General features: G+C 36.4%; 2 long non-coding RNA genes across 3 annotated transcripts; both read right to left on the bottom strand.

Annotated features, from left to right (window-relative positions):
* Nucleotides 1-55,188: 55,188 nt before the first annotated feature.
* Nucleotides 55,189-57,042, bottom strand: LOC120324329. The gene is made up of 3 exons (XR_005565562.1): nt 56,914-57,042; nt 55,707-55,806; nt 55,189-55,214 (listed from the first exon to the last, which is right to left on the bottom strand). It is a non-coding gene; the product is annotated as an uncharacterized LOC120324329 (long non-coding RNA).
* Nucleotides 57,043-57,532: 490 nt separating this feature from the next.
* LOC113992874 lies at nt 57,533-68,507 on the bottom strand. 2 transcript variants are annotated; one of them, XR_005565561.1, is made up of 5 exons: nt 68,480-68,507; nt 67,363-67,461; nt 65,982-66,051; nt 63,612-63,698; nt 57,533-57,593 (listed from the first exon to the last, which is right to left on the bottom strand). It is a non-coding gene; the product is annotated as an uncharacterized LOC113992874 (long non-coding RNA). The 2 variants fall into 2 exon arrangements; XR_003542388.2 differs by lacking the exon at nt 57,533-57,593 and adding an exon at nt 61,415-61,603.
* Between the last annotated feature and the right edge of the window lie 3,582 nt (nt 68,508-72,089).

Here is a 72,089-nt window from a genome sequence, read left to right as displayed (position 1 = left end):
GAAATCCATAGTTCTACCTGGATGTTAAAATTGATATTTACTGCTTTTTATTAATCTCAGAAATACCAAACTTTAGAGGAAATTGTAAAAATTATTTTCACACACACAAAGAGTTAAACACTTCTAAGAATCTATACTTTTATTGCATTTCTTCATAAGATTTAAAATCTATTGAGATAAATAGTGACACTCATTTATTTCAAGAAGTATTGAATTATCTTTGTTGCAGGTTATTTCCTTTGTAGCAACCCAGTGTACAATGTGCAGATTGGATACCAAAACCCTGTAGATAATAACTATAGATCATATTTATACATTTATATGCCAAATTTTTTTTGTTGTAAGGGAAGAATGAAAATCTTTAGGGAAGGCAAAATATACCTTTTGATGAAACCAAACCTGTATTTGCACTTCAGTGGTGGCTATGAGGCTGCACTGCTTTGCACAGTGTGAGCTCAAAATGCTGCACATTCTGGTTCTCATTCTGTGGTCTCTTAGTCCTAGTTATACAATATAACTACATTTGGACCACCTAAATGCTGTAACTTCTATTACTAACTGCCTTAGTTGTATCAGTGATCTTTCTTCCCTTGCAGGGCATGTAGTAGAGGTCACTATGGGGTGAGAGTGCATAAGCAAAGGGGCAAACCTGCAGGGTTTGATCAGCAGAATGACCTTCAGGCTGGAGAAAGGGAAATGGAGAACATCAAAAATCTGAGGAGATTATGTCATGATGAAGCCAAGACAGTGAAGAAAACATAATGGAAGCGCTGCTCTACTTGAGTAACTGAAGTCAAAATTACTTACTTACTTTCTGTTTTCAGTACTATAGAGTTTGTTGCTTTCTGGTTTTTTTCCCCTGTAAGTTTTGAAGAGTTTATTTTAAATGAAATTGACAGGAACTAAATGATACTACTTTGATTCTAATGCTCTGGCTTACGAAATTTTGCTCTGCACTGTTTACAACTGAATGTGCATTCATAAAAAAAGAATAGCCAGGGGCAAGGAAAGGTGGGCATGTATCATATTTGCATTTGATATCTAAACCAGGGGGAATTACATACTAGCAGTTAACCACCATTTCAAATATACAGATCTGTTAGAACATCTGCTGCATTAAACCAATAATGGTTTTATCTTTCCATTTAAAATTATTCTGTACCATTTTACATTTTTACTGGGTTTTATTTTGCAGTGTGTCAAATCACGATATAATTACATATTTCAGAATAGTTAAAAGCTAACTTCTTACTGAAATTTTGAAAGATGCTTATCTGTTTCCCAATAGAAAAAACCAACCAAACAAACAAACCCCTTATTTCACTAAGTATCTTTCCATTAAAACTCAGGATAAAATAACATAAATTACTTTCCAAACTGCAGTCTGGAAAGTTTACTTTCATAGAAAGTAACATCATCAATTGGCTGGATTCTGTAGAGTTTACATGCAACTTTCAAACTCTACCATGAAGGATTCTGGTGCAGTTATGAGATGAAATATTTCAGTTTACTCTCTGTATTTTAAAAGATGTTAAAATGTTCCTGAAAGTTACCTCAGGAATTTCGTATAAGACACCCACTTAGAAATACATCTTAAAGATATATTTTGGTGATCTTATGGAATTTCCCATGTGACTACAGCAGCCTCACCTCCATTGGGCTACTGGATTCGGTAACCATCAATAATTGCAAATGATATCCAGAAAAAAATATTGTAAAAATATCATAAAATGTACTGAATATAACAAGGGAAGTGTACAAAAGATGTTTTTAAACTTTCACACAGAAGCATCTTTTCAAAAATGCTAACATTATATATATTCAATCATTTCTAATTTAACCAATTTCATTGCTCTGTACAGCTTAGTTCATTTCTTGTTATTAACAGTAAAGTCTTTTTTTTTTTTACCTAGAGTTGATTTGTAGTTGCCAGTACCATTCATTTGCAACAAATAAATATTTGTTTTTAATAATAATATTCCTACTCTGTGAATTCAGGTTAATAGTCTTTTATCAAAACATCAAGTAAAGGTCTTATCCATCCTGGAAAATGGATGTGTAGTCAAAATATTACATAGCATCTCTACCTCATGTTAACAGCAATTTATTTCCTATGTGACAAAATTTAGTCTTTGGTTCTTCTGGTTCCACTTGGTGTGATAAAAGGTAAAGCTTAACTTCTCTAGTTGCTTGGCTATTGCTCTGTACTGGAGGCTCCCCAATTTTTGACTCTGCCTTATGAAAAGAACATACAAGAATTTAACCTACTTCAAACAAAGTAGACATTTTGTCTTAAAATATCCTTTTAGACTTCCAGACTTTGAAGGAGTAGAAGGAGGCTATCATTACAGCACCAGTTAAATGAGAAAGTTTCTTCTTTCTCTTTATAGTTCACTATCAAACCTTGCCTACGTATTCACATAGGGTAACATACAGCAAGTAGGAGAATTTTGGAAATTTAAACACAGTAAACTGTAATAATGGAAACAGATAATATATCATTTTATTTTCTTTTCTGTAAAAACTTTGAACTTTATTTTATTGAGAAAAAAGTATAAGCAGACAAAACATCAGTAAAAGTGTACTTAAAGGTCAGGATCAACCTTTCTTCTTTAAAGTACCATGCAATGTGTATGTAAAGAAGACTTGCATATGAAGGAGAAAAAGGAAAGAGGAAAAAACAAAAATGTAATCACTGATTTTGAAAGACAGCATCTTTGATGCTAACTTGGAAACAAGTTGATTATAATGTCAGATGTTGACCAGGCTGAAATAATACCTACACTTGATGTCAAGGAGTGAATATGCTGCCCATACTTGAACTAGATGCCAATCCTCCCCAGGCAGAAATACTACAAAGCCAGCTAAAAAAGAGTGCCTTGCTGGCTTTAGGCACAGTAGGAAATTTACTTTGCCTCTTTCATCTAGAATTCACTGTTTCATACATCACACGCCTTGCACTTGGCAGTCTATAATCAAATGCGAACTGTAAAACCAATAATTTTAACTGGCTGTTTTTGAATGCACATAATACAATTTTGAAATATGTTCTATATAGCTTTATAATTTCCTCCTATCAACTGATGTACCATTAACATTTTTTAGGCCTTTTCAATAGCCATACCCCTAATAGAAGACCTGAAGGAGAGTCTATTGTGACTTTATATGACTTTTAAGAAAAATATTTTTCTCTAGCCACAATCCTTTCTGCTCTGCTTCCAAAAGGGTCCACAACCTATCCCTGCCTCTCTACTGAAACTTTGAGGATATTCTTATTTCAGACTTTTCTTGGTAGTAACATCACTGGTTGAGAGAAAAAAACATTTCTTCTGTTCTGAATTAGTTCTGAAGACTAATTTCATTGACTTTTTTTTTTTCATTATGCATAGAGAGTCTCTGGACCAATGTAATAGTGAGGACACTGTTGCTCAGATTTAAAAAGATTTCAAATTATTTAACATTATGGATATTGGAATATAAGCATAAAAATTGCTGGGTTTTTTCTCCTTTGCTTTAGACATTCTTTTCTTGAACTGAGCAAAATTACAGTGAAGACAGATTAAGATAATAAATGCAAATGTCATTCTTTGTTTCTCTTCAGATATATGCCAGGCTGACTATCAGAGCATTCAATGACTCCTTTCTTACACTAGTAAATTAAAGACCCATTTTTCTGAAAATATGTGCTCCTCTTCAGTGCCATTACTAATCTCATGAACAGCTAAAGAACAAAACTTTATTTTTTTAAAAATTATGTATGTAAATGGATGAGTGAATTCTAAATTTACTATCCTCATCTATACTATTGGACCCCCTTTAAAATCTTCACATGTATTTTACCGAAAGTTTAATTTTTTCAAAGCCAGTCTCAAGTTACTATCTTTGACACATCCAAGTGTGGCAGATGTAGAGCAGAACCATGCAGTCACAGGCACAGAACAAATAAGCCTATGCACACACTGTTTTTTTCTCACATTCCACTTACTGTTTGGACCCCCATGTGAATACTGTATGCTGGTTTCTTTACTGCCTCAGAATTTTGAGTTATTTTTCAGTTATTATCCTTCGGTTGTCTTCTAACTGAAATATAAGTAGTTCTATATTCAAAGCATAATATGCTTCAAATTCATTGAGCATTTTTCTATCAAAGCATTAGGAGTTGATTATGATAAATAAAGAAAGACAGTAGAGTTTACACATTGAATTTTTTATTAGGTCATTAGGCAAGTATAATTCACATTTGATGGAAGATTTTTAAATATGCAAAAGAGCAATCTCATTAATTCTGCCATTTTCTTTGTATACCTGATTGCCAGTGTAACAGAGGTAATTATGAGAAGAAAAGTGAAGGTACCTATTCATATAACATAAGCCATTTGAATTAAGCTAAACCTTATCTCTGTTCTGCACCACTTATGAAGCTGCTCTGAATTTGAATTGAGAGTTCTTCATATCCACTGAAGAAGGTAGCAATCACTTGTAAAGAATTTGAAATTATATTTGGCTACTGCTGTTCTGTAGCCCATGGAAATCATGTTAAAAGGCAATATATAAGGAAACTGTACATTTCACCTACAAAATAGCATAGGCTGAGACTGAAGGTCGTGGTCTGGGCTTACACAGGGAGCCCTTACACAGGGCTGTTCAGGGCAGTTAAGGCCTATTGGTGCACTCCCAGCTTTGAGAATACTTTTATATAGTACTAGAATTGAAGGACAGTTTTCATTCCTGACAGTAAACTGAGTATTACAGCATTTTTCTGTAATTTTTTCTATGGAAATTTAGAAAGTCATACAATAATTTGGGATGAGATAGACCATGAATGCCTGTTAGTTCCACTTCAAGCTCAAAGCAGAGTCAACCATAAAGTGAGACAAGGATGCTCAGGGCTGGAGACTGCGCAGACTGTCTAGACGAGCTGTACTAGTGCATGACTATACTCGTTACTTCCCTGTGCTCACTACTTAAAAGTTTTTATATACAGTCTGAACCTTTCTTCTTTTAACTTATGCCTATTGTCTCTGTCCCATCAGGAACCCATGAAAACACATTTTCCTATCTTGGTGACCTCCCTATAGATCTTTAATGGCTTAATCAGGTTTCCCCGTAGTCATCCTTTCTCCAGACTGAATCAGCCTCACCTCATGAGGAAAGTGCCCTGACCAGAATAGTGCCTTTCCACTATACTCTCCCTGCATTACTGATTTCTTTCTGTTTGCAACCAAAAACTAGACACAGTATTCTAGATGCAGTCTAATGAGAGCTGACTAAAGAAAAACAATAATTTCCCTTGATGTACTGGCTGCATTTCTGTTAATAAAGCACAGAAGGCTCCTGGCTCTCTGTGCTGCCAGGGCACACTGCTGGGTCATGATCAGCTTGCTGTCTGGCAAGACTCCCAGGGCCTTTTGAGAAGAGCTGCTTCCCAGGCCATCACACCCTACCCTATAACACTGCATGGGATTCTTTCTTGCCAGGTACAGGACCTCCTGTTGAGGTCAACCTGTGGCTCCTGTTGATCCACTAATCCAGCCTGTCTAGATCCTCCTCTCCCCAAGCATAGCAGCTAGTGCACCTACCAGTTTGGTGTTATCTGCAAACTTGATAAGGGCACACTGACATTCCTCTCAGTCTTTTGTAAAGAAGTCAAATGGGATCAGTCCAATGACAAATCTCTGTAATACTCTGATTGTTACCAGCATTTAGGTAGAGTATCACCCATTAAACATTTCCCTGAGTATAAAAGTTCAAATGTTTTTTTTTTCCTTTTTACTTTTCCTATCTGGTTGTCCATGCATCCAAGAATGGTGTTGAGACTGTGTCAGTAGGCTTCCTAAAGACTAAGAAAATGGCATCCAGTACTCTCCTCTTATCTAGAAATTCAGGCCTACCATAGAAAGAAATTGATTTTTTCAGGAATTATTTGTTCTTGACAAGTTCATGATGAATATTCTTAGTCAACTTTTTCTTTTCTAAGTGCTCAGAAATTTCAGAAGGACTCATTCCTTGATTTTCTCTGGGACAGTGGTAAGGTTGACCAGCCTGTAGTTTTCTAAATTATGTCTTCAAGCTTTTTAGAAGATAGTTGCCCCATTTTATGTTCCTTCACTCATTGGAGATTCTCCTGATAAATTTTCAAAATGCGAGAGTTGCCTTGCAATGACACTGGCCAGCTCTTATCACCCATGGACTTACATGGACTTACATGGCCCAAGTTCTCTGGAGTGATCCTTGACTCACCCCTCATTCACTGCTGGCAGAGCTCTTCCTTGAATCCTGCCCTTTAGCACAAGGGCCAGTGACGCCTTGTAGGAGTAGGGCTTTCCTTTACATGTCTTTGTTGAGGCAAAGAACACATTCACTACCTCATCCTTATCTGTCTCCATTATTTTAATCTAGTCTTACAATACAGTCCAGAAAATTCTTCCTTTAAAACTGGGGTTTCAATAAATATAAGTATTAAATGCTTAAACAAATTTTTAAAAATAAATATTACTTTTAATAATTTTGAAGTGGAAGCAGTTTGAGTTTGCTGTAACAGCCTACTAGAATACTAATTTTAAAAAGTGGGGGCATTATGCAGATGTTTTGAAAACGTACAAACTATGAAACTTATGAAGCTTTCCAAAAGTGTTGGCACTCATAAATCATACTTGAAGTAAAATGTCATTGTGGTTTTGGAAAGCCTACACTTAATAAATCATTGCTCAGCAGAAAGATTTTCTCCCCGTGTGAAAAAGAGGACAACAGGTACACATCATATAATTGTTGTTCCTAATTCATAGGGAAGAGGGAAACAGAAGGTTCGTAAACCATACCCATTGTTGAAGAGTGTGCATTTGAAAGAATGCTGAAAGTAATGGACCTATTTCATAATGATTAGACCAAGTTACTCCACTGTTGAAACTTGTCAATTTTTATTGCTGTTGGTAAAAAAATATAATGCACATTTTGATTTAATGGGACCATCTCTGCAGTGATCACATTTCACTTTTTCAATTCTATTAAATTTTGAAGTATGTTTACTCTCATGGAGAGTGTATGACTGGACGCAAGGAAAAGTTTTCTCTCAGCAACTTTCTGTCCTGTTATTTGGTACATGTAATCAACTACAAAACTTTTTCTACAGATTTGCTAAGTGTTTAGGAGCATAGATTTCTCATATCTGCCTTATGAAAATTAATATTTGAGAATGATTTCTTGTGCCATTTACAATATATTAACTATTTGGTCATGTGGCAAAAGGTCATTTCTTTAACACATTCTAGTACTATTGCTCACTGACTCAACATAGTGATGCTTTAAGATGAAGAAAATTAGTTCAGAACTGAACTAATTGAGGCAGGCAGCTATTAGGTCTTAGCTGATGTGTGAAAATTCATTAAACCATGGTAACTCAATAACTTTGGTTCATTTTTTAATAAAGTATATGTAACCCTTCATTGTGTTTGTGCAAATTAAAAAACAATGGGTAATTCTTTACAATTCTACCAAAATATTCTTCAGTATTGTTGTTGTGATGGTAAGAAACAGGGGGGTTTTTTTGGTTTTTTGGTTTGGTTTGGGTTTTTTTGTGGTTTGTTTTTTTTTGTTTTGTTTTTGTTTTTGGGTTTTTTGTTGTTTTTTTTTTTGTTTTGTTTTGGTTTTTTTGTTTGTTTGGTTTTTTTTTTGTTTTTTGTTTTTGTTTTATTTTGTTTTAATAGAGAAGCAGACTAGATCTTAGTGTTACGAATGAATTACTAGGAATTGATACAAATTTTGGTGAAAGTCACCCTCAGTCACAGCTCTATAACAATTCTGTGAATGTAAATGGAAATTTTTCAGTAACTGCTGTAGGTAAAATCTTCTATTAGGATTATGGTGCCATACACCTTAGGATAGCAAAGTTCTACAGTTTTTTTTACTAGTAGGAAAATGAAATTAATATATTTGCAATATTGTCTCTCTTCATTATTCTTTTCTTGGGAAAAAAATTACATAGTTAGCTAAACTTCCATAGCTAGTATAAAATATTGAATTCAATGCTATTTGAGGTACATTTAATGTTCCAGTATTATAATGTCTCAGGAGGTACAAAATTATGTTTTCTAACATTTGCTTAAAAAAAATCTTTATAAGAAAATCTTATGATTTCAGTGTTCCTTCAAAGCTGGATAAATGTGCAATCTAATATAAATTCTTGAATAAGAGGTCATAGAAGGATAGAACATTTTTGTATGTTAGATCTTTGTAACTTCAAGAACAATGCATCAAAACTATAAACATGGTGTCACCATGGCCTTAATTCATTTTTCCTCTGTATAATCATTCTACAAAGGCAAAGACAACCTACTTTAAGTAGTTTATTTACTCCATTATCAACACCTCCACAACTAATTATAGTAAAAGTGCATCTTGCTGCTGCAGAGTATACTTAAAACACTTCTGAAAAAACAGCTCATGCTGGTAATTTTATCTCATTCTTTAAATATTCTTCCCCTTCATGTTTTTGCTTAATGTCTCTGTTGTGCAATTTCCTATTAAAGCAGCCCTCCTGCAATTGCCAGTGAGAAGAGTTTAAATTATCTGACATATACCCAGGCCAAGGGCTTTACCTGACCTATACATGTCAGGGGAGAGAAGGACAACTCTAAACCCGGGCAGATGGAGCTCATCAGCCCTGTAAGGCCATCCATCTAAGAGAAGGTCACTCTAAACAAACCTACGTCCTGAGGACCTCGCTGCCACCGTCCAAGCTTGCTCGGCCCCGGTAGATGAACCTTAGGATTAAAGGGTGGGCTCAGTTCAGCGCACACTGTGTCTCACCTAAAAAATCCATTGCGCAGGCTCAAAGGCCTTACCCGCATTTGCAAAGCCCTGTATCGCCAGCGCGCTTGTAACGAATGTGGGTAAAGACCTTTCCCAAATCTTTGTTCGCAAAGACTGGCCATGATGACATGTCAGGGGAAGGGGATGTACTTCTGAGTGTCAGAGAAGAACCAGGAAACACCAACACTTTAAGAAGCAGCAGGGAAATACCTGTAAATTAGGCAGTGGCTTCTCCCAAAAGGTGATGATATCATCATGATTGCCATCAACAACAACAGCAATAAAAATAATCATAATCACAATAACATTGTTGACACTGGAACAGGTTGCCCAGAGAGGTTGCAGTTGCCCCATCCCTGGAACTGTTTAAGTCCAAGTTGGATGGGGCCCTGAGTAACCTGATCTAGTGGTGGTATCCCTGCCCAAGGTGGAGAGGTTAGAACTAGGTGATCTTCAAGGTCCCTTCTGACCCAAACCATTCTGTTATTCTATGACATGGACAGAGAGTAACAATGGTAGTGTTTGGAATAAAGAATTCAGTATATGGATAAAGTTTGAACAAGTGGGGAATTTTGTATTTTAGTCTTTGCAGACGGGATAAAGTAGGCCAGAAGACAGTGACACAAGCAAGTAAAGTGGGGATAAAACAAGTTCTAGGAAAACCCAGTAAAAGGTTACCTTCAAATAGAAATCTTCCGATTTATATTCTTTTAACATTAGGTAATATTAGTTTCATTTTTAAAATTGCAAGCAGTCTTCTTCCTAAAATTCAGATGCAGACTATTCATGTGCCTATTGCACCATTTTCTGAAAATGTTGCCATTGCTCATATTCCTATATTTGTTTCTAAAATGCACCAATTCAGCAGTGCAATGCTACTGCTACTACCATCCAAACATTACTGTCTGCGTAATGTGCTCCATATTAGCCACGAGACAGGGAAGAGAGAGCAAATAAAGGAAGAGTTTTATATAGTATCTCTAATAGGTAATCAGTGTCAGACAGTGTGTGAAAATAATGAGGAAAAGTGGTATAAATTGTATTAAACAGTTCTTACATGCACATTGTGGGCCTAATCTTGAAAATGTTAGTTGTTCATAACACTTATTATCTTTTATGGGCGTTTTGCATCGCTAGAGATTGCAAGTTCACGTGCTGCTTACTAATTTATGAAAAGGACAAAGAATATACTCAGAAATAGTAGAAAAATCCCCATATTTCAGGGAATTAGTAGTGAATAATGTTTACTGTTTATAACATGCAGAAGTAATAATTTACACTTAAACGATGTACAACTTCAGCTTAAGTCTGGGGTTGGAATAAATTTTTAAGAAACATTAAAAATTAAAGGTATAAGAAAGACAGAAAAAGTGACAAAGAATTAGCTGGTGGATAAGGGAAACTTGTGAAGAAAAAAACAATTGGACAATGACAACAGAGGAGAACAAAAGAAATTGTTATGATTTTACTGGGAATGAACATTGTAAAATTCACTTATTTAGATTGTCCAATTAGTTCAATTCATAGTAGTATAATCAGCATATTTAAGAAATAGGTTTATTCATCTATTTCTTTTTGCACATTTACACCAATCTCTACCATGGAAAATTAATTTATATAGTGTGTTCTATAGTACTACATATTACACAATATCAAGTCATAAATCCTTGATGTTTATCCCCAAACTATATGTATTTACAGGCAAAAGAGAGGTGTCTCTCAAAGCACAATTATCCATTTCAAAACAAATATACAGACCAGGCACAAAGTAATAATCAAAAGTATTTTTAAATGTTATTGGTATTATTTATTAAATGAAAAGTAAAGAGAAAAGAAACTTGTTTCTTTTCAAGAATTGATTATGTATCAGTGTTATATAAAACACTAAGGTGTTTTACAAAAAAAAAAAAAAGAAAAAATTGGAAGATAGGTAGCTTCCAGTTTAGGTTGCTTTCTATTATTTCTTAAAGTTAAATATTTCCATATTTCATATTTTCATATTTGCCTCTCTACTCTGTGCTGGTGCAACCTCACCTTGAGTATTGTGTGTAGTTTTGGGCACTGCAGTATAAGAAGGATATAAACCTGTTAGACAGCATCCGAAGTGGGGGGGCTGCAAGGCTGGTGAAGGGCCTTGAGCTGTATGAAGAATGACTGAGGTCACTTGGTTTGTTCAGCCTGGAGAAGAGGAAATTGAGGGGAGACCTCACTGGAGTCTGCAGGTTCCTTGTGAGGAGAAGCGGAGAAGCAGACATAGATCTCTTCTCTGTGATGACCTGCAACACAAGGGAACAGCAGGAATCTGCGTCAGGTGGATTTAACTAATGTATTAGGAAAAGATTCTTCACCCAAAGGGTGGCTGGGCACCGGAAGAGGCTCCCTGGGGAAGTGGTCACAGCACCAAGCCTGACAGAATTCAAGAAGTGTTTGGACAACAGTCTCAGACACATGGTGTGACTCTTTGGTTTACCTTGCACAGGGAGAGAAGCTGTACTTCAATGATTCTTGTGGTGCCTTTCAACTCAAAATATTCTATAATTCTACAATTCGGTGATTGATCATGTATTCCAAACTATGATTTTACTCATCTTTAACTAATTTTTATTTAAATAGGAATAAAGGGTTGGACTCGATGATCTCGGAGGTCTTTTCTAACCCAATCGATTCTGTGATTCTATGATTCTATGATTCTGTGAAATTACAAGTATTAAAATATTTGTAGTGACATGCTTTTTGACTTAGATTATGATGATCTTTGTAGTGGATTGCTCTATTAACAGATTGCTACTCTTAGACAGCATGGTTTTTTTATTTCATTTCTAACTTCCCAAATGCCCACACATTTGAGCAGCTATCACTGTATCCTTTTTTTTTCCACTTTGTGTACCTAAAGTATAGAATCACATCAGAAAATGTGTTACACAGTCTTTGCTATAAATGCTGTGAAATGGATCATGTTCGCAAATCACTGATGCTCAAGAACAAAGGAGAGTTCAAGTTACCTGGGAAAGAGAAATTTTTTGAAAATTGTTGACTATTTATCATTAAACTTCAGAAATTTCTGAGCAACTTAGGAAGTATCTGGGGGAATTGCTTGCGCCTCTGCTGTTCTTATACTCTTCCACAGGCATCTACTTTTTACTTCTTCTAGAGACAACACAAAAAGGTGAGTGGATATTTGATTTAACTCTATAAGGTTTCTCTGGTAGTCTTACTTATGTCTACTTCCTTCTAGTCGTTTTTGCTTTGTTTTGTTTTATTTGTTTTTACTGGCAGTACTACAGTAGTTCATTGCTTTAATCCCAATTACTTTTGATGATAACTGTATTTTGGTGTAATCTTATCCTTAAAATGTAATCCATTTAAGGAGATAGCTTTCCTATGACATGTACTTACATTTGAATTATCTTTTAAAAATGAAAAAAACATTGTTTTTTAATAGTAATGAACTTGCTAAAACTATTATTAAAAAAAAAAAGCACACAGACAAGAAAACGTGGTGTTTTATCTTCTCTTAAAATTCACTCTGGTTAGACAAGTTATTGAGACTTAGCTAGTTCTTATACTGATTTACACGAGAATCAAACTGTAAATCCTGCAGAAATGTGTAATCACTGATTTTTACCATGAGTGATTATAAAGATATTGTAAAGATGATATCCTGTGTACAACAATTAAGTAATTAACAAAATAATATATAGAACTAATTGTTTAGAACAAAACAGACAAAAAGAAGACCTTAACAGAAGGGCATGGTAACCTAGACAAATGATAAACATAATGATATGAGATGTACAGGCGGTGCAGAAGATGTCAATGCAACTGCCTGAAGAGTCTGCCAATGAACCAGATGTTGCTGGAGAGAAAATATCTTTCTCAGATGGCATCTGGGTACTGTTTGTCATCTGAAAGTGAAAACAACTCATGGTTATAATGTGATAGGGCAAATAGCATTGTTCAACCATCATACCCTGATCTTTATTAAGTGTCTTTGGAAATCCGTTCTGTAGGTGGATTTTACATTTCATATTTCACTTGTGACAGAAGTATCTCATCCAAGTAATAACAAGAAAAGTATTTTATTGTCTGATATATAAACGATAGCAGAGCCAAATACATTTTCTATTTTATTCATAGAAAGAACTGCATTCTTCCTTTACTCTCTGCATTTCAAGGCATGCTTTTTCAGACTGAGAGCAAAAAATAATATTCTCAAGACCACACAAAAGTGAAGTTAAATGTGTGTTAATGACATTGAGATTCAGTGAACTTTTTTTCCTTAGTTGAAAAATTCAGAAAGGATACTTCAGGGTTTTTTTCCTCTCTCTCTGTATATATCTATCTATCTATATACATGTATAGATAGGAAAATATAGACATATACTGATTTATATAAAAACACAGAGAATCCCAACTCCCATCTTACTCTATTTGTGAAATGATCAGACTTCACCTTTCAAACTTTTTCCTGCTAAAAGACCTTCAAAATAGAATTATCAAAGACCAAGTGGCACCTACTTCTGACAGTATGACAGGTCTGGAATTCTTTGGATTTCAACAGAATCTTCATGTCTTGGCAAGGGATTAAGAACACAAAAAGGGCAAAAGTGTAGCTTAGTGATATATAAAATTTCTATAAGAATTATTTGTTTTTAAATCAGCATAGGTAAATTGAAGGGGACATTCTGTGTTCTTTCACTGTAAGGAGATTCAGTAATTACAAGCAAAAAAGGCAATAGACAAAGTGAAATGGCTGTTTTTCCTGCTGGATTAATTGTAACAAGTGAATATACAGTATATAGTCAATTTTAAAAAATATTTGTGTTCTGATATGGCTGGGATTTTTTAAGAAATTCATTGTATAGTGCAAAATTGACCACGGGTTTGTTTGTTTGCAAGAATATCTCACATCCTTAGTTACGTTGCACCACTTCTGTGTCTGAATGTTTCAACATTTGTTCTAGTGAAAGTGATACCTTTTGTATTTCCCCAACACTGAGGGTTTTTTTGAGTATTAACAAAACTAGAGTATTCTGTTTAACAACAGAGAGTCTGGAATTGAAATAAACTATTTAATAAATAGACATTACCAATACCTTGTTCTAAGGGCACTGGTCACTGCAAGACCTTTCATATTAAATGTAGAAACAGAGACAAAAGCAGAAGACACGGCAGACTGAACTTCACTGGAACTACCCTCTATTTAGACAATCTTCCAGTGGTTTTAGGGATTTTTTGCTCTTGAAAAGTGACTACTGGATGAAACCATGCCCACTAATCTCGAAGGCCAAACCTAAATTTGTTAGGATAAATTTCTTATGATATTTTCTTTCCATTTTCAAAACATATAGACAATAATGTTACCATCTGAGAGATTCAGCAAATTAGATCAATGCTTTACCATGCTAATATTAAATGTAATAAAAATTCTGCCTTCCGGAATTACATGAAGTAGATGAGAAGCACAATTACTTTTGTACTAGATTGCAGAATCATAGAATAGCCCTTGAATGATCATCTGGTCCAACACCTCAAAGGAAGGGGAGCGTAGATGAGAGTATCCAACACCCTGTTCAATCACCTCTTTAACAGGGATTCACCACAGTGGGACTTCACCACATCTCTGGGGAAGTTCTTCCAATGATTAATTGTTCTCACTGTGAAAAATATATTTCTTTTCTCAAGATGAAACTTTGTGCAGTGCAACTTGCACTCAATGCTGCATGTCCTATCCAAATAACGATCAATTGTAGCAGAGCAGAACAAGTCCACTGAAGTAATTGCAATGGCAGCATATAGGTTTCCAGTAGCCCAGTTAACCTCACTCCAATCTCCATTCAATAGTTACATCAGGATCTGAGTCTGGTCTTTAAAGTCCTAGAAAATTCCTCTTGGATTAGTGAGAATTCAATGACTCCAGTGAAGATTTCTACTTAAAGGCTGGTGTTGTTATGTGTTCTAAAATTATTTGGTAGAGTTCACTCTGTTGATAAGGAAACACCCATGGAAGAATTAGTGCTTCTAAGGCTCTGGGGCTGTAAATAATGTATAGTACTTATGGGGATCTCAAAATTATTTGTAAACATGAGATTCTGTGTTGAAATTTAAGGAAAAGCAAAATATAGGAGTCATTGAATGTTTTAAGGAAAATAATATTGTCATTTACTCATTTATGAGTTTTGCTGTTTGGCTTGTATTTGCATGTCATCCCACAGCTAAATCACAATAGCTAGGGGAAATGAAAAAAATAAAGGAAGAAGATAAAATCAATAATTGTGATTTGGAGAATGAATTTTTATATTCATCAGGGATAAAACATTTTCAAGTCTATCTGTTCCATCCATTGTTCAAGTTTATAAATGAAAAAATAAATTCTTTTAGTTTTTTACTGTATTTATCCTTTATTATAAAGCATCAACTTTTCAAAAGCAAGAATTCTGTTCATCTGCATACAGTATTGGTCCTTCCACCTATACTGTAATATGAAAAGAATGAATTATATTTTTTATATTAGTCACAAATGTTGACAGTGCTTGTGTTACAACATTTTCTGGTAAATTAAATTACTATATAACATAACTGTTACCACAGGTATCAGGAGATTTCAAGGATAAAACAGGTCAATCTCAGTTTAACCATCTGGCATAATTAATAAAGTTAAAACAATTTCATTAAACTTGTGTTTTTCAAGTGTGATGAGGGCAGTGCTCCACCTAGAGTAATGTTTTGTGAAGTCAATCATGTTCAGAACCTGATAAAATACAGGTTCGTTGTTAATTTTTCAACTGACAAGGATTCTACTTTTTAAAAAAATAAAAAACAAAGTAATAAAAAAATTCCACAACTGTGTGTGGGTCAGTCCCATTAGAATGTTTGATTGCTCTAGTGTATTACCAAAAAACACACCAGAGATTTCCAGAGTAGACTGCTTGGAGTAACAGGAGGACAGAAACAATTTATCTTGTACATAATTTAAGAGTAATAACTAATTGTTCACACATTATTTCCAGAAGCATAATAAAGTGTCTTCTGGCCAGTTTGTATCAGTAATCCACTGACTTGCCACTAAGATCTGCTTTAAAAATTCTCCTTAGAGATTTTTTAAGAAAGTTAGATCAATGTTTACATTATTCTAAATGAAATCTAAATCATATTCATTAAAATTAATAATGATAAATGTCCTTGTTTGCATTAAATGGAAATGCATAATCAGAGAAAATTAAAGTCAGACAAATTAATTAGTTTACAAAATTGGGAGATGGTGGGGATGCCAAACAGATGCAGATAAATAAATGGTTGAATGAATAGTACATTATAATTCGTATGAAGGCTCTTCTGCAACAGGCACAATCATCTCTTTCAGTTCCATAGGGAATAATTAAAAATTTAAACTAAGTAAGAAGTTGATGTGTTGTTTTTAAGGAAAAACAAGTATACAAATGAACCTCACAGAGTATCTGATATGTCAAAACCCAATTTAGCCTTATCTTTTCGACATTATTTATTAAACACTTAAGAAAATATATTAAAATTGGAAGAATATTGACCAAATGTAACCAGTTTTTCTTTAATAGAAGATCGTAAAATTTCTAGAATGTGGGATGCTTATTTCTACAATACTTAACATACATGATTACTTCACAAAAAAAGCTGTAATTCAAACTTTGAAATTCCTGCTGTGTGTGTTTCTATGTACTTTTTCTGTTCTCTGATGAGCTGACTCTGTAACTAATGAACTCAGTGGGAAATTTGATTATCATAATCAAAATACAACATTCCAAATTTGCTTTCTGCAAATACAGGGCACAAGAGTTTAAAATCCCCACAAACACTCATTCTAATAATAGTTGCTATATCTAACAAGTCATAATTTGTCACCAATGGCAATATTTTCTCACTGTATAACCTCGTTACCATTTCAGTTTATGTATGTTTCTTCCACTTATTTTGAATCCTCAAAAAAGTTTATCAAGTCCAACACTGCATGTTATTTGGTGAGTGCTCATCATCTCATGTTGCATGGGGAATACTATTTGCTGCTGCCATAATGCAAACACTAAATAATAATTTTTAAATTATCTTCAATTTCTAGGAGTACTTGACACAGTTTACATATGAAAGAATATGACTGGGGGTATTTATTTATTTATTTATTTATTTATTTATTTATTTGTGTATGATTGAAGTCCAAATGAGAATGGAGCTCCACTGTTCTAGGCACTATACAAATAAGTGAAATATGAATGAAGCAGTGATGTGAATGGAGGTGTTTGGCCACTTTTCCGTCATAAGCAAGAAGAAATGATGCATCAGGCAATGACAGTAAGTAGAAGCAGGACTGCTGGCTGCTCTCTCTAGCCACGAATGTAATGCAACAGCAAAAGAAAATCTTTATCAGTCCAGTAACTAGAGTTGCAGGTAGAAATTGCAATATGTGAATTTCTGTGCTAGTGGCTACACTAGGTTGTAATTTTTCCACTTCCATAGCTGTACTTCACGTTCCCAAAGACAAGAGATTTCTCAAAGCATGTTTGCAAATACTGGCTATGTTGGTGGGATGGAGAACTGAAAGGTTACTTTGAAGTCTGTTTTCAGGAACTCTCTGGTCTTTGATTCATAATTTCCTGCAAGTCAAGAATCCAAATATACTATCAAACTCAGACAGTGGAAACAAAACCTACAGGACTAGGTTCTTACAGAAAAAAGTCCATTCATTCAGTGTAATAGCATTTCGCAACAGGTGTGCCAGGCCATTTTCCATGACTAATTTATACCCATGGATGGTTTTAAAGAAACTGTTCAGGTTTCTTTAAGTAGAACTTAGCTGATTTTCTGAAAAGAAAACAACAGAATGAAAACTACAGATCTCTTTTTAAAACTCATTGCCGACCAAACTATAATTATTCTGAATAAAAGCCTTAGAGTTATGAAAATTTAAAACCAAAACCGATCACACTTGTGGTTTAACCCAAAAAGGAAACTAAGCACCGTGCAGACACTTGGTCTCTCCCACCTGATGGGATGTGGGAGAGAATCAGAAAAGTGCAATCAGAAAGTCTTCTGTAGCTTACTTCTCAGAAGATAATATTTATTACACTGAAATTTATTAATGATTTTTTCTTACTCAAGCTTGGGGGGTTTGATTTGGCAGAAGTTCAAGGATTTTCAAAGCAAAGGTGATGAGTCACGTTGTTCAGATATATATTGAATTCCACACATTTAAAGCATGTGTTTATCACCCAGATATAAATCACAAGGAAAACATCTTCATTATAACTAAAAAATTCTTTATCTGAGTCTATGATTCCTAATTCATGGTGTCTGCTATTTGCAAAAACAGGGAAAATTACTTAAGTAAACATTTCTTTGTGGGAAAAAAACATTTAACTGGGATCAATAGTGGTCCAATAGAGTTAATACAGTCTGATTGAGTAGCTGTCTAAGCTGGGACTGTTTGCTAGAGCACAGGAAAAAAATAAAGGGAGATGTTTATGGCCCTGGCAAGCAAGGAGAATAGCCCCAGAGCAGGAATAAAAATTAGAATAATGTGATCATTTATATGAGAAAAATGTCATGGAAAATATATTGTATTTACTTAATCCTGTCACCCTGGGCTTGCAAATGTAAAGAAAGTGACTTAGCGCCAAGTGATTTGTGTTATTCGGTGCTGTACTGTAGTCAAATGGCTGATATTTAAGACAGATGTTGAAAGACAGCAGCATTAACCTTGTCCCTTCATCCCAGATCATGCAAGATAATTAGTCTTTCTGCTTCATTAGGTGCCTAAATCCACTCCTTTGGCACCTGTGACATCTTTCAAGATATATGTGAGTTATCACTAATTCAATAGGTACTTGCCTATTTTGTGCATATGAAGCAAATTACTTAAGGTTAATGAGATGATAGAAATTTTAGCTGAGGCCTCTCTGGAGAGAAAATTTCAAGACAAATGCTCCCCAGGTGCTAGCCTCAGAAAAGATTCTTCCATCTGCAACTACCTAGCACATGTTTGGCTATTTGAGGACATATTAAAAATATACATTTTTCTGTGAGCTGAAGCTTAACACAGATGTCCAGGGTAACTATCAGGCTATCTGTTCTGAAATATCTCAGTGTACGCCTCTGGCAGATATGTTCTGCTCTATAATTGAAAGACTAAAGGAATTTTGAGATGGAAGAAATTGTTCATACATTTTGTAAAAATGTTTTGAATCTTGGTATTTCATATCCCTTTGGGAAGATGCTATCTCAAGGTAGTGGGTATTCAGAGGTGGGCTGTTGGCTCTGTTCTTTCCAAGACAAGACATATAGGAATCCGAAAGCTGTGTAATGACATCTCTGAAATAGAGAACAATCATCATCTTTGGCCTTGTCAGCAGCAATTTCCCAGATGCAGTTTAGCCAGGATCCATTGTCAAAAAGCAATTTTCTTACAGTAAAGCTTTTGTTATGGAAAAAAAAATAAAATAAACACTTTATATATAAACACAAATTTATTCTTGCTACAGTTAAAATCTTAGGAGCTTGACCCAGAAATCCTTATCAGACTTGCACTTACCCTTGCATTACATTTCTGAGTATTCCTCCTTCTATGCATAGCCTGGAAATGCTTATTCATCACGGAATTACAAAGTGCTGATGAGATAGGCATTTCATTCATTACTTCAGTAATGTTGCTTTAAAGAACAGAGTTATGCGACCTTCCTGTTTGTTAGTTTCCTTTAAAGCTTGAGATGACATTTTTTGTCATCTCAGGCTTTGTTTCAATAATTTGGCCTCGTGCAAGCTTAGTCATCAGTTGTGTTATCCTATAATTACATGGGCAGAGTTGGAGCACTGTGGAGGCAAGGCTGGCAGCCAGAAGATACCAAGAGAACCTGAAGGTGTTGACAAACACTCAGTAGTCTGGCTCTAGTGATCTATAATGCTTACAGGTTGCACACAGTGGAAATGATGTTCCACTCACATATAATCTTCATGAACTCAATCCAAAAACTACATAGCATGAAAGGTAGAGAAGTGTTATATAATACAAGGCAATAACACCAGTTGCAACAGTGACAGATACAGTAGCCAAGCTCACAGTGAGCTGTGTGTGTTCTCAGACTTTATGGGAGGATTTCCAGGCTTTTTTTGTTTTGTTTCTACATTCCTGGGAAAGCTATTGATATTTGATAATCTCACTATGTGTGCATCATTTTACATTATGTTAGACCTCATTATTGGTCAGCCAGGCACTGAAATAAAACATTTTCAATATCTAAATTACTATCTGTGCTAACAGCTTTAAGTATGGTAACATACTAAATAGCATATTGCATGTATTTTGAGACCACAAGTGTGCAATTTTAAGCTTAAGGAAAGCTTAAAGAATTGTCAAAACTTCATAAGGAAACAACACTAAGCTTTAGAGTTTGATTTCTGGTACACTCTGAATTGCAACCCTTCATAGACTTGAACAACCTTCATCGCTATGCATGGGTCCTGCTCAGCACTCATTTCCCGTGTCCTGCTGATGCCTGCATTTGTAGGGCTTTTTATTCTGCTTCAGTAATTGGAGTGTGGGATTATGCACTACAAGTACTGAGCTACAGCTGAGATTGTGTTTATTCATGGAATTTTGCTTTCTGACAGGCCCTGTTATTACCTGGCATGCACATTTTGTGGTGATATGTTGGCCACAAGGTGTTCTTCTACGACAATCTTGTGACCAGACACAGGCTTCTTTCAAATGAGGGATATGCCCTTGTGAATCACTTGGGTACATTTACCTAAATGGCTAATTTGATTGGGTTTCCTTCATCAAAGACAGAGAAAGGAAGTAAAAATCATTCTTTGCACTTTCTACAAAACAGGGAAAGATGTGTGATGCTTCTTAAAACTCTGCCAAGGGAGAGCAAAACTGTAGGCTTTTTCCTTCTGCTCTTGGCTTTTCTACATATATTGACATAGAAAATTAGCCTTATGAGAATGATGGTTATCACAACTGAATTTGTCACATTAGTGTATGTTTAGGATGCAATCTTTCAAGATATTGCAGACCTTTTGCTAGCAGTAGTGAATTTCCAATAATATTTAACAATCTAAAGATCAAGTTCTTGTGGAAAATATGATAGCCATGAATACTAATACAGCTTTAACTGTATTCATATTTCAAAATAGTACTGAAGCATGGAGGAATGAGGAGTTAAGACACATAGAAGTCACCTCAGAATAAATCAATACCTAAAGAAGAAATCATTCAAGTCCAATTATATTGGAAGTTTTAAACAGAAGGCAGCTCGGAAAGTACTGTCACTTCCTACAGTTTGCAAGTTAACCTTCTGTCTTCTGCAATATTTCCAGATACTAGAATAAAATATGAAGATAAGATGAGAAAAGTAAGTACTTTGGGTTCTTTCCTATTAAAATCGGGTTATAAAATGTTCAAATACCACAATTTGTCAGTCGTTGAACCTGCAAGCACAAGTTGAATAGATACATGTAGAAATATGCTGACATTTACATACAAGCATAATTATGATTTTTTTTACACATACTCTATGTAATTCTTGTTTGACATGCCTCACAGTAGACCCTTCTAGAATCAGCTCCTCCTTAAGTGAGTAGGATAACATTTTTTCACTTATGCTTCTGTACCACTTCAGACATGAACTGAATGTTACAATCATCTTTTGAATTTTCTGATCAGTGAATAGTGATAAACTTACACAGAACATCTGAGACTCCAGGCATTTGGAGGAGTATAATATGTCAGTTAGGTCTTTATTATCATTAACTTATGATCCAATAAGCCTTCATCAGAGAGACTGTTTTGGGTTTTTTTCCCCCTACAGCTACAACACCTGGTCCCTATTGGCAATAAGTTCTATGTGTTATACAGCAATTACCTCTGATATATAAAAAGCTTCCCTGATATCTGGAGAGGAAAGCTAACTTCATCAAATTTTTTCACCATCATCAGAATTATATATAAATCTTTTTATTGAATATTTTACATAATTTAAAATTTTTTTTAATTAATTCAGCATCTTTAAACTGCAATTTTTAATCTATTTGGCATTTTTTACAGGCAATTGAGGAACTCAAAAATGTCTAGCTAGAAGAGGATGAAAAACTTAAGACTCTGGGACTTTATACATTGCACTGACTTTTTGGATTCAGTTCACTAAAGTAAGCTGACAAAATATTCCTGTAATATAATATTTTTAGGTATTTTTGTTTGTTGGGGGGTTTGGTATTCTAGAAGAAATTCCACCATTCTGCTGAGTGATATGATGGCAAATATGATGGGAAACTAACGTAAAAAATTACAATGTGGAATACCAAAACTTCTTCCCAGAGGACTGGAAGAAAAAATTCCTGAAAATTTAGAAATATATGCTTGTCACTGGATCAAAAAATAAATTACTCATTTCCAGAACTAGTATTCTTTTACCAGAAATACATACTAAAATATTACCAAGATTTTATATGCCTACAATTTATGTATTGTATTATTATCTATGTACAGTGACATGATGATATTGTGCTTAATGTGACAGTTCCTCTGCTATTTCACCAAGAATCCTTTTTAATTTTGAAGACCTGCAGTTTGGGTGAGCTGCCAGGGAATGAGAACAGGGCTAGAGGACAGGAATAATATCACAGGGAATCAAGATGATCTCAGAAAGAAGTGTTGCAAAGTTAGCAATGACATAGTGTTTTCAGTCTGAATATAGAATAGGCAGAAAGAATAAGGAATGACTGTTAAACAGTCAAGGAAATATCAAATCAAGGTCAAGACTAAAGACACCTCTTGGCCTCTAAGGAAAAAATCCAAGCTATTTTGTTGACATACTAGAATCTCATAATATATTTCCTTTATTTTAGTCATAATATTAATTAGCCACAGCAGTGTGGTCTGGACTTTAAAATTATGTTTAAAGGATCAGAATATAGCAAAAACTCTGTCAGAGCTGGAGTTCTGGGAATCTTAGGATGACATTTTCTTCCTTTTTGTTCACTGGTGTCTTAGCGTTAAGCAATTTGTCACTTCTCCCTTTCTGGTCCATGCATAAATTGTGGAATCAGGAAATCTTTGTGTGTGGTTAATTTTCTGATCTCCAGTAGTCAACTAAGCCTCAGTGTGGTGGTATAACAGAGCTATCTTCTTGGAATTTAGATGTTGCAAACAGCAGTTAAATGTTTTAAATTTGGCAAAGTTTATTCTTTAAATGGGCTGACAATTTTGTCTCTAGTTATAGACAAAAATGCCAATAGGACACCCTCTGACAACAGATCTACTGATTTATGATTTATCTAAACTAGACTGATTGCTTAGTACCTGATGGGAAAATTCAAATCTTAGCTTCTCAGCAGCAGTAATTTGTGATCACGAAGTGATCTGGCATGGAGGTCAAGAAGATCCACCTGCAGAAGGGCCTAGAAGCAGGATTGCCAGAGACAGAGAGATTCAGTTGATGAGACAAGGAACAGCCAGCATTTACATATCCTGTAGCCATCCTGGAATGTGAGCATTCAGGACCTACCTTTGGGCAGCAGAGCTGAGCTGGGATTTGGACTGAGAGCTGGGCTAAGGTGCCTCACATCAATGTTCACAGAGTTGGTGCTGATGCAAGCGTATATAAGGAATCAGGTAATGATGGATCTTTACTGCCTATGCTGGTAGGACTCTGTTCAATGCATTGTTATTTTTTGAAATCTATATTTATTTAAGCAGAAATGTATGTTTAACTCACCTCAAGGAGTACAGTAAAAGTTCTCCACCATGTTGGTATTACTGATGTCATGGAAAGGTAATATGACTTTTATATGTTCCTCTGTATGTCCCATATAGCAGTGGGAAAAAGTCCAATTCTTGTACTATTTTATGTTGTCTGATATCTTCTTATTACCTTGTAACAACATCTTAAGGACAGCAATATTCAAATTACTTAATATGAAAGAGTTGAAAAGAAGGGAAAGAGGTAACTATGAACAGCTTCTGAAGCGGTAGAATATACAGTACAAGGCTTTTGGGAACCAATAGCTGGAGTAGGACCCAACTGGGTAGAACTAGAAATAGTGTAATATTTTTGCATAGCAATAAATTGAGAGTATTTGGGTTTGCATGTTCCTTTCCTAAGAATGCATCAATAGTAAAATATTCATTAGGGTAACAAAATTACCTTGTGCCTGTAAGGTATAAAATACGTAATTATATCATACTTCCAAGCAGAAATATGAGGTCTCCAAAAGCAATGAACACTAAATATTTTTAGAAGTTACATACAAGTATTTGTGACAGGGACAGCTCGAGAGTAGGACAAGTCCAAAAATAATGTGCCATAAGATCTTGAATCCTGTCCTCATTTTTCACATATTGATGGCAAAGAAGTTTGTAATTTAAAATGAGTCTCAAGAGAAGTACAGTTTCGGGAGTGCAACTTAAACTGAGTCTATCTTACATCAAAGAAACTGAAATATCTCTAGCACACAGAAACCATCTCTCCTAGGTATAATAATGTATTCTACATGTCAGCCTGCTCCCCACAATGAATGCATATTGTCCCATTTATCACTTGTATTATTTAGGGACCTAGAATCAAATAAAAACAGATATACTACTCTTTCTTTGGTTTCTCAGTCAAAATATTGAAGAATTGTATTTTATTCAAAAACACAAAACAAAACAAAAAACTGACAAAACCACAAATAAACGAACAAACAAACAGCCAAAACAAACAAAAAAATTCCAGATAACCAGTTCCTGGAAGGGATTATACCAACATCTTGAAAAAAATACTATAAATTAAATGTGTATATGTTTTATTAATAGTAATAATTCATTTTTATCAAAATTGCAATTGGTCATTTTTACCGGTGGAGCCAAATTATTCTTGGTCTAGGACTACGAAAAGGCAAGGACGAAGCAAAGATGCATTTAGCACTGTGGCCCACATTTGCCAATAAACTTTTCTGATCTTCTAAAAGCTTGATCAATTTGCATCATGGACATATTGCATCAGTCAAGCAGTACGAGAGCCTGAAGGCAGAAGACACCTGACTATATCCCATTCACAAGGAAGAAATTTCACAATTCCATTCAACAGCATTCTATCTGCTTTGAGCTGTTAAGTATCCCAGAGACAGTCAGACCTAAACTAGCATTATATCTCAAACTGACGGTTTTTACTTTGTGAGACTATTGTAATGCGGTCATATCACAGAATCACAGAATCATAGAATGGGTAAGGTTGGAAGGGACCATAGTGGATCATCTGGTTCAACCTGTCTGCTCCTGCATGGTCATCCTGAAGCACTTGGCACAGAATAGCATCCTGATGATTCCTCAATAACTCCAGTGGGGGAGATTCCTCAACCTGTTTGGGCAATCTGTTCCAGTGCACAGTCACTCACATAGCAAAGTTATTCCTCTTGCTCAGATGGAACTTCCTGTGCATCCGTTTCTGCCTGATGCCTCTTGTCCTGTTACTTGGCTCCACTGAGAAGAGCCTGGAACCATACTCTTGACACCCTCCCTTCAGATACTGATAGACATTGATGAAGTCCCTTCCCAATCGTCTCTTCTCGAGACAGAACAGGCTCAGCTCACTCAGCCTGTCCTTGTAAGAGAGATTCTCCAGTACTTTCATCATCTTTGTCACCCTCCACTGGGCCTGCTCCAGGATCTCCACGTCTCTCTTTCACTGAGGAGCCCAGAAATGGACACAGCATTCCAGCCCTCACTAGGGCTGAGTACAGTGACAGGATCACCTCCCTCGACCTGCTGGCAATGTTCTTTTTATTCCACCTCAGAATACCAAGAGCACTGCTGGGTCCTAAACAGCTTGTTGTCTACCAGAACTCCCAGGTCCTTCTCCGTAGAGTTGCTTCCCAGCAGGTCAGCCTCCAGTTTGTACTGGTGCATGTTTATTTCAACTCTGAAAGACTTACATTATTTCCAACTCTTAGAATGACTATGGACTATTTTTAGATGGGGAGGAGGAAAAATTAAATTATAATGATAACAGAAATTAAAAAGTAATGCATATTTATAAAAGCTGGTTAGAATTGAGATAATAAATTTAGATTTGGATGAAAATTGGTAATTACATTTATTCATATGCAAAGTAGATTTTCATGTGCCAATCTACCAGCTGAATAACTAGCTTTAGTATGTCCACTAATCTGAAATTCAAATAACTCAGTATTTGAATAAGACAAAGTAAGCAAACAGATAATTTTAGAATATAGTAAAAAATTATAGGAAACATTTGTCTGAGGTCCTGGATCCCTTATTTTTTTTGATAAACTGAGGTTCAGACAATCTCAATATAAACACTTGATCCAGATTCTTAACACCGTTTTATCACAAATGATGGCATAATCCAATATATCGCAAAAATATGTTATACAAATGGATAATACAAATATTAATATGGTATGCAAACCATTCTACGATTCTATAGTAGGTAAAAAAAAACCTGAACATTCCGGAAATTATCAGGAGCGCCTGGACTGGATTTCTAGTTGTCCTGTTGCTTGAAAGTATGCTATGAACTTTTTAACATTAATCATATAATGTTAACTAGTGTCAGTTTTCTGTGGAGAATGAAGGAATGATTGTAACAGCCATTTGGGAAACTCTTCAATGCTAAATTGAAGAAGGATTTAGTCATCTTTGGAGATACATGTATGCATTTTTTAATCGAGTATGGTGGGTTTCTACTAAACTTGTGATTGAATTTTACAAAAGCTAGTGAAATAGTCAGCCCAAGTAAATTTCTGTATTCTTTATACAGACATTGGAGAGAAGGTAGTTAAGGTAGCTGAATCTCATCTGGAATTCTTTATAAGCATCAGTCTTATCCATTGAATTCAGACAGCCTGAACTATATAAGATTATTCCAGTACTTCTAGATATATATTAGAAATAGTTGTGCCTTTATAGTTAGATAGGAAGATGGATTATAATTTAAATTACACTTGAAATTCAAAAGATCTTTTTATAGTTGACTTTGCTACACATTCTTTTGTATGGTAATTTTTGTCACTTCAGTGAGAAACACAAACCACCTACTAACTGCAGTGTTGATTTAGATATTTTAGATGTAGTTGAAATGGTTTTGTAATTTGCAATTTTATACTCCTAAAATATTTTTCCTCTGCTTTTAATTAAATGGATATATTTTTCATACAGCTGATTTCTTGTTTTAAAGATTTTATTATCTGTACTTAAACATTTTTTATCCTAGATCTATGCCTGAAAAATTATTAAACTTTCATGTTAAGTAATTCGGTTGCTGCTTCTAATTTCAGAAAGTTTTTCCCTTTTTATGTTTGGATTGCTGCAGTGTAGCTGCATATTTGAGATACAAATTTAGAAGGCCTTTATCTGATATATGCCTTTTGAGGTCTTCCTGGAATCTGCCATCGTCTGGTGGGACTCACAAGCAGCTTAGAAACACAATTACTTTTCCTCAGCAGAATAGCTGAGGGTTTCACTGCAGTTTCTAAGCATTCTCAGAACTCTTCTGTTCCCCAAAGCTCTATAAATGTCATTCCCTACTCCAGCATCACACAGCTCCTTCAAAAGCGTCAGTCCGCTAAGAATGTGCAAAGACGCAGGGACAGTGAACAAACATGGAAGCTGAACACTCAGCTAAAGGCAACTGTGGGAGTTCCTGTAACCCCACCAGAGTCAAAAATGAGAAAGTGATAGCAGGGAACATGACCTGGTTATGGCTCTTTGTCTCACTTCTTTCACTAGATACTAAAAAACTTGCACATGTCTCTCCTATCTAAATGTTGTCCCAAAAAAAGAAGGTCCCTGTGACCTGACCTTGGGGGATATGAGTTTTTCTTCCTAGAAAGAAGTAGAGACTTCTCAGGAGATGCAGTTTGGGTGGCTGATGGAGGTGAGTAAGGTGAAGTTAAGGTATTTTAACTCTAAAAAAAAAATAAAAAAAAATTAGACTTTTCCCTGTTTGTTACCCTTGGCTGTATTAATTTATGGTGGGTACCTCAGAAGCATTTGTGCATAAAGGCATCCTCAGACACATGAACATGTATTCTGTATATGCACAGTAGTTTAGATAAAGCCAAGCAATGATTGCTATAATTCTTATAATTGAAATCTTAAGAGTTTAACCAGTTAACTAGTTCATACCAAATTGTTATAGAAAAAGAAAGAATAATAACATGGTTCAAATTATTACAAAGACGCTTAGTGTCTATCTCTGTCCTTTTATTATTCTCACCCTTGACCTTCTTTGAGTTCTAAGATTGGTGGTTTCATTTTGATCATGTTGGTGATGGGGTGTTACAGTAAGTTGTCAGCTCCTGGAGACCTTCAGCACCAAGTGGAATATAGTGTGCAAGCTGACTGTTTCTTTTTGCTCACTTTAGGATCCACTTAAAATAATTCTTCTGTTTGTTTCCTAACATAATTTTACACCTTCACTCTTTTTTTTGTTGATCTGCATTTCTATATCTCATTCAAATTTACTAAATATAGTGGCTTTTACCTGTACTGATTATTACTTCATTGCTCTCCTTGTTCCTCCTAAAATAATTTTTCTCATATTTTCAATCTGGTTTCATATGAATATGATTTGATATAAACAAAAAAGTGTGCAACCATTTTAGCATTATCCACCTGTGCAATGAGATCATACAACTCAGTTTCATTTCTGTTATTCAAATTCCAAATTATAGCCATTTTGGGAGGACCATCTATGTTTCTTATCATGGCTTACTGTGCATTTGCATCACATTATCTGCTTGCTTTTGGCTCACAAGCTGATGAAATTTGTTTCAACTTTATTGTCAATACTTGAGCACCTGTACTGATACTTGGATGATAACTACATATTTTAAGCCGAATAACACTAATGTTGAGTGTAATGCCCAGCTGAATAAGGATACAAGGATGATATAAAATGGCTATGTCAGGTATCTACTGGCTCTCTTGCATCCTTTCATGAAACAGAAATGGAGCACTCTTACATCGACAAGAAAAACACATACACTTTTCTCCTCCCTCCTATGTTTTCCCATGCTTGCAGGGTTTTGTTTTGTTGTTTTTTTTCAATTCCTATTTAAAGGCTTTATTATTTTACAAATTACTTTTCCCGTCTTCATTTAAAAGTATACGTCTCCCACACAAATAAATATTTTAAAAACTCATGTGGAAATTCTGAAAATTAATAAGCAAAATTTGTGTTAGAACATGACTATTAGTCATGATCCTTTTCTTCTACCTACACATTTTACATGCTTGTGGGAAAAACGGGCTTTTTTCAAAAGGTTTATCGACAAAAAAAAATAAAATTAAACCTTGTAAATATAAGCATGGAGGTTTTTTCTCTTTAGTAATAGCTTGCTTCCAGAGACTGGACTATTGTGAGAAAAAAACACTAGAAAATTCAAAATATCTGAAAAAAATTGACAGTTGTATACTGGGAGCTGGCAACATTCCAAGCAACACCCTCTGGGCAAGCAATTATGATGGGTCAGGATTAAAAAAATGTAACATGTTTGAAGTGCCCTCTTCCTCAGAGATCCATCTGTTTCCTGATGGTGGGAAAGTCAGGTCTGGAAGAGGCTCCACCTGTACAGCTGCTTACAGAAGAGCTTCCCCAGCCAGCATTTATTACAAAACTCAGTTAACAGAGGTTAGCATCTGAAAATCAGCAAGTAACCACTCTCATTTAATCAAAATAAAACTTCTATTTATTTCTGGTTTGGCAGGATTTTTTTTCTTGCTTGTTGCTTTAATTAATATTTGTTTCCTCATCTCTTTGCATTCCTATTACAAGAAAAGTAATAAATGCTGGTAAACGCTACATTAAATATTCATTTCAATATGCATACTAGTTTTTTTCCCCAAAATATTCGCAGGTGGAATACTCATATTCCAAGAAAATCACCATCTAGAGATAAATAAAAGTAAAGATGTGGTGTAAAAAACAGGAAACAGGAAATTCCCAGGAGGAAAAAAAATAGAAAAAGAAAATAATAGTTGAAGGTATGGAGTAATTTAAATTATTAAAGCAAATCAGTAATGTATTGGAAAACCTCATGCATTGTTATAGGGATAAATGAAATAACAACAGTGAACTCTATATATTTTCAGTGTGAAAATGCAATTTTTTTTTTTAATATTACATTTTATGTCTTCCATTTACATTAGCTATTAAAATCCTGAAAGCTATTAAACCCCATCAAAGCAACATGGCACATAGCCAGGTTTCACAGAGAAATAAAGATTGACACATAGCCCATAGACTGACAAAAGTGATTATCCTTCATTACTCAGCACTTATTAGACTAAATCTAGAATACTCATTCAGTTTTAGACTCCTGATATAAAAGACATATAAGAAACTAGAGTGTATTGGGACGAAGTTGTGATGATATTTTTGGTCTGTGTTTGGCCCTAGCCACCTACAGTAGTTTATAGTCCTCCCTGCCAAGTTCACTGATAAAACAGTGAATTTGTCCTTGGAGGGAGAACTTCTGTATAAACTGTTTTAATTGGTCTCCTGTAATTGGTTAATGGCTCGTCAAGGGCATTTGGAGGAGAAAGTGATGATGAAGTGAGGAAGGCTCACCCTCAGACTCAATTGGGAAAGACCCCCAGGACACACCGCGCATGCATGGGGGGATTTCCAAAGTCCTCACGCATGCGCAGAAGGGGTGCACTTACATAACCAAGAGGGTGGGATTGAGCACCCCTGACGGGGTGGTACTGGCCACACCTCCCCGGGCAGGTGTGCTCAATGAATTGTATAAAAGCAGACACATTTTCCATGTCTGGGGGCTGGCTCTACATGAAGGACCAAGTTACTTTTAGCAGGGATGCCTGCTGAAGTGGGAGCCTGCCAACCCTTCGGAAAACACAGCTGCTGCAGAGAGGCTTTATAAGTAGTTAGAGTTGGTAAGACTATCTTATAAGTGACACCTGGGTGAGTAGGGTGTCGTGCCTTCCTTGTTAGGTTCTTTTTTGTTCACTTTTCTCCTTCCTAATCCCTTTCTCTTGAGTGCCTGTTTTTCACTGTTAGTCACCTTTCATAATAAATAGTTACTTTCTTAAGTAGCAACGGTGTCTAGTTTTTCACGTTCCGGTATCTCTCGGACCTTTTCCTCCCTGATACACTAGAGTGAGCTCATTGTGGGGCCACCACAATGGTAGACCAAACTCCTCTCTCTCAGCAATTGTAAATCCGAAATTAAGAGGCTCCAATCAAGGAAGTACGGAAAAAGGAAGAAATAACAACCCTTTCTTAAGGGATATATGTATATTGGCAAAAACAGTAAAAGAACACAGAAACAACCAATCAATAATCCTGTACCCAGAAGTCCCCTTCAAAAAGGAAGCAGTTTGATTCTTCTCTGTCCTCTAGCACGGTTCTAATCGCGGTTGGCAGGGGGCGCTGTTGGATCCCTAGAGGTGCAGGGTCTGCAGTGCTCTGTGGTGGTCAGGAGGGGGTGCTGTTGGGCTCTGGTGGTCGCCGCGTGAGGCCCCAGGTGCACGAGAGAAGCCGACAATGGAGATTTCCCCCACAGCCGAGGAGGGGAAGCAGAAAAAAAAAAAAAGAAGGCAGTTTCTTTCCCATGAAACTCACAATGTCTGCAGCTGGCTGTGGTCAGGACTCCCCCCTTTCCTCACCAAGCACGAACTCTCCGATGAAATCTGAGTGCATCTGGCTGGCGGCAGAGCAGACTGTAGGCAAGCTAAGGCCGGAGAACAGCCAGATGACCAGGTCGAGAGCAAAATGGCCTCAGAGCTTTTCCAGCATACACCTTGCCCCCATTAAGGCAAAAAGTGAAGTGTCCCCCGTTTGCAAGGAGAGGAGGAGAAAAACTCCTCTCCCCTCACTGCTGTTTTGGAAGGGCCATCAACCTGGAATGCAGGTCTGCCAGTTAGTTCTTTTGTATAGTCAATTACCCTTTCCCCCTCCCTCGTTCAACATCTTTCTTTTACAGCAGGACAGGGGAAAGGAAAATTTCTGCTTGGATTTTTAGAACAAGTAAACCTATCACATACCTGATAAGAACAGTTCATGGTGTGTAGATGAACAATGGTCATACGTTGATTTTTTTTTCCCCACAACTGGAAGGAGCTTCCCAGAGAACCTGTGTAGATCCCATTCCTGGAGTTTTTTCCAGATCTGGTTAAGCCAACTGGATAAAGCCCTGGGCAACCAGGACAGATCTCGCATCTAACATTGCTGGAAAAAAGATTTCCTGATTTCCCTTCCAGCCTAAATGATCCTAGATATGCTATCTTTAGCTGCTGTGTAAGTTAAAAGCAATATTCTGAAACCCTAGTCAGGTTTTTTCTGCTTATTCCAATATCAGCTTCCAGTTGTTAATTATGTACTCAGCACTTTTCCTTTTTAATGTGTATTAACTGGTATGAAGTCAATGTCATCTTTTCCATGACACAATTACTCTTTCTGTGCAGAGAGAAATCTCTGGCTTCCAGCAGCCTGCTGCAATGAACAGTCAAGTAAAAGACAAAAGGATGTAGTAATAAACCATGACTTCTAACTTTTTCCGCACCATTTTCATTAAAAATACATAAACAGTAGGGCTAAAAGCCACACCAAAGGAATGACACATAGTGTTTCATCCTTATCATATGTTCTCTACTATGGTTGTTAATCTAGATTTAAACATTTAACCTAGTTTGTTTAGAGTATGTGAGATGGAATAACATGTTCAGTAGGTCTGCTGGTATCATGAGGTAAAGACAGATACAATTTTAGTATAATTCGGTGGAGAGGTCAGAAAATATAGTGTAATCTATATCTTCTTTATGTTTGTAATAGCACATGGATGTTTAATCCTTTTTTAGAAATTCAAAGAATGAAAATTTCTTGAAAAATTCTACTTAATATTTTAATTAGTTCCAGAGTTCCAAAAATGTAATCAGTTATTTGAAATTAAAATTTATTAAGATACTGAAATTAAAAAAAAGAGTAGTTACTCAATTACAAGTTAAATACATTTTTACCTGTTAAAAACCATTAAGGTGCTTTAAATACAACAGTTCCCTGAATGATGTAGTGTCTCATCCTTAAGGGGAAGGGAGCACCCAAGATTCGTAAATGCTTGTGATTGGAAGGAACAACAGGTTAGATGGTCCACAAAAACTTGCAGAGTTTTATTAGTAAATTACACACATTATTCTCATACTGAATCCAAAACACAGCGCTGTGCCAGTTATTAAGAAGAAAACTAACTCTATCTCAGCTGAAACCAGGACAGTGTGCTTGTGAAGCAGGAGGATTTCTAATCATGTTGTATAACTTGTTAATGTTTAGGAAGCTGATACTCCTTCATGAATGTCGAATTGCTGTATACTGTGTGTTAACAAATACTGAATAGGTGGTAAATGTCCTATCTGCAGCCTAAAAAGATGACTGTCACCTAAATCCTCCCAACTTCAGTTTTGTGCCTGCATATAGCCAAGTTTTATGTAGTGAATATCTGAACCCATTGCAGTTGACAAGAATAAACATGAGATGAAGTTTATTCTTCAGATGGAATAAGGTATGTGTATCTGAGGGATATAACCTTTTTCATCATAAACTTAACTGTGTTGATGTTTTCTTCACCTTTTTGAACACATCACAGTGTCTGCTCTGTATTGAAAAAACATCATCTTTGGCAGGACTTTAACTTTCTGATGTAACCTATAGCATGTACCATGTAGCCACTGACAGCAGCATCAGCATGTCTTTAGGAAAGGTATTACATTTTGCAAATTATGGAACTGGTCCATTATCAGGGATTTGATTTAACATTAAACATTCCAGTATTCCCAGAGGCTGATAACTTTCCAAAATTCTGCCAATGACAACAGTCAAATAGCCAGATAAGCTGTGTCTTCTTGTCTCTTCCCTATCCATTCTCTGCAACTGATAGAAAAAAACTACTACTTGTGCTTCCAATCCCTTAATCAGCTGTTACAAGGCCCTGAAGTCTCTTTGATCAACCTTAGGTTTCTGCCTTAACTACTTGTCAAGAAATCATTACATGTAGTTTAGAATTAATCACATTTACAAATTAAATACTTCCTTAGGTCAACTAACTTGGAATCTAAGAGTTTATTTTATCTACAAGTGAATTATTTTTCTATTGTGCATGTAATTTTTAGTACTTGTCTATAATTTACTACATCTAATATTTCAGTTCTAATAATGCAACGAAGCCCCTGAAAGCACTAAATTTTGCTAGGGTCAGACATAACTCTCAGTTTTAGGATGAAGATCACTCCATGACAGCAAGGGCAGGGAAATGTAAGAACACTCCTATCAGCAGTTTAAGTGTGCATGCAGTTGTGTATTCAGAACCTTTTAACATGTCTGAGCAAAATGGAGGTCATTATAGGTTGTCTATAATGTTTATGATAAAAAGTTTTGAAGATTCAAGTATTTCTGAGAAAATCAAATCTCCTCCTGTTATTTGAGGAGAGCACCCTAAAGCCTATAGCAAAATTTAGGAAAATACTATATATGTAAATTGAGCAGTTCCACAGGGTGTTTTCTGGTACTATTTAATTTAATAATGTAGAAATAGCCTTAATAGGTTGATTGGCTGGGCCTGAACTTTTCAAAGGTTTTGATCTGACATAACTCTATACACCTAACATGCAACTACACATAGGTTTAGTGAATTCAGGTGAAGTACGTGAGGTAAATGAAGATACAGAGGACAAAAATACACTTTCATTATACAGACAGTAGGAGACAGTGCCTACCAAGGTATACATCAGATGAAGAAAAATAAAAGCAAATGCTATTCCTTTTGCATGTGAAACTCAACATCTCTGACATCAAGTCATTTGAATGGTAAAATGAGACATTTTTGAAAAATATTGTGGGCTTCTTATGAGACAATGCCAATTTTCTTCTGCTTATATTTATTTTTTATATACTTTGAGAGCTTAAGTTCAGCTTTTCTATCTTCAAGCATCTCAATACTCACCTCCTCAGAAGGCTTTTTTTTTTAATGGATAGTGTTCTGAAGCACAGTTATGTGAATTATACACAATTTCTGAAGCTAGTGAATGGGTCCCACTGAACTGCCAAAGCTTTGGAAATACATCTTTAAAATGTCAATTTTCAAAAAGTATAATTATACTGATATGAATTACTACATAATGACACAATTCTATGAAAAAAAAAAGAGAATAATGAAACAAGTGGTGAGGACATATTTGTTTCTATCTATGAGAATCACATTGAAATTAAATATGATATCCTACCTTTACTAAGCTATATGTCATCTACCTCAAGGCAAAATAAAGTAATAAAATATGTAATAATCTTTTAAACAGATCGTAAGAGAGAAAAGTTTCCTATTAGCAACATGGGCTGACTTAATTTGCCAAAAGTATTTGAAATACAGTGTTATGGTATTTTGGACTTTACTCTTTGAAATGTCCTCAAGAATTTGTCATCTTCAGTTTCAACCTGATGAAAGGAGATTAATGTCTGAGTAAAGTACATAGAAGAGGACGTCATAGCACTGAATGAATGAAGCTGCAGTACATTTCCTCTGATCATCCAAAGGTTTCAGACATCTCTCACAGTCTTCAGATAGTCATAGCTCTACTCTTGCATTGTTGGTGTATAATATCAGTATCATTGTATGCTCCTTTACCTTTGAAAAGGGAAATCACATATATTCTCACCCACAAAATGCATTATGACTTTATGTTTTTTGTTGTTGTTGTTCTGGTTTGGTTTTGTGTGTTTATTTATTTATTTATTTGGTTGGTTTGTTTTCTTTTCCCCCGCTTGACAGGAGTAGCGAAACACCATTTGGTGTTAATCTCCACTCTGATTGATAAACTAATGCAGCTTCTAGACAAACCTATTAAAATGAATACTTCAGCAATACAAACAAACCAACACAGGGTAACCTGACACAATATAATGCACACACCAGTGTTCCAAATGTGGGTGTTTGGTTTTTTGTATTAAATGAATGAAAGATATATGTTCCTTGACCTAAAGTGAATTAGAATTTTATTAAAATCTTAGAGTCAAACTCCCCTTCTAGAGCTACCAGAATCACTCAAGAGTGATTGAACAGATTACAACAGAAACAGTATCTGGCCTTAAGGAAAGCCTTACGGCCCTATGGTTCAGCAAGATGCTGGACAGGGAAATGATAATTTATTTCTAATCCTGCTTCTGCAACTATTGTTGAAAGGGTAGAATCAATTACTAGATTACAGAATTTTGCAATTAAAATAGAAAACTCATGCTTTATAAATGTGCAATTTCCATCTCTATTTATTGTTATTTTTTTCTCTCAGTCATAGTAAAAACTTCTTCTAAATCTTCTGTATTAATTTGATGTACCAAAAAGTAATTTTACACTAATAAGAGTAATTTTGGGACAAATATTGCAGTTGTCATTCTGAAGGGCTAACAATGAATTAATAAACTCTGCCTGTCAAAATCTTGAGCTTTGAAGGTAATGGAACACAAAATAACTTTTCATTATTTTTAAAGTATGGGGTTTTTTGGTATTTACTTGTTTGTGTTTTATCTTTTTGTTTCTAAGCTGTCAAGACAGACAAACAACGTCATATTTTCAAAACAGTAAAAAAGGTACAACTGATTTATTTAGTAAATATTTTTAAAATATTTCTAATATATACTGAAAGTGGAAAAAAGTAAACAGGCTTTTAAAAAGAGTGCTCTCAAGAAAATACAAAGGAGAGAAAAATGGCATTGTATTTTAAAAAAATTGCATGAATATAGTGAAGGATTAGCTAATGAGTTCATTTTAGAAATACTATGTATATGTATGTATAAAAATATATATTGTTCTTTAAAATCCAGTTTAAGTATCAGCTACACTAACTAGCTAGGTTACTTTTTTCCTTTATTTTGCTTCCCAAGGAAATATATTTTTGTTTTATTTTTCTGGAACACAATATTTAACACTTTCACTAAATACACAGAACATTGGGTTTTTGTCAGGATTTCATAGATATGATGCATCTATTTCATGTCGCCTGAGAAGATAATACTTGAACGCCACAGCCTGAATCAATCTATAGACACATATTTATTTATTTAATTTTGACATATGCATAAGTCTAATTGACTCCTATGAAACTGAAATATGTGGTTCATGTTAAGCATGTTATTAAGTGTTTTTCTGAATGGTCTCACAAAGAGGAACATCTTTGCTCAAAATCTTGCTTATTATAGATATGTCTTAGCGAACTATGCCATCAGGTGATTTTGATGACTTTAAAATTTCAAATGTTGATATGAAGTCTGAGGACATCAGAGTAAGCTTTGCTTTCTTTTCTATACTGTTCCTGGAGTCTAGCCCAGAATTCTTCAAAGGGCATGTATTTGGCCTGAAAAATATTCACATCTTGAAAGTCACCAAGGAATAGCATTGGGAAAAAAGGCAAAGTACACGGTACGCAAGTATATAGCATGCTGGAATACAAAATCCTTAAACAGATACAATGCTGTCTGCTAGAAAACGAAATGGGCTTTGGATCATTCACTGAACTTGAGGGCAGAAGCCTTGTAGTCATTTAACTAAACTCTCACTGTGCTTCAGCCAGGGATCTGTCATTCGTGCTGCCTGAGAGGAACAAGGACTGGAGCACAAAGTCCCCCAAAGTCCCTGAACATCATCTGGAAGAGTGTTAGTTGATAAAGGACAAAAACATTTCTGGAAGCATTTTGAAATGGTGTTTAAAACGTTCATCCCTGTCTGCTTTATTAAAAGAGAAATAGATATTTTATAGAACGTATGCTGAGAATGGAACCATAAAAGCCAGACAGTAAATTGAGCACTGCTTGATTGAGCATTCCTAGCCAAGAGGAAACACTAAGGAAAAGGGTACTGTGGCTAATCAGACTCTGTTATTACAGTGCACGCCTCTGAACTTAAAAGAAGCATCCTCCTGGAATGAGAAGGTAAAGCTCCACAATCCTACAAGGCCATGGGCTTTGTTTCTCCTAAGACAAAACGCCATAGCACTTATTCAGGAGGTCAAAATCTGCTGACAATTTTCCTCTTGTGTGAAAGAAATTGAGTACAAGAAGTTGTAAAATACCCACTAGTGTATGTTTCTTTACTTTTTGTCATACTTGAAGAATACTAACCTGAATAAATTGTCAAAATTTATTTGGAGAAGGAAAAAAAAAGGCAGATAACTGTTTAGTATAACTTACTATACAGGGTAATTACTAGAGAAATAATAAATCAAAGTTCAAGTTAGCCTTATAAACCAGGAAATTTGATACTACATTTATGTCTTAAGCCATAGCTTAGTGCAATGAAGGTTGACAGTGCTACAACTTTCTGTATTTTGCAAACAATGATTAAATTACTGTTGTGAGTTATCTGGAGAAACTGTAAATTATTAAAAGGATGCAGATAAACAATTATAGCATTACAATTCTTTCTTCTTTTTGGAGGGGAGGGGGGAAGGACAGAAATTCATGACGTCTGTTCCTTGGTTTGTGTATGACATTGCATAAAGACTTCTTTTTTGGTGAATAAGTATTTTATAAAAAATATTTAGGCCAGTCTGTAAACATAATATTGCAGTAACATAGAGTAATGAAACAGACATAATCTGTTTAAAGTGAGACTTCACAAAAAAAAGTAAGGGAGTCAAACTATAAATCATCATTTTTTGGTAATAGTGCAAGGCTGTTGGTTCATAGGTTCACAGTTCAGAATATTTTCTCTATTTTTTACAATGTTATATATTTACTTCTGCAGAAAAAAACAAACATTATCTTATGGAAGAACAAAGGCCTTGCAAAGAGTAGTATAAAATCATGATATTTATATCATAGTCCTTCCAAAACTTTTGTTTCATGATGATTTTAAAAATTCATTTAAAATTTCATTTTTACTTTTTACTCAGTGAATGTATCTCTTGCTTTAAAAAATATAATAATACTAAGAAGATGAATAGATTTTGAAAATGGTTGAACTTCAGTCTAAATATTTGGTCAATTAAGATAAGTGTTTAGTTTCCTAAGTGTTGAACTAAATATTAGTTGATAATACTGTACCTTTTAGTTTTTCAAGAACTGGAACAATAGAAAATTGTAGTTTAGAAAGAGTGGAAAAAAATACTCTACTCTCCCAAATAAATTTGATGTAAACTCTACTGGCAAATTATAGGCGTATTCCAGTATCTAGGAAAACAAGGATCTATGAATATTTAAATAGTTGCAAATTAGTTATTCCTGTAAAGGACATTTATAAACACTTGTAGAGTGACTGCAGTGGCCAGGAATGCCACCTATTCTTTTTTTTTTTTAACTACAAAAATATATGGCTAAAAACTTACTTTTTTCTTAACATTTAGAACCCAAGTAGAAGAGGGACAATAAAAAAGGAGATGAGCAATGCACATCAATAACATATTGTAAAATTACTTTAAAACTCATTTAATATATATTTCCTTATTAACAATTTCCCAGCTAGGGTAGAAAAATTTAACTCTTTTGAGGTAAAGGACAAATGAAAAAAAAAAAAGGAAAAAAATTAAAAGTTCTGAGAAAGGTATGACATTTCTTCTTCTGGGACAAATTACTTAATTGGGAATCTGTTTTGTGGGAACATAAAACTTTCAGTGAGCACTCAAATACCAAACCACAGTCTGCTGATATATTTTAGTAGCACATCTGAAATATTTGCAATTTGACAAAGCAGAATGTCTTTTTTTGTAACCCCTTGTTTTAACTTCCTTCAAGATATTAACTTTTGAAATCTTACACAGCTCTCTACTGTTATGAAACTTAAGGTCTTTTTCTCCTTGAATATTATCCTTTGAGGGTTGATGGCTATCCTCATTCCTACTGTTCTTTAGCCAAGCTTAATCTGGGCTGTTAGGTGACTGTCCACACTCAGTGGGAATCCATTGTGTTATTCTTCTACCCTGCTAACAGTGCTGTTCTCCTGAATATATTGTAAAAGATATTCTGCTATCCAGTACTGCCTATTCTGCCCTCTGGTAACAACTCTCCTCCCTCACTATTCACAAAAAAGACTCAGTGTGTCACCATTCCAGTTTTAATCGGTATTCTGTTCTATCTCTCTGCTCCAAATTATTTCATTTCATTCCCGTTATCCCTGTCATGTCTACTTTTTATCTTGAACTGCTCTGCTGCGCTCTCATGTTCACAGTTCATTTCCCTTTGACTCAGCATGGAATAAGGTTCCACCCGTCGTCCAGTAGTGAGCTGGGATTACAGCATGAGACTGACATTTCTCTGCTAGTGTGCCATTGAAGTGTATGTCCAGATACTTTTATGGTGGACCATATATTGGATCATATTAAAACCACATCTATCTTCCAAAAGGTCCCTGCTTTGGGGTTTTGGTTTAGTTTGTGGGGTTTTTTACTTCCTGTGGAAGTCTTCATTTCTTATAAGTTTTTCTTATTTAAAAACAGTCATCAGGACAAGTTTGTAATACATTGTGTATATAAAGACTGATCTGAGTTACATGGTCTAAGTTCTACATTTGTTTGAAAAACATCACAAAAATATCTGGCACACTTGGAGTGGGCTCTGCACACTATACTGTTTAGGTAGCTCTTTTTCCATTGATAACAGTTAAAGTACTTCATCTTTCAAGATACAATTCAAAAAGAATGAAACTCCAAGCAAACATTTGTTTATTTTTTGTTTGCACGACAGTTACACATAATAGCATGTCCTGAAACCTCAACAATTAAAGAACTGGTATGGGGAATGCTTTGGTTGAGAAAGGGTAGCATCATCAACATGGCCACTGTAAACACCACTTTAAAAAAAGTAAGATTTTTATCTTGAACTTCCTGGAAAGATAGGGGTTGAAGCAAAAGAAGAGAATGAGATGAACAGAGAGACACCAAAAAGAATGGTTATAAAATAGACATGACAGATGTGCTTTTTAGAGCATGTCCCTATTATCAGGTTGGTTATTTTCATCAGAGTTTATGGACACCTGAAATGGAGTTTCCAGGAGGGAACATTACCTAGACACACCACCATGCTCAGAAGGCTACTGGGCATTTGGATCAGAGCTAGTTCATGTTTTGCCAACTTAGAACTCAGTCAGGCTGAGCTCAGCTGAGGTGCATGACCATATAGTTATGACTATGAGTGATTTAGATGAACCAGCCTTATCAGCCAGGCAGTTTATGGGCTAGTTAATTGTATGTTTTTATTGAAAGTGCATTTTTATCTCAGTAGTTACTGTTAAGCTTTCAAAACATTCTAAAATGGCTACCTTCATGTGTAGAAATTTAGCAAATTAATAAATATCACTATCTTCGGGAATCTGGCAGACAATAGTAATGCATTATCTGTATGGTTTCATCCTAAAATTATCCTCCCTCATTTGCTTTGATATGAAAATACCTTGGGTTATGTGTGCTGCATCTTCCTTAGGGCTTAAATGTGAATGTTATATTCAGATAAAAGGAAGTAATAAGTGAAGTTTAAATGATTATTTTCTTATCATATATTAAACTGATGTGAATGCTTTCTTTTTTTTCTCCCAAAAAATAACTATTATCACTGTTTTTTTCACTCCAAAGATATTGTATGTCCTCTGTTCTCATTATTTCATATCTTATTTTTTGTTAAGAAAATATTTGCATACATACTCAGGAAAAGTATTCAGTCTAAATGCATAAAGGTCCCTGGTTGCCTAACTTAATCTATTGAATTACCACAGCATTGGGCAGACCTGTTAGAGTTATGACTTCAGATGGGGATATTTACATTTGTAAGTCAGTATATGAAATGTATTGGAAGCATAGCAGTGGTAAATTCAGAGAGAACACATTAGCCACTAGTGATTAGAAGTGAGTAGGTCATCATGCACTGGGGTTGTGGTCGCCTCAGGCTTTTAAGGTCAGAAGAATCATACTGGTCCTCTTACTGAGATGTTATGTTAACACTGTTGTATAGTTATGTTTGGAATTTCAGTAAGAAGAAATGTGGATTACATTAGGATTCTGGGGTTTTTGGGGGGAGGGAACTTAGCTTTTTATTTAGCTATTCATGACTAACACAGCATTAAAAATCCGAAACTTATTTCAAGTTGGAATTTTCTAATTCCTAGTAATTGGATTTTGTTATGCTTTTGTATATCAAATTAAATAGCTCAATTATAGAATAGAATCCCATGGGACTGTGATGAAGTTGCTTCTAAATCTTCTTTGCAACAAACTACACAGTGATTTCCTTATATTCTTATTAAGAAGTGAACTAATCAGACCACAAAATACTCTAGAGACAGTTTTCAGATACTTATTAAACATTTTATTAACCCTTTTGTAACATTACTTTTGATCTCTTCTGCTTCCTCTCTCCTGTACTTTACAGTGTCACAAGTAGAAAAGGTCCTAACTTTCTGATAAAGGGCTGGAGAACATTTTAATTTTTATATTATGTGAATATATGCAAACTGATATTCTGTCTTCAGGACTAAATTTCAGTTACACAGCAAATTGAATTACAAAAATCTTGCCTCAGTGACCCTGGTAGTTCATTATGTTTTTGAATGCCTAACTGCATCCACTTTTCAAGTACTTGTCAACGTCATGTAGGTAGATATTACCTTCATCACTTAATATTGTCCAATTTTTTTACTTTTTAAAAATCTCATTTTCATATAGAAAGATATAGTCCTAGAGTCAAGTATACAATGATACCTCTTCCCACCAAAATTTTCAGCCTATAACTTCTGCTGTAGTAACACAGCAACTTATCACTTCTTTTCCAGTTTTGTGCCGAATGGTAGCTGGAAAGTCAGGAGAAATGAGAATAAAGGATTTTGGAAAGTGTCCTTTGATTTCTGATCCTCTGAAATTTCTTTCTAAGCATTACTCTCATGTGTTTTGGCCAAATAACAGAGAAATAGGAACAAAATTTTTCTCAACTGAGTTCAAAGGGAAGTCTGATTTTATGGGATTTCTATAAAGGAAATAGAAATACTATAGCATAACTCAGATCATCAGTCCAAAAATGTCTCTGATAGAAATAAGCCCTTTCCCAGGCTTTAAAGTCTTGCAATCAAGCTTTAATCTGGGAATATTCTTCGAAGGGAGAAAATTGAAAGAATATTTAATACTCCCTTCTCAGATACGCTAAACTCTTTTATTTCCTTGCTGGATTAGCCTAACTAGCCAATTTTGTTTTTCCTTTTTTCCCTTCCCCATAGCTAGAAAGGTCCTCAGGTGTACTGCATTTCATCTTGTTCTGTATTTATATCTCTGAAACTCAGAAGAAAAAAAAGTACAACCTTCCTTTACACACATACGGGGAAAAAAAAAGTAGTCATATATAGAGTTTAGGTTGAATAATTTGTATTCCTCTTAAATATAGAGCAGATTTTATTATGCCTTGAAACTCTTTTTTACACATTTGACTTTCATTGAATGTAATGTAATCATATTTTGACAGTGAAATATATTAAAAGGTACTTTAATATTTAAATTCTGCTTTTTTTTAATTAACAATTTTCTCATCCAGAAAATTACACAAAACCTAGGATGGATTTATTTATGTGTAGGGTTATCTGAATTATTTAACGTGAATTAAAATAGTTTTCTTTACCTAGCGTACATATTTAGTTACAAAATTCATTCCCTTAGTGACAAGGCTAACAGCTTCAATAAGAGTATAAATCAGTGATGAGGAAAAAAATATCAGATTCTGGTAGGCCATTTACTCCTTCACTCACCAATGAATGTTTTGGATGTTTTATATTCTCAAGCATAGCTACAGGCATAGCTACATTTCTTTGTTTGTATTTCTGTCGTTATTCCTTGCTACACCTCTCTGAAACCCTTATGCTCTGTTTCAACCTACTTTATATTTTCTTTATTTTTTTGCATGAGATTCTCATCCTTCTGCTTTTCATTCTTCAGGTAAGTAGAATAACACAGTGGTAAGGTGTCATTTCAGCCCAGGAAGGATAGAGAGAAATCTGACTTTAATAATTTTCAGTATGATGAAAGGCACAGGCCTGTGTATATGGCTGTATCTGGTTTTCATGGTAAGTTTTTGGTAGTGGGACTGATGTAGGAGTGGCTTCTGTGAGAAGCTTCTGGAAGCTTCCCCTGAGTCTGACAGAGCCAATGCCAGATGACTGAGATGGACTCTCCACTTGCCAAGGATGAGCCCATCAGCGATGGTGGTAGAACCTCTGGGATGACTTATTTAAAAAGGGGAAAAAAACTTGTGCAACAGCAAATGCAGCTGGAGAGAGGAGTGGGATTATGTGAGGGAAGCAGCTCTGCAGACACAAAGGTCAGTGAGGAAGGAGGGGCAGAAAGTGCTACAGGTGCAGGAGCAGAGATTCCCCTACAGCCTGTGGTGAAGATGATGGGGAGGCAGCTGTGCCCACCAGCCCACAGAAGTACACAGTGGAGCAGAGATACACCTACAGTCCCTGGAGGAGCCCTTGCCAAAGCTGGTGGATGCACCCTAACATGGCTGTGAATGCATGGGAAGCCTGTGCTGGAGCAGAGTACTGGCAGGACTTGTGGACCCATAGAGAGAGGAGTCCATGCTAGAGTAGGTTTGCTGGCAGGATTTGTGACCCTGTGGAAGGAATGCATGTTAGAGCAGTCTATTCCTGAAGTGCTGCACATCAGCACTTCGTGAAGAACTGCAGTACGTAGGAAGGAATGGAGAAATTCATGGAGAACTGTCTGCCATGGGAGGGACCCCACACTGGAGCAGGGAGAGAATGTGAGGAGTCCTCCTTCTTGGAAGGAGCAGCAGAAACAACATGTGAGGAACTGACAACCACCTACATTTCCCGTCCGCATGAGCTGCTGTGGGGGAGGAGATAGAGCAAATTGAGAGTGAAGTTGATCCCAGGAAGAAGGGAGAGATGTGGGGAAGATGTTTTATGATTTGTTTTTATTTTTCATTACCCTACTCCAATTTGATTGGTAATATATTAATTTAATTTCCTCGAGTCTGTTTTGCCCATGATGGCAATTGGTAAATGATCTGTCCCTGTCCTTATCTTGACCCATGAGCCTTTCATTGCATTTTAATTCTCCTGTCCAGATGAGGAGAGAACGTGATTGAGCAGTCTTGTGGACAATTGGTGTCCAGACAAGGTCAAGTCCACCACAACAACCTTTAAAAATTAAATGCTTCCTATTTTCTTAGCTGTTTACAGTTCACTTCTACACCCAGATCACCTTCACTGCATTCAAACTTCTGGCTAGCCAGACTACCACAATTCCAGTACTACATTGCTATATACTCTTGGAGTTATGCTGGCATAAAACTAAAGTTACAGGGTGGGGACACAGCTAACACAGCTGTCGATAAATTTAAAATTTAAGGAAGGAAAGAGAAAAAAAAAAGAAAAATAAAAAATTAGGGAAAAAAAGAAGTAGTAAAGGCATAATCTTATATTTACCAAAACATTTTTGGTTTTTTGCTTATTACTAGATATTAGATTTAAGGAAATTAACATACCCAGGATTTGAATTTTAAGTCATTATGTAACAAATGTAGCTCACAGTTGCATGTATGCACATCTATAGTCTTCTGTCTGGTCTAAGGAGGATTTGAAGCAGTTATCATAGAACCATAGAAATTCTCAAGTTGGAAGGGACCCATAAGGACCATCAAGGTCAATCACCTGCTCCTTGCAGGACTTCCTAAAACTAAACCATATGACTAAGTGCATCAAGATGTTCCTGGAACTCTGTCAAGTGTAGTGCTGTGACCACTTTGCTGGGGACCCTGTTCCAATAACTAACTACCCTCTCAGTGAAGAACCTTTTTGTAATGTCCAGTCTGAACTTGCCCTGATGCAGCTTCATCCCATTTCCTCATGTCCTATTGCTGGTCACCAGAGAGAGGAGATCAGCAGCACCCGCCTTATTGCTCTTCTTAAGGAAGTCAAAGACCATGATGAGCTCATGCCTCAGCCTTATCTTATGACTGATTCACAAGAGGATTCAGTTCATGCCATAATTCTGGAAGCAAATAAGCAATTTCAGAAATATTTGAATCCAAGTTGAAAATCATGACACTAACTTTCACAGGGAATTCTGCCAGAAACACAGGCATCTACTTATGGGTTTCCCTTTCCCCATCCTCGCCGTGGGGGAGCCCAGCTCTAGTTCCTTCTCCGTCTGAAGAACCATTTCCGACGTCTTGTGGGACGGGGAAGGGGAACTCCATACACAGGGTTTTTCAGGCCCCGAGCCTGGAGGGGAGAGGTGCCCTCCCCTCCCCCCAGCACCCACGTGGCTCCATGGCAGGCACAGAGACAGCACACCGGCGTGGAGAGGAGGCAAGAGAGAGTTTATTGTTGGGAAGGGGTTTATAAGGCTTTTAGGAGGGTCAAAGGGGAACCAATCACAAGTTCAGGGTCACACAGAAAAAACCATCAGGTAAAGGGTCAACAGCCAATAGGAAGGGGTTTAACAAAGGACCAATGGGACACCTCGGGACACCTTTCCCAGGACACTCCTGCATGGGAGATAACAGTTGCTGTGGGGGGTATTGGGAAGAAGAAACACGTGTTTGCAAAGGGACCCCAAAGAGCCATTTTAAGACATGTTTAAACAGGTTTCTCATCAGGTATAGTGCTACATCCCAACCTTATTTTTTCCCTAAAGATGAATATGTCTTTTATTGATATATGGATTTTAAATTTACCTCATTCTCTTACTGTCTGAGGGTGTCCCTATAAAACAGAATTTAAAAATGGTTTTATTGATGAAACAAGTTTTTCACTGGCACAAACTTTCAATTTACTGCAGAACCAAACAAACTACTTATTGCTGTTAATTTTAGTTTCATTAGAGTCCAAATGGTTGTTTTCTTCTGTTTCTCGGAGGCAGTCTCGGCGTCCGGAGGGGCTGCGACGGTGGCTGCTGCGGCCGCATGGCGGGACGGGGGGTTGCTGTGTGCAGCAGCAGGGTGCAGGCGGGATCGGCGGGGCCGGGGCCGTCAGCAGCGCCGGGGTCTCGGCGGGGCGGCGGCGGCACCGCGGGTGTCCGGTCCGATCTGTTGCGGGGCAGGGTGCGCCCCGGGCGGCTCGGCGGGAGCTGCAGCAGCGAGGCAGGAGCGGGGCCGGCTGATGTCGGGGCTTCCCCGGAGCCGCGGCGCGGCGGGGCCGGCCTGGGGCCGGGCGGCGCGAGCGGCACGGCGGGCGGCGCGGGGCCGCGCAGGGGGATTGCTGCGGAGCTGTTTCGAGCAGCTTTAACCCTTTTTTCGCCATGCTGGCGTGGTAACTATCTTTCAGGTTAGCAAGCAGTCTTATTAGATGACTTGCAGATGGAATTACATATGTTCTTTAAGCTTGCTTTTTCTCTCTTAAAGAGGCATGCACACTTCTTGTAGTTACAGGTTTACAGGGGGAGAGGTTTAGGGAGTATGCCGAAGTTTCCTTAAAAGGGGATATGCCGGGCCTGCTCCTACCTGAATGTCCTCAGGAAGGTTGAAGATACTCAGATCAGACTCCTCTCTTGTGGTGATGCAAGCCTGATAATATCTTTTGCCGCTTAGACCCGGTTCGCCGTTGACACAGACGTCGCCCCAGCCTGTGCTTAGGATTGCTTTTATCTTCACAGAAGAGTTCAAACAATCGTGGCCTCACCACGTGGCCCAATTACGGCGAATTGAGGGGGATGGGGGAGACTTCGGGGCGCCGGGGAACACAGATATCGCATCTGTGCTTTAGGAATCCACCTATCTTCATAGAAGAGTTCAGCAAGATTCGTTTCCTCACACGGTGTGCACCAGATATGGGTTTCCCTTTCCCCATCCTCGCCGTGGGGGAGCCCAGCTCTAGTTCCTTCTCCGTCTGAAGAACCATTTCCGACGTCTTGTGGGACGGGGAAGGGGAACTCCATACACAGGGTTTTTCAGGCCCCGAGCCTGGAGGGGAGAGGTGCCCTCCCCTCCCCCCAGCACCCACGTGGCTCCATGGCAAGCACAGAGACAGCACACCGGGCGTGGAGAGGAGGCAAGAGAGAGTTTATTGTTGGGAAGGGGTTTATAAGGCTTTTAGGAGGGTCAAAGGGGAACCAATCACGAGTTCAGGGTCACACAAAAGAAACCATCAGGTAAAGGGTCAACAGCCAATAGGAAGGGGTTTAACAAAGGACCAATGGGACACCTCGGGACACCTTTCCCAGGACACTCCTGCATGGGAGATAACAGTTGCTGTGGGGGGTATTGGGAAGAAGAAACACGTGTTTGCAAAGGGACCCCAAAGAGCCATTTTAAGACATGTTTAAACAGGTTTCTCATCAGGTATAGTGCTACATCTACTAAAGGATGTATGATAACAGAAAGTGTTAACATTCATCAATGGAAGGCTACAGGTCAAAAGAAAAATTAAATTAGGGTGCCAGAGGCACAAAGGATGCAGCAGAACAAAATTAACATTAGAAAGAGAACATAAAAGAAAACACAAAGGAAAAGAAGTAATTAGTATGGGTTTACAAGGGACACAAATCTTCATTAAATATTATTATGCAGAATGCCACATTTGCTGCACATTTCTTGTTAAAGTCATGAACAGAAAACAAGGAAAAGACAAAAAGAAATTAACAAATAGTATTATTGAAAATGGTTCGGGGGGATACACAGGAAACAATATCAAAGGTGGGGGGAAATATTTGTAACAATTTACTCTGAAAAATGTTGGACTAAATGATCCTTAAAGGTCCCTTCCAACTTGAGAGGTCCTCTGTTCTATATACTTTCATATAATTTCACTATTATATTCACACTTACTAGTTTTTTCCTAAAAACTCCTTTTAATATCATTTAATAATATTGAAAATGAAAAAGTAAACATAAATAAGAATGAAAATTTATCTATAAGTACTATAAAGAACTAGAATAAAAGTTGCAAAAAAGAGTTCACAAGTATTTAAACGAATAAAGTGCCTAGCTACAAAGAGGAAACCAAGTAACAAGCCATGTTCATAAGAAAGCACTGGAGCTCTTGAGAAAACTCTTGGCATGAAATAAACAAACGTGGTACTTAAATTTCACTACAATAGAAAATGAAACTTGAGGTGTCAGGAACTCATGAAGAGCTCAGTTTCCTGCCCATCGTTGCAGACATTCTGACTCTAGTAAAACAAAGTATTAGGAGGGAAAAGAATGCTTGAATGTTAAAACAGCAGGGACATGCTGTGTAAATTTACAGCAAATGTTTTTTTTAAAAATCCAACTCTTTCCCCCCAGGTTTTAAAAGAAGCAGCATAAGAGATTGCATATGGGTAATATGTTTAAATTTTAATAATATTTACAATAACACTAGAAGATATGTGAGAAAAAACCCTTCTGAATACTGCAAACAATTGTTTATTTGGTCTGGTGAAGAATCAGACACTAACGAAGGGAAGGGAAATAACAATCAAGAATGTAGTGATCAATAATAGCTACTGTTGTGCTTCACAGAATAATGATCTGGAAAGAGGGAGTAAACAGCCTGTAATTGAAAATCACTGATTATCTCAGAGGAAAAAAAAAAAAACAAAAATACGTCAACAGAAAGAGCATCAAGAAGGTTAAAAATTGGATAGGAAAAAAGTAATATGTCCCTCTGTGTGTGTATAGGGGTGTACAGAGGCATACACACACACAAAAAAAGAAAAACTAAAACTAACTAAACACAAGAAAAATCAACAGCCTTCTCAAATCCCAAGAAGCACTTTCACCCTGTAAGATAAGGTACTCAGAGACACCAAGGAGTCAGAAACTGGATTTCTACAATGGTGATAAAAATTAAGAAAATAAGATTTAAGCAATTTCTCTCATAATTTCACTGGCTTTGGTTTTCCATTGTATAAAATGGAATATTGAAATTCCAGTTTCCACTTAAGGTAGACAAATGAAACAAATTATGCTGGAAAATACATGTTCTCCTGACCCTAAACTTGCTGACAGGTCCACTTCCTCTCACCAATCCATTTTCCAATCCATCAATAACTTTTCTAATGAACTCCAGTCTCTCAGGAACAGGAAGTTTTGCTAGAACTCCAAGACTTGAGAGAAGGTAGAAAATAGAGTACCAGAGAGAAAACAATGGAGGGATCCAAAACTTGTACACATAGTGGGGATCTTTCATGCCTGGTAAATTCTTTTGAAATCATATCACAAGGTATGCTTTGACTCTTGGATTTGGGAAGATTCAATACTAAGAGGTTAAGCTAATGGAAGTGAGCATCAGTTGGGGATCTGGCAATACCAAATTAAACAAAACTCAGTGTTTGGCTAAAACAGGTCTAAGAGATTTTGGAGCACTAGCACAGATACTAATCTGAAACTGCTATAACAGTACTGCATTGAACAATGGGGTGGGGTAAGACTGAAAACATTGGATGACTGACAAAAATTTTGTTTCTCTCAGTGCCATGTGCTTTCACTCTCTGCAAAAATGATATGACAAATACTCCATATCATCAAGAACAGAACTTTCCTTATCATAATAAGGGAAGGTTGTTCCCTGAGCACTTTCCTTTGAAATACTGGAAAGGTGACATACCGTGTATTCCATGGTGGATTCTGCTTGCCTTCCGTTCCATTTCTTTTTATTTTTCTTTTAACTGACAAAAATCATTGGTTAATTGAGATACTTTGCTGAAGTGTTTTTCCCTGAAACAGTATAAGCATAACACTCAATTATAACATAATGAGTCTCAGTCTGAAAATATTGAAAGAAGAAATCTGAATTAAGCATGGACAAGAACTGTCCTTCACCATGGCTGATTAGGATATAACTATGATTTACTATGTTTGGCAGTAGGATTTATACACCAAGTTGCCATTAAAATCTTATGATGTAAGATCTCAGGAGTCAGCACATTAGTCTTGCTAATGTTATAACTTCAATAGGCATAAAATGAAGACAAGGTCTTGAAGTTCAAGTAAAAGTTTTTTCCAAGGTATTTAAAAACTGAAACTTAAAATAAATAAATAATAAAAAAAAAGACGAAGACTAATCTTTTCTGAAAGTTTTGTTAATCACTGGATGAAGTCTGATTATCTTAAGATATATAACCTTTTTGTCTTAACCAGTTCTTATGGACTACAGATTAATTACAGACTACCCTAGGAAGTATTTCTGAGTTTATATTCCTGGATAATTCAATATTAAAATTCATTCTCCACTCATTTTTTGAGGATTTTTCTACATTTCTGGAATGATTATCCTTCGGTTCTTGCTACAGTCTCTGGAAGACAAACTTACTCAATATGGATGAGACACTGCATTATTATATTAATTATTGGCTGAAACCAACTCAAGTGTGTGCATGGTGGGGAAGAGACAAGTTGAATTCAACAAAGATGGTTTAGTGCCCTGTTTCATACCCCAGGCCCTGCTCCTTAGGCAGCCCCGGAGCAGCTGTCAGTCACAGGCACACCAGGATCATTCTCCCCTGGAGCCCCTAACCCAGCCCCAGAATGGGTGGCACACTGGAAGCCCCCCCCTGGGGGGGTTGGCCACAGGGGGCCAGAGTAGATAAAAGCAGCACCATGTGGCCGTCGTGTGGTCACAGTCCTGCCATTTCCTGGACTCTATGTAACTGGATCTATGCTGGACCTAGGGTGGTAGCTATAATTGTCTCTTTTTATCTCTCTTTCTTTACTTCTTTTCCTCATCCCCTTTCTTGAAATTTGGGTAACTTAAATTTGCATGGGTTGGGTCTCGCTAAGTTGTATGGGTTAATACATGCTAAGTCATTGCTTTGTGAAATGCTTTATTTTGGTTGAATGTTGCCCTTTACACTTTTTCCAAGTTCCCTTATTTTCTAAAGTTCGCCAGTAAAAGTGTTTTATTTGACCTCCTGAGAAACACGTGCGGAGTCTTCTCCCATGCGTTCTCCCACGCATTCTCTCTAGGTATAAAAGAACTTAAGGACCTTTCAATAGATCCAGTGGGGGACTTTCACATTCTTGTATGTTTTTAAAGTAAAAACCCTTCACTGAGCTCGTGGCTCAAACCTGGGCTCTTACATTTTCTGGTGTAGTCGTAGCGGGATACTTTCGAGAAGCAAGAGGGTTTCTGTTGTTTGGGGATAGCTGCTTGTTGCAGACAAAGGGAGAAACTTTTATCGGTTGAAGCCAATTTCCCCAGCAGTAATGTGGTAGCAAGAGAAAATACTCTACAGATCCAGACTGTGACCACAACATCAACAGGACTACAAGCACCACTTTAACCAACGAACACCGAAATTGCAACTACCAAGTCTTGTCGCTGGATCCAAGGTGTATCTTGCAGGTCCTTCTGGTCACTTGGGGGGTCCACAGCCCTCCTCTGACTGCCTGTACCAGTGCTGCAGCCCCATTTCAGCGCCACAAAAGTGTCTGCCAGTATTGAACCCCAGCTTTCTGCCTTTTCCTGCCAGTGCTAACTCTCCAACCATTCCTGTCAGGTTTTCCAGGTGTGGGGGAGGGTTAGGGTGGAAGGGAGGCCATTTTGTCTCTGTCCTGTGGCCACATGTGTTTTTTCCAGGTGTGGGAGGCCAGCTGTCATCTGAATTTGGTCTGGTGGGCGGGGCTTGGGAAGTTTCTCCTCATCGGCTGGTTTAACCCAGTTTCATCAGTATTGTTATTAGCATTCTTCTTAGTAAAGAGTTATTTTTTTCACTTACATCCAGGCATATTTGGTCTCTCTCTCTCTGTATTGGAGAAAGCAGGGGTATTGAATCCAAGGGAGGAGACTTCTGTTCAAGGTCTCTGCCCCTCCAAATTGTCTCAAACTGAGACACAGAGACGAAGGCAATGGATAAAACTGAGACAGTTTTGAAAGAGTAAAGCTCAAAATCCAGTCACGTCAGTGTGACTCAGAGCGTACAGCAACAGCACAGAATCAACAGCTAATTGTGACATGGCTCCTTCAGTTAGCCTGAAGGATTTTTGTGCCTGGATTAAATTTCTACTTGTTTTTTAAAAAAAACCTATAGCTTTTAAAAACTATGAAAGAAGTCTCATGTATACATTTTCAATGGACGTTTTCACTCAGCTAATGAATTACAGCTTGTAGATAATTTCACAGAATCACAGAATTTGCCAAGTTGGAGGGGACCCACAAGGATCATCGGGTCTAACTCCTGACCTTGCAGAGGATTATCCCCAAGAGTCAAGCCATGTGCCTGAGAGGATTGTCCAAATGTTTCTTAAACTCTGTCAGGTTTGGTGTTATGACCACTGTCCTGGGGAGCCTGTTCCAGTATCCAACCACGTTCTGGGTGAAGAGCCTTTTTCTAATATCTAACCTAAATCTCCCCTGACACAACTTCAGGCTGTTCCCTTGGATCCTGTCACTGGTCAGAAAAGAGATCAATTTCTGTCTCTCCTCTTCCCCTCACGAGGAAATTGTAGACTACAAGGAGGTCTCTCCTCAGTCTCCTCCAGGATGAACAGACCAAGTGCCCTCAGCCACTCCTCATACAGCTTCCCCTCAAGGCCCTTCACCATCTTTGTTGCTCTCCTTTGGGGCAACAAAGTTTAATAGACTTTTTAAAAGAGTTTAATATCTTTTATACTGTGGTGTCCAAAACTACCACAATGTTCAAGGTGACGCCTAACCAGTGCAGAGCACAGCAGGACAATCACTACCCTCAACTGGCTGGCGAGGCTTTGCCTGATGTCCCCCAGGATGTGGTTGGCCCTTCTGGCTGCCAGGGCACTGCTGACTCATATTCAACTTGCCATGAAACATGACCCCCCAAGTCTCTTTCCATGGCACTGCTTTATAAATTCATTCCCAAATTTGGAATGTCCTTTATGTCCTAATCAATAATCAGCATCAGAATATTTAACCATAACACAGTTGGCACAATTAAAATTTCAGGAGGTAGAACAGAGTTGAGCACAGACTGGTTCTTGGACCTTCAAAAACTCAGTAAATCAGCTCTAATACAGTTGAGATGCCTTTTTCCAAATGTGTAAACAATCTTTATCCTGATGATACTTGCAGTTATTTTCGGTACTGCCTGGGCTGCACTTTCAAATCAAAAGAGTTCCTGCTAACACTGTTGCTGTTCTTTTTTACCATTAATGAATTATCTACCCTGCCACAGTTTTGTATATGGTATATTTAACTTAAGAATATTCTTAACATTCTTATTTAAATAATAGTACTTAAAATTATTTTCTGAAGTGTTGGTTTGCCACATTTATGCAAAATGATTTTCATTTGCTTCTTTCCAAAGGAATCTAAGAATTTCTTAGAATGTCTTCTGTCTTTGACCACCAGCACAAAAGGCTTAATCATGCACCCTGAAAATTTCAGTTCGTGCTTCTCTGCTGTAATGTACAAGGCAGAAGCCTTTTCTCTATGAGGGTCTGATGCAGTACTTTCAGTATGACTTAGAAATTACAGATATTTAGCACAGAATTAAATAAGGAATAAAAATATGTCCAAAAGAACTGTTGATTTCTTTCTACACAGGGAATAAACCTGTAAGGCACCTCTAAGATGTGTGTGTGTTTCAATGAGAAATGAGAGGATGGGCATCTTTGGCAAAGTGTAAAGATGTCACATGCTATTTAAATTATATGATGAACAAAGACACATTACCATCCAGAAGATGCTCAGACGTAACCATAGAATTTATAGGCATCAGCAATGTAATTTTGTTGTCACATTGCATCATTTAGAAATACATGTTCTGGTTTGGGTTGGGTTTTTTGTTTGTTTGTGGGATTGGCTTTTTCCTATGTTGAAGAGTCAGAAAATAAAATGTAATTATGTCTGAAGAGATTGGAGCCCCCACAAAACCCATAAAAAACCCATTTCTGTGAAATAAGGAGTTGTACAAAAGAGCTTCATGTGTATGATACTTCTGTGTTTCTATGCATTAATGTACATCCTATGTCTCAGCATTATATGACGTGGTGTTTTGTTTGTTATCTCATACTCCTTATAAAATCCAGATATAAACACAATTGTAACATAATTCTGTCTCTGGGCACAAGAAATAAACAGTTTGTTCTGAGTTTCTGTTCCAAGTTTCTCACTGCTTCTTGAAAAATTCTACTCTTGCTTTTCAGATTTAAAATTTCCTACATATCAGGATGGGCTAAACGACAGTGAAAAAAACCCAAACAAATCCAACTTTTACTAGGTCATCAGAAAAATGTGGAACATATTCCTCCAGGCTGTTGTTTTTGGAAGCTTGCAGAATGTTAAAAAAAAAAAAAAAGTGACTGAAATTGTAGAATTACTGCTTTCTAAAAACTGTATTTTTTCCTTATACAGCTGTAACTTGGCACTCATTAGCCTGGTACTCACAGATAGTCTTGCTCTTCATTAATAAATGCCTTTCTATTTCTACCATTTTGTTTAATTCTAAATATCTGTTTTTAAACAGTGCTATATTTTGTCTCTTGCCTGTCCTGAAAAATAAAGGAAAATACTACAGATTAAATTTTATTTTTTATTTTATTTTTAGATTTTCTAAAGCATAAATAATAAAATCAGAATATTCAGACAGTTTTGCCTGGAATTTTCTGGTACTTTTTGCTTGTTTAATTCCACATGATCATTCATACCATATTTATTCCCACAAAACAAGCATATTAAAATAAATTAGATTTTCAAAAGCAGATCAGGGGAATTTTTATGTCCTTATTTTGAAAAAGAAACGTTCTTAATTTCTGAAAAAACAAATATACATAAATTGCTATGTTGGAAGCAGGACTAATGGGGACAGAATTGTTTATAGCATGAGAGAGACGTACTTTTTAAAAAAGAACTGAGAATAAGATTCACTGCTCCCAATATTCTGTTTACCAGATTTCTTTTTGCTCAGAAATCAACATCTATGGATTTTGCCAGTCTGTGTGGTGAAACATAATCTCAGTAGGTATAGTAAGAGTCTTTGTCACCTTTGTTGTGCTTTGCATCAGACTGGACTCAGCTTGGCTGTGTGTTTTATTTACTTCCTGATCTATAAATGGCTGTCTTCTTCTCCTTCGTTCACCATACCTAAAGTGATTTGTGACAAAAATATTTGTTCTTTGTTAATGTGAAGTAGTTAAATGGTTTAGAACTGTCTCATGTGAGAAATGTACTTGCTACATGCAATTTTGCTTTTATTAAATGATATCCAGTCACTGACCAGGAGAGAGATCAAATGGATGCCAAATGCATTGCAGTACATGAGAAAAGTATCTGCCATAGATTGGAGAGCTGAACTAAACCGGTCAAATTTAAGCGAGAAATAAAGAATACATTTTCCATGCAAGAGGGTATTAGTCATTAGAAAAAAATTAGCAGACAAATGGATTCTTAAACATTCTTTCATCATGAGACCATTTTCAGTAATGTTTTATTGTGGGATCCTATACAGAGGTAACAGGATTATATTTTATGGCTTGATCAAGACAGAAAGCAAAACTACAGTCATTAATTTGTGTGACCAGGAAGGGTGTTTTGATAAAGAGTCCGTACCTTTCAAAGATTGTTGGTCAGCCAATAGAGAGGTAGAACCATGGAATTGAAAATAAAAATAAGTATACCGAGTGGTATGACTGCTCAGGGTCTCCTTGGATACCAGCAGGACGGGGTATCACAGTCAGTCCTACCACCCCAGACAGGGAACAGGACAGGCTGGAGGCAGCTGCAGCCCAGGCATCAGGCATAGGGCAGGCTGAAACCAGTGCTGGCGTCCTGATCAGGCCCAGTAAGATAGGAATGAGGGTCAAACAGAGCCCTTGGACCACTGGGCAGAGCTGTGGGGATGAGCTGAAACCAGGCCAGGGTGTCAGAGTGCAGGTGAGGATCAGGATCAGACAGTCCCATGGCTGGGCAGGGTCAGGCTGCAACACGGCAGGAGCCATATCTCAAGGGAACCATGTCCAGGACCCTGGCAGGATATATACTATAGAAAGCAAAGGCCTCCACCTACTGCAACCAGGCTAGTGACAAGTGTCTTCCATTTTCAAAGGCTTTGCTAAACAAGTACTAAATGTTTTTTCTAATGTCTGAGGCATTGCCCACACCTGGTCATGCTGTGACCTGGATTAGAGTGACCTAACAGAAAAAGCTGAGGAAAACAGATGCCAAAATCAGGACACATAATTATCTTCTTACCAAGTTAACTGTAGCAGCATGGGGTGATTCTATATGAGCCCTTTGAATGACTGCATTTGCCATCTGCTATTCACTTGCAAAACATTGTGTTTCTGCTTAGCACTCCTCAATGCATGCAAGCAGTATCCAGTTACCTTCAATCATAAACAAGAATGGTGTGAGCCATTCCTCTGTAAGAGCAGCTCTATTCGGTAGCGTGGCACCAGCCTGTGATGGTACTGAGCAGTTAATGTTAACATTACTAGAAAAAGGTCTATTCTTACTCTAGTTTCTCAGAGTACGGAAATGGCTGGCATTTTGTTGTGAACAAGAGTTCCTGGTTTTTTACATTTAAGCTGGTAAGACAAATTCCATTCATCAATTATCATAATTTTAGCTATTCTTTGGATTATTATTTATGGTCATTTTCAAATAGGTTGTCTGCTTAAGGCTTCTGTTCAGTAAGCCTTTATAAATGAAGAAACCTAAAGTTTGCAGACTCCAAGGTGATCAGAAGACTGAATACAGCAAAAGAACCTTCGCTGCTCCCTTGACAAGACATACACTTGGATGGGATCAGTTTACTGAAGCACAGATCCACATTCTGACTTTTCAAAATGTATTAAAAGGGAATCAAACCTCAGGGCAATTATAAGCATGCAACAATAGTTCCCTGCTGCCTTTCAAAGTATAATTTTTCCCTGTCAAAAAAAAAAAAAAAAAAGAAATAACCTACATAGAAAATGTTTTTAGTACTTTTAAAGATGTTTTGTATTATAGAGAATAAGGTGGATAACTCTTAAAATAAAAATTATTTGATAGCATGCCAACATTCCTCTTACACACTACCCAATCTTCTTCTGATGCATATCATAATCTATGATTTCAGTAAAAAGTTTAAATTTGAAAACATATAAAACATAGTTTTTATGGTTTGTTTTGTTTGGTTTTTTTTGCCCCAGGACTGATTTCTCAATCTGTTATTTCTCCTCCCAGAAACATTGGTTGCATATTCAGATGTTAAAAATAACTTCATAGCAACTGACTTGTCTTCACATCCTGTGCAAGACCACTCTGGAAACCATTACTGTCAGCACTCCAGCTCTCTTGTCAACAACTAACTGCTCTCAGTTGCTGATGAAACCATCTAGAGCAGTTCAGTTATTAGAGTCTGCATGTAATAATGTCAACATCATGTATTTTATAGATAGAAACCTACACGATAGAAGCTAAAAACTGTTTTGAAGATAGTCACATTTGATGCAGAAGAGAAACTAGCAAGCTCTAAAATGCTAACTTGAAAAATGCATTTTCCAGAGTAGAAGGATATCATAAGTTATCATTTAATTTTGAAACACAAGAAATAAACTTTTGGACTAGATTAAACAAAATTTTCCTGACAGTTTTCTAGTCAAACAGCAAAAATATATAAGCCTCCAAATGTTTTGTAAGAGAGGTATTCTGTGAAAATAAACACATTATCACTACTTTTCTTTGCTGTTAACAGTAACGACAACAATAACAAGAAGAGTAAACATACCTCAGTATAGAATTTTCCATTAAGTTACTTGTATTTTTAATGGAAGATGATATTTGAGATATGACTTTAGTAATTTCTCACTTTAGTTCAGGATCTTCACTTTATGAAATTTAAAAATACAAAAGTCTTTTTAAGATTAATTGCCTTCATGCCTCTATCCGGTGGCAACATTTTCACTTTATATGATTTACTGATAGATTTTAATAGGAGACTTTAGATGTAAATGAGGAATTTAATAGCATTAAGCACTATAATTAAATAAATAAAGCAAATATACTTTTAATTACAACAAAATCAAATTAACAATGTTGTTCTCAAAAGTTGATGACATGCCATTTTGACATAATTTTGTTTGGCTTTGCATATTCATGCTATTAAACCAAAGAGTCATCTTCTATGACATAGGATGTAAATCACCTTGAGTCAAGTTCTTGTTTCGCTTGTTTTTCTGAGGTCTGAACAGTGAATACTGGGAGAAATAAGATTTGCATGTGTAGTGTACTGGCTGCAAACAAAATTTGCCTTCATGACCAGATGCACAGTTTTATAAGAAATGTGGATCCATGAAAAGGAATGATAATCTTAAAATTCTGGTAGTTTGGTTGGGTCAAAATTCGGTAATTACTTTTTAATATTCTAGGAGTTAATTGTAAACTCATTCTGTCCCTTACAGAATGCAAAACGTTTGCAAAACATTTGCACTACTTACACATTTTTTCACACTTAAAAAGCCAACATAGCACTGGGGTTTTTTTCCTGCTAATTATATTTTAAGATTATGTAGATGTGCATAACTTTTTATTTTTTCACCTCCATCCTTCCTAGGTTAGAATTCCCTAGAAATTACAGAAAGCTAATTCTGAGTCTTCTGAATAACTGAGCACATAATCAGCAAAAGTGAGTTCTGTGACTTTGGTTATGCAGACTATGCAGTTTTCAGTGGAAGATGAAATGTGATTCAAAATAATCTTTCCACCTTGCACCTTCTCACTTTAAATAGTGACTGCTGGAAATTTCTACTTGCATAATAGAATGGGAAATTTACTTTTTCTCCTAATTCTTAGATATTGAAGTTAACACTTAACAGAGGTTTTCCTGCCTGACCAGTTCAGTGACTAAAGGAGGACAGGCTTTGTTATTAAAAATATAATTAAACATATATTTCTGAGTGGTTTTGTATCACCTCGGTTTCTTCGAGTTATTTGAAGCTGGCATAGACTCAAGTAATTTTGAATATACCTGCAGGTCATATACAGCTGAAAATGAAACTAATAGCTGATCTAATGAGGCCTGTGGTTAATCTGTCATGGATAAACTGGCAGAGTCGCACAGCTACTATACAATCAGTAAAAGAAAATATGCTTAGAATAGGATGTAAACAGTCCACAGTAGTGCTGAATTACCAAAATGGGATATGAAAATGATTCTATATTGGGTTATTGTTTCCAGAGTGAGATAACTAACCAAAGCATAAATGCAACGATGCTTTAGCATAAAGCATCATATCAGCCTGTCTTAAAATGAATGGATGTTTGAAAGGTGGGTGTATATTAATGATTCCATGTGAAAAACCTGAATTAATAAGCATAGTTTCTCTGTCAGAGGAGAATGCTGTGCAAGAAGACAAATTCAGCATCTAAAATACTGGTCTTTATGAGTTGCAGTAATTGGGTCAGCTTCTAGAAGAAGATACAAGGAGTCTGTAATTGAACTCAGTTACTTCAGTATTTTACTTTGCTGTTATACTGAGTTTTCTACATGCTACTGCATTTCTGCCTAATATAATTTTGGAGTATTTACCTACACACAGCTCACGTATGGGGATACAGTCCTTTTACTGTGGAAATCCAGGTTATCATGTCTAATTAGGGCAAAGATGGGAAACCTTCTGTATGTTATTTGACCAAACTATCATAAGGAATATTCAAAGTGTCAAACAAGTTCTGTATAAAAGGAATAACAGCTTATCTGTGGAGAAAATAAAACATTATTGGTCTACTTAAAGTGTTAAGAGTCTAATCAAAATAAAAAAGCTAATAATACTAAAAATGCAGGTGATTTCCAGTTGCAACACTCCATTCAAATGAGTTCAGGAAAAACATCTTCAATAACACAGTTAAAACTGTACAAAAATTAAAAAAAAAATCAAACAAACTCCCAAAACAAATGAAAAAAAAAATCTTTTTAGTTTAACCCACTTTTCTCTTGTGTTACTTTTGCATATCCAATGTTCTTCTGAATCCTCATGTTAACATTATGTTTTAAAGAGAAAGATGAGGGGATAAAACCAGGTTAAAACCAGGTTATAACATCTTAGGCAAGACAAATCAAGAAAGTTCATGTAACCTAGTATAGCCGGGTTAGCACAATGCCTGTGGCATTTTCTTAGTTGTCTATGCTGGAAAAATCTGTGGAGTCTTTTCTTCCCAAGTAACAAACTAAACTGATGATAAAGAGACACTTCAGGTGAGATTCAAGGAAGGATCAGGGAATTGTAATAGTCTGTGGGTAGGGATGTGGCATACCAGTAGTTTTTTCACGATTCAGTTAAAATTTAAATATAAACTTAGTCTTGATGAAGGTTTAATTTGATCTTCTCACACAATTTTATTCAGAACTGGTCAAATGTACATCCTTACCCTAAGCCCCAATCTTTAATTCATGCATATTTTCTCTTAAAGTCTCAAGATCTGCATCTTTCACAAAAAATAAAAGTTGCTTTTGGAAATTATAATCTCTGATTTAAAACCCACATCATACATGTCAAGTAAATGTGTGTGTATGCATATGTGTGTTCTGGTTCTTGATATGGAAATTTGCATTGATACCACTGTTTGCCAGTTGCAAACCCAAGACGGCTGCAGTCTTGAACCATGTGTATTTTGACTTCACAACTATTCTTAATGGGTTTTCCATGTGCCCAGTAGAATATATTTTGCCTCACAGGTAGCTGCATGCATATGTAAAATCTATCTTTTTGACTCTGATCTATTCAGGTAATTTTATTTTTTTCTGACTTATGCAAATCAAATTTTGTCCAGAAGAGATGCACTTGAAATAATGAGGCAATGAAGTCTCAAAGGAGAGAGCTTCTGCAGAACAGGGGGAAGGTTTTCAAACAATTTGTACACTAAACATGTAAATGCACATTGTCTTGGCAGATATCTTGCACTGAAATAAAAAAAATAAATCTGTTACAGTCACCATGCCACTGGAATGATGGACAAGTGAGGTGGTGAATAAGGCACAAACACAAGAATGTAGATAGATAAAAGATGAACTATGAGTGTACTGTAGGTTTACTAAATGTAGGAGAATCTTACCAGACCCTCACTGTTCACCCTGAGGATATTGGTTTTATGAATGACAATATGTTATCTCTAATCAAGTTCCTGAATACACTGTACTTGTTATTGCCAAATGAAAATTGCCGCCAGCATTACATACAGTATTTCTGACTCTGTCAAGATGTGGGGTTTTTTGAGTCATGGTTTTATGTTGTGGTGTAAAGCTGTCATTTCACAGAATTTACCTTAATGTGTGTATATATATATATATATCTCCATGAAGTTCCCTGAGGAGTAACAACTCCTTCTCAAATATATTACAGTGCAGACTATAAAATAATTGTTATAAAACTTTAAAAAATTGAGGAACTTTTTATATCTGTGATTGCCTTATTCACCTTGAGGACTTAAAACACTAAGCAAACGCAAAAGTCCACTAATGACAATGCCTGTCACAAAACAGCTTATTGTCTAAGTGTAGTTAATCAAGGATAATTAAGTAGTCTGCGAGAACAATATATCAGTATAAACAGAGGAAGATCATGCAGTAAAAGGCATCCTCACAGCCTAGCTTGGGAAGAACAGAAGAGTTTCCCTGGGATTTGCAATGAGATTTAAAAGGACATTGAAAGCTGATGAAGACAGAATGAAGGAAAAGACATCTCTGACTAAGAAGCAAAAGGATTGTATAAAATTCATCTTATCCATCTGTTTCAGTGTGTGTAGGTGTCTCTGTTTAATGAGTTGTTGTGCTCCATTTTATTACTTTGGCATTATATTAAACATCATGCTAAACAGATGATTGGAAACTTTTTATTAAGCTTTCTTTTTTTCATCAAATGTGTGCATATATGTGGATTTGTATGTGATATGTAAGGGATGGGGGGGAAATTTTCATGTCAAAAGTTAAAGATCATATCACGAGGTCTTCAGTATTTAGGATTGTAGAGACTCATAAAATATTAAATTTATGTAAAATTTCATTTTTCACAGTATGTCTTTGATCAAAATAAGATAAAATTCATTAAAAACAGTTCTGTGGGCAAGACATTTCCTAGTAGCTGGTTAGTAAAACTGATCTCATTGTGAATGTTGTTGCTGCTAGAAGCATTAGTGGATCTGAAGAGAATGTTGTTTTCATGTAGCTTTAAAGAACATTCCCACATTTATGGCTAATTCTGTTAATTTAAAGAAAGTTACAGAGTTTGATCTGAGGTGAGAGGCTTAGTAATTTTGGCAGTGGTAGCTCCAGATAGCTTTTCCTCAGAGACCTAGAGATGAACCAGCTCCAAATAGAAGATGAATTGTCAGAGCTTTCAGATGCCAAACATCAAGGGAAACAGCTTAGGTTACAGATATTCAGGCTTAGAAATAGCCAGAGATCTAGAAGTTTAAGAAAATCCTTGTAACCTTTTGAAATCTGAAAAAAAAGAATGTATTGCATTAAGAGCCAGAGGAAGATGCCCTTTATATTTGAAAAACTACCTTTGACAAGATAATAGAGCATATTATTGCATGTAAGAACATTCCGACTGCAGATAGACCTTTCCTTGGCTAAAGATCCAAAGTTGATAAAAGCCTTGATGGTAAAGCAGATATGTTGAACTCTGTTGGATACAGTTTTTTATTACAGACCTGACTTAGGGATCATCAATTTAGTACATCTCAGAATTTGAAAATTTTTTGGGTTTTTTTGCTTTAGGGTTTTGCTTTAGGGCAGGTCCAAAATGTGACCCAAAGAAATTAATTGATGTAACACGTACTTAGGTTTCAAAGTAATTTTTTTTTTTTGTTTTGTTTTGGGGTTTTTTTATCTGATTGTCTGAGATTTAGATTTATTGTGTTCTCTTAGAAGCTTAGTAGAAAGAACAGAAAGTTAAGTTTTTACTTACCTCAGGAGTAAAATACATACTGATCGCTTTCTTATTTAATCTGAGAGTTTTCTAAGCACTTGAAAGTAAGCAAGTCTGCAGAAATGCCTAAAAATATATACGCATAGTTGTTGATATGCTGAGTTATGACATGAACTCTGTTTTCTGTATGTCTAATCTCTTTTTTTTTTCTTATTTCTGAGATGTGGCTAATTCACCAGGCATATTCAAAACACATCTGAAAAAAGTTAGACCTCTTTCAATTGATTCCCAAATATTTATTCCATGCAATTACTGCCTAATAAAGATGTTGAAACAATGCTGCAACCACGGCCACCAAAAACTGCCCTTTCCTCTTCAGTGGCATACACCGTGTTTGTGAGCTATCTACTCACAGAAGAGGTTAACTATATAACCACAACTCTTAATCTCCATCAGTTTGATCATCTCTGACTATATATTTAAAAAATAAGTCTAAATCTATAAGAAAGTAAAATGAAATAAATCTTTTTGGAAAACAATCAAACACACAACAAAATAAAAACCTCCAGAATGTCATTAGTTATACAAAGAATAAAAAAATGCTCATACATATGCTATTATTAAACATTAGTCAATAAATTAGGTAATACATAAAGTAATCAGACTATACTAACTTTTTCCATTCTGTATTCCAATATTTCATTTTAAGGTTATCTGGGTCAGAAAGCTGTCAGTGAAGTGCTTGTTATTGTCTCTATGTGTAACTGATGGCTCATTTTAAATAAGCCAGCAGCATGATTCTACAAGCAGTGACACAAGATATATCAGAATATTTTAATATTATACATTGGTATTTTTTACTGCTCTGAAAAAAACCCTGATGTTCATTTGATTTTTAGGACAGAGCCAAACAGAATAAGGATTCATAAATTAGGCTGTCATTGGCCTAATTTACTTACCTAAAAAGTTAGTAACTGTAACTTACCTAAAATAGTAAATCTAACTTACCTAAAATGTTACTAAATAGCAATCTATGTAAACAAACAACTGAACCCTATACATCAAGTATGCGATTTAAACTTGAAATGAGAAAATTTCTTCCTGCAGGTTAAATAAATACAGATGATTGACCAAAATTAAATTCCTCAGGAAAAAAGGAAAACCGAGGACTATTTATTTATTTTTGTTATGTTCTTACGGATTATATAGTAGACGAAATTTGAAGAATTTAATATATTATGAATCGTTTTTTAACAGTCTCAAATGCTTAAAACCCATGAAACTCATAGATATCAGATATGTAAAGAAAATAGTAACTTTTAAGTCCATCTTACTGAAATTTCTATATCCTCTATACTACTAATTACCCAGAAGTACTGCTTTGCAGTCCAGCTGCTACTTTAGTCCAGCTGCTACTTTCTGAAACCCTGTCAAATACTTGAAGTAAAAGTCCTTTCTTATTGATGTATGTGTTGTTTTTTATGCTTGACTGTTCCACAATGGAAAAAAAAATGAGAGAGGTCCTAGAGACAATAATTTTTTTCAAAACACAGCTGTAACCTGTTCAAAGCCATCAAAGTCATGAGTCCTGAGTCATGAAGAGTTCATGTTGAGACTTTCTTGCTCATTGGTCTTGGGCCACTTAGGTCCATTTTCATGCTTGCTTAATGCAGTCTGTTTATGTTGTCTATCTTTTCTTTGCTTTCTAAATACTGAGTTCTGTCTGTTATCAACAAAACTGTTTTTATCTGATTCACAAAATTGCACTGCTACAGTAACAAGATTGATCATAATAATACGTGGGACCATCTAAGAGCTACGGTAAAATCTCATTTCTCTGCAGTTTTGTTCTAGGGTAACAGGTAGTTCATTCTACAGAGATTAATTACCCTTCCTATAAACTTCTTACAAACTGAACCAAACTGAAAACAATTAAGGCAGAAATTTCCTAACTGCCACACAATTTTTAACACAGATAAGTCAAGTTCAGATCGATTCAGGCCACAACAACCTCATGCCCTCTACTAACAAAAAACACTGGGCTACAACTGGTGGGTTTTTGAATCAATTTGAAAAGTAGAAATTCCTACTGGCTATAGTATATTTGTGTTTCAATGAACTTCCCAGGAGAACTTTTGAAATATTTTGGTACACCAGACATCAGGTCAATTTGTTTAATGTAGAGACCAGATTTTCCTCTTTAAGTGGAACTATATCAAAAGGATAATTTTTCCTATTTATTTTACAGTTCCTGTCTGAAAATGGAATAGTACTGAGGCTGAAGGTTTTTGGATGTCACTTAAAATTTTACAGTCTCTGGGTGTTGTAGGTTCATCATTATTTTCACCAACAACATAACCAACTTAGTTTACCTCCTCATGACCTCTGCTCAACAACTTTTATCAATACCTGTTCAGATCATCTTGCTTTGCTTTCCTTGTGATTTAATCCTATGACTTAGTTATGAGAAATGGCAACCCTGCCAGGACAGAAGGAAGAACAACAAACATTAGAACAGTGACTGATAGTATCTGACTTCTACCCAAGGGTTTATATTCTTTGGCCTCAAGTAGGTCTTTATCCGTAATTCTGGAAATTCATACTTTTTCATTTGATGGTCAGGGTATCCATATGTTTCTTTTATACTTTATTATAATCAAAAGATTCACTGTCTAGTGTTTGATTTGCCAGATTACTTATTTTATGCATGAGGACATAAAACCTTTTCTTTCTTTAAATGATTGCAGTAAAGCAAGAGTCTTTATACTGAATTCAGGTGAACAGAAACTAGGTATTTTTACTATTAAGAGATAATAGTTACGACCTTAGTCATAAGCCATTAATGACATACCTCAATATTATTGTCCCTACTTATAGAGAACATAGTTGTTTCAATGTCCAAAGGAATCTAGGGTTTTTCAGACCTTTGCAAGAAATATTCTTACCCAGTAATTAAATAGGGATATTGACAAAAAAAATTACATGGAAGACAAATTAACTACAGCAGAATTAATCATATAAGAAAGACAGCTGGATTTGGCCCTATATGTTCTTTCATTATCAAGGCCAGATATATTTGCCTGAACACTGTTCCTTCAATATTCATTTGGGTATTTTCTTTCTGCTGTGTCAGTCACTAAGAAGTCATCTTTAGTTCTGCCAGGCAGTATTCATGATTTGGGCTTCTGATCAAAATTGCCCTTCCTACTTTCACTCAATTTTAAATTTTGATGTGCTGTCACTTCTCTGATCTTGAAATAATTAAGTACATAATAGCATTTTCCTGTGATAGATCTGCAATATAAAATTAATAGAGTTATTTATAATGAACTATATATAACAACTAATAATTTTCCTTCACCTCATCATATCCCAAACAACATTTTTGTCTTTTAAATAATCTCACAGAATATCGCCACTTTGATAGTACCCTCTATTTGGACTAGACTAGAATATATACCAAATAAAGATGATTCTACTTCTCTCTAGGTCTTTTACTGGAACATTGTCTAATGTTTTATTAGCCAAGTTACAAACTCTTTACTAAGACTTAAGAGAAAACTCAGAATTAATAGTTTATTCATAGCATCCATGCCTTTTATGCCATTGGTTAAGCACAAGCAAAGGCTTTGGTAATTATCTGCTTAATCACCTTTACCAGTTTTCCAGTAACTCTTTAACCTATACAAATTTTAGCAAATTGAGTGCTGAATAAGTGTTTTTGATGCCTTTAATGTGAGAGCTGAAATTTCACATCATTTTGTTGGAACTGCAATATTAGTCACTTTACCTTCATGATATTATTTCTGTTGTCTTACATAATCCTTATGGAAATGACTCTATGAAAACACCATCTGTTATCAGAGACGAAGTAATGAACTCAAGAGACCTATAATGTGAGATAAGACAATTTGAGTGTTCGGGATGGGCATTATGCAATCAGAGTGTACTATTTTGTTTTAATTCTGCTTTATTTAATCATGATAGAAAATTTTACTTTCTGGATACCATTTGGGGAATTACAGATATTAGAGGAAAAGTAAACTCTCACTGGAAACTGAAGAAGTGTTCTGACTTGATACGCTCTTGTTAATACACATTCTTAAAATTTTCAGTGTCCTAGAATAAATAACATTTCTTTAATTTCTTCCATTTTTTCACTAGCCATGATTAATGTTGCTGATATCTGCATTTCAGGTACTTTATCTGAAGTTTAGTGGGTTGATCCTGGCTAGGAAGAGGTGATTTAAATCTACAAGACAATGAAAAAATAACAAAAGAAAAAATGGAAATAAATATCAAAGAAAGAGACACAAAGATGAAATTTTCAACAGTGGTGAGGAATCAGGGAATCAGATGATACTGTATCTTGTTTTATGAAAAACAAACAAATGAACATGAAATTAACAGTGATGTTTAAACAGGTCATAGGTTGAATCCACTCTGGTGAATATAGACAATTTAATCTATTTCGTGAAGCACTGTACTCTTTACTGCAATTCCTGACGCCTCATCTGGGAAATATGGAAAATGATAATGATTCCTCCTTTCTTCCACCCATATGTTGCTGACAGTGGATACCACTGGACAAGCAGCTTCTGCCATCAGCCTGCAAGACTTTTGAAGTAACCCTTACTAGAGAAGCAATTATATCGTCTATGGACTTCAGTGGGAGATTTCCACGATTTCTAAAATTCCAACATTTCCTGTAGTAAATAAATAAACAAAGAAAGAAGTAAAGAAAACTCTCAAAAGATAGAAATGGTGACTAAAGAAATCACCTGGAGAAAACAAATCAGCATCTTAAAAAATTGAAGGGAAGGATTTAAACTATTGAAATTTCTAGGTGCTGTAAAAAAGTGGCAGAAACTTAAGAGGAGAAAAATAAGACAGAAAAGAGCACAAACCTAACTAAGATTGCCCCAGGAGCTGTACAATTTGTATGGGCACGGACTAAACAGATGCACGTACAGCTGTTAAATCAACTATTCGCGTGCTAACAAGTCCTTATATACCTACTGTGACATCACATATTTCCCGCAGTTCTTAGTCAGTCCTTCCAGTGGGCGTGCTCCATTGAGTTCTCTCTCCAGGGGGCTTGGTGTGGAGACTACATCTCCCATAGTTCCTTGCAACATCCTTCCTATACAGTGTTAACCCTTTCTGCCACAAGGAGCATCTCATCTTGTTGTGTAACATACTGAAAAGGGCAAAGAGGTTCACATACTTCTGCAGTGTTAATTTGGCCTCAGGACATAACCACATGCGAAGATCTGTTTGGGCATTCTTTCTCAAAAAAAATCCCAAAGTCTTCAAATGATACCATAAGCAGTGGAATCACTGAAATGTCAGGAAACATAACAAGTAATTTAATGTATGAAATGAGTGAAATATTTCTCAATATATTTACTGTATATTGAGATCAAAGTACTGCAGAAAATTAGTTGTGGTGGTACAAGAAGGATACTTTTGCAATGGTTATGCATGAAATATGGCATCAATTATCAAGTCCTAAGATATTATTTCATTCTAATAAATAAAAGTAGGATTGGATCTGCTTCTCGTGACTGTTCATCACAAATTCTCGAGGATATTTCTCTCTCTTACCCTTCTTGTCTAATATTTCAAGAAGGGTAGGAAATATTGTTGATGAAATGAGGTCAAAGGACCTCATGTCATCAACATTGTCCCTTTTTCATGCAGTTAATTGTTTGCTATTTCATAAGACTTCAAATAGAGCAATTTAAAGTATTAAAATGTGGTGCTGTGTATCTTCAGTAAAATCTCGTATCTCCTACAAAATTTGTCCAGGTGGTAAAATTGTTAAGTATAAGCTCAACCTTCTAGAGACAGCAATATTGCTACAGATCTATACCAACTCCACTTTCCTACCAGTGGGATCAAGAGTGTAGTCTGCTTTGTGACTTTTACAATGCTGTTACGCTTCTTAACTTGCAATTAAGAAGCTATATGTCCATAAAGATCTCACTGAGGGATAGGCCATAGAGAAGCTCAGGCACTGCCTTGAAGAGGGTTGGTCTGGATTTGTGACTGATAAAAAGGGTGACATGGGTATTTTGGGATATTTGCTGTTTTATACTGGAACAGTATCAAACTTACTGTTGGATATTTGAGGGCATTTGTGGGATATTCAGATGAAGTACAGGTGTGGTAAAAGGAGGACAAAGGACCTAAAAGTGTTAGTGGTTTTAAAGCCTTTAGGTCAGTCAATAAACCTGTTTGACGAGCTCTACACCTGCGGCCCACAGTCTATTCTACCTTATGCTCTATTATTAACCATTTCTTAGCTTTTTTTTCTATGTAATCTCATTCTACCCCTTCAGTGAGAGCTGCAAAGTGTGTGAGTGGTAGGAAGTGGAAGAGATGCCTCACATTACATATCTTGTTGATCTGTATACTATCCAACTTAGAAGACAGCAATTAGTGATCGACATAATGGCTAATCCAGGGTCATATCTCTATATGATAGCATCTGACCACTACCTAATCGAGGTATATTTATTCATTAGTATAATTAATTGCTGTATGCACAGTCAATGTACATACAGTCAATGCACATTTAATCATAATTATATGCATAGTGTTCACTCTTGAGGAGAAAAGACAATGCAGAAAGAATCATGCCTTGCAGAATATACCTCCTAAGGAGCCTTTCTGCTGTGCCTTTTGCAACTGGACGTGTCTATCTCGTATTGACCTTTTTAGCCACCAACATGCCTGCAACAAATGTGGGTAGAGCACTTCCCAAATCTTCGTTCGCGAAGCCCAGCCATGATGATGATATGCATAGTGTATTGTGTTGTCCTCTTGAACAAGTAAGAACTTGTTCGTCACCTCAAACGTTTTTATAGGAATGTTAGAGTCCGGGGGACTTCAAAATTGTGCCCATAATCCATATTGACTGATGTCTGTGATTGATGGATCTGTATTGTGAGCAAGGACCCATCAGTATACTAGTGAATTTAATGAACAAATCACATCACAGATGGAATCTGTGCAGCATGCTGTGCTCTGTTCAGAGGTACACTCAATGTTTTAGCATCTTGCAGTTCCCATTGTCCGAAGTTGTCTTTTTCATCTTTGGGTTCCCAGTGTCAGGGTCTACACTCAAAGCTTTATCATACTGGGGTTCCCAGGATCAGAAGTGATGTAAGATTTTACAGCTACCTGTCACCTTCTCTGGGTTATTGATAAATAGTTATCTACACTGCAAGTTTTTATGCCTTTCTTATTGACATCCAAAAAGAACCAGACCTTCCCCAGTGCAAAACAGCCTGGGTGATAAAAATGGAGACACTGGGGTGTCAATATATAGATGTTGAAAGCTACAAGTGCAGGCAACTGAGGACACCATGGGCCACAGAACTCATAGGCTTGTGTCCCAACACTGGATAGGCCAGGATGTATGTACAAGTATGAGAGGTCTAAATACGAAGAGCTAGGATTACCTGAAAGTATGTACATTTCTCCAGTGCATTTCATCCTGCATGCATGTCAGTGTGTGTTTAATTCACTACCAAACTTCAAAATGGACTAACTGAAGAGTGGGAAAAGACCTGTACCCAGAAAGATCCAATGTCTGAAACAGTGACTGGGTGAGAACTCTGTCTCTGAGAATGTGTAGTAGTTTGAACCTTGTTTTCCCCAGAGGCTAAGAGAAGTGGTAGACCCCAAGGGGTGGAAACCCCTGGAAGTTTTGAATTTCTGCCCAATGGGTACTCCTGCAGGAATGTAAACATATCACAACCAGACCGGAAAAGAAGAGTTGTAGTTTTGGTTGTTGTAGGAGAGGTGGCCATGTTGTAGAGCCACGAGGTAGGGGCTCTGAGCCCCTTGGGGCCTCTGGCCCCCTCCCAGTCTCTGGCTGGGGGGCTGCAGGGACCTGGAACAGCATAAAGCTGGGCTAGGTGCCTGTAGTATACCGGGAGATGTTTTCTCCATGGGCACAAAGCAGCAGCCGACGCTGACCAGAGAAACAGTGGCAGAGAGCCAGAGATAAGAACCTGAACTGAAGAAGCAGCAGAAGCAACATGCAGCACTGCAGAGGAGACTCCCGGAAGGAGAGTCGAGGAAAGGAGAGCCAGCAGCTGAGAGCTACAGAGTTCTTGGGGGTAAGACTGATACCAGATCCCCAAAACTCCTTTGAGACCTCCTGGAAGGAGGAAGATGATGGACTCTTACTTGAAAGAGCCTTGAAGTGCGACATGCACTGTAGAAAGGAGCTAGAGAGCTCCGAGAGGAATGCAGGGGGAGTTGACCTTGGCTCTCCCCCCTCGCACTGCTGCCACGGTGGCAGCCTGAGAGACAGGGCACAGAGGCCCTGCAAGAGATACCAGACCGTCACGAAGACCCCCCTGTGTCTTCGTGATATGACGTGGTGATACGACCTTGTCTGGGGTTACGAAGTCCACGGAAGACCCCTCGGTTGTGAGGCGATGGGGCCGAGAGAGAGGCTTGGATACCTCCCTCGTGAATGCTGGCAGAAAGCCAGCTATC

The sequence above is a fragment of the Pipra filicauda genome, unplaced genomic scaffold (assembly GCF_003945595.2).
Source record: "Pipra filicauda isolate LSUMZ 115617 unplaced genomic scaffold, ASM394559v2 scaffold497_size843975_pilon, whole genome shotgun sequence".
NCBI lineage: Eukaryota > Metazoa > Chordata > Aves > Passeriformes > Pipridae > Pipra > Pipra filicauda.
The sequence above is the reverse complement of the archived record's forward strand: the minus strand, read 5'-3'. Positions and strand labels throughout refer to the sequence as shown.